We start from the raw sequence: 72,089 nt of genomic DNA, 5'->3' as shown, positions 1-72,089 counted from the left end.
AAAATTACCAAATTCAAATATTTAACTTTCTTGAAAATATATGTGTTATATATATAAAAATAAAGCTTAACTTCTTATTAATCCAGCTGCTGTGTCAGATTTCAAATAGGCTTTACGGCGAAAGCAAACAATGTGATTATCTGAGGACAGCGCCCCGCGTACAACACATGAAAATCATATTTCAACCAGGCAGGTGAGCCACAAAACTCAGAAATAGCGATATAATTCATGCTACCTTTGACGATCTTCTTCTTTTGACACTCCAAAATGTCCCAGAAACATCACAAATGGTCCTTTTGTTTGATAAATTCCTTTTTTATGTCCCAAAAATGTCAATTTATTTGCTAGATTAGATTCATAAATACACCGGTTTCAACTCGCCCAACATGCCTAACAAGTTACCTGTAAACTTGGTCCAAACATTTCAAACAACGTTCCTAATCCAACCTCTGGTAACGCTCCAGTTCACGCGCATCAAAACAGTAGAGTCCACCTGGAGTGACACTTACAATGAATAGCACTACTTCTTCATTTCTCAAAAGAAAAACATCAAACAATTTCTAAAGGCTGTTGACATCTAGTGGAAGCCATATGAACTGCAACCAGGTTCCTAATAATAAGGGTATCACATAGAAAACAAATGGAAAATCCTATGACCTCAATTTTTTTCCCTGGATGGTTTGTCCTCAGGGTTTCACGTGCCATATCAGTTCTGTTATATTCACAGACATTATACAGGTTTAGAAACTTTTGAGTGTTTTCTATCCAACTCTACCAATTATATGTGTATCCTAGCTTCTAGGCCTGAGTAACAGGCAGTTTACTTTGGGCACGCTTTTCATCTGGAGGTGAAAATACTGCCCCCTACCCAAGAGAGGTTAAAGATAACTTTTCTGTACTCTCTGGACTAAAACCTAATTATGATACGTGTACAATATTACGTATTGGATCCTTAAAAAATACAACCTTTACATTACCTTGTAGCTTATAAAATGGGCTAAAAATCTTATAAAATTGGCTGATGGTGAAGGAGACATACTCGGTATTCATATCACAAAATATATAAATAAGCTCTCAACAATGAATTTCAATAGAAAACGTGTAAAAATAAACAAGATCCTGCAACTATGGAGAGGTAAATACCTGTCTACTTATGGAAAAATGGTCCTGTGTCAACAATCGATCAAAGGAGAAGTGGGTGTGGAGTCAGGAGCAGGAGAGAGCAATTTACTGTCCAAAGAACAGGACTTCAACAAAGAACAGGACTCCTGTCCAAAGAACAGGAAACAGGACTACAACAGTAGCCTCAAAACCATCGGACACCGTCCAGGAAAAAACAACCCGTCCAGGAAAAAACAACCCTGTTCAACAAAACACCAGAAAACTCAACCCAAACTAATTGACAGCAAACGTAACAATCCCGCACAAAACCCAGAGGGTATGGCGAGATATAATACCCCCCCCCCCTAATTACCCTAAATTGAACACAGATGAAACACAAGACAGACATAACCAACTGAAAAGGAATAAGGATCGGTGGCATCTAGTAGACCGGCGACGACGACACCCTGACTTCTTAGGGCTAAAATCCTGTTAACGGGATGATATGACAACAGCCAGTGAAAGTGCAGGGCGCCAAATTCAAAACAACAGAAATCTCATAATTAAAATTTCTCAAACTTACATGTATCTCATACCATTTTAAAGGTAATCTTGTTGTTAATCCCCCACAGTGTCCGATTTTAAATATTCTTTACAGCAAAAGCACCACAAATGATTATGTTAGGTCGGCACCAAGCCACAGAAAAACACAGCAATTTCTCCAGCCAAAGATTTTCCAGCCAGAGTCAAATAGAGATAAAATTAATCACTAACCTTTGATGATCTACATCAGATGACACTCATAGGACTTCATGTTACACAATACATGTATGTTTGTTTGATAAAGTTCATATTTATATCAAAATCTGAGTTTACATTGGCGCATTACGTTCACTAGTTCCAAAAACATCCAGTGATTTTGCATAGCCACATCGATTCAACAGAAATACTCAACATAAATGTAGATGATAATGCAAGTTATACACATGGAATTATAGATATACCTCTCCTTAATGCAACCGCTGTGTCAGATTTTTTTAAACTTCACGGAAAAAGCAAACCATGCAATAGTCTGAGACGGCACTCAGAACAATAATCAAATTAGCCGCCATGTTGGAGTCAACAGAAACCAGAAATTACATGATACATTTCCCCTTACCTTTGATGATCTTCATCAGAATGCACTCCCAGGAATCCCAGGTCCACACTTGTTGTTTTGTTCGATAATGTCTGTAATTTATGTCCAAATACCTCCTTTTGTTAGCGCGTTTGGTATACATATCCAAACGCTCGTTCTGGTCGAGCGTTACTTTGGATAAACACTTCAAAAAGTTAAATTGCAGGTCGAAGAAACATTTCAAACTAAGTACAGAATCAATCATTAGGATTTTCTTATCATATATATTCAAGAAAGTTCCAACTGGAGAATTCCTTTGTGTCTTGAGGAGCAACGGAACGCAAGTGGATATCATGTTGAATGCGCATGAACCAGGAAATGGCTGACTGCCAGACACATGGCTCATTCTGCTCTTATTCAGTCCCACAACACAGTAGAAGCCTCATTCAAATGTCTATTGACAGTTTACATCTAGTGGAAGCCCTAAGAAGTGCAACTGTATTCATATCTCAATGGGATTTCAATTGGAACTGTGTTGAAAATCTACCAACCTCAGATTTCTCACTTCCTGTTTTAATTTCTTCTCTGGTTTTTGCCTGCCATATGAGTTCTGTTATACTCACAGACATCATTCAAACAGTTTTAGAAACTTCAGAGTGTTGTCTATCCAATACTAATAATAATATGCATATATTAGTAACTGAGACTGAGGAGCAGGCCATTTACTCTGGGCACCTTATTCATCCAAGCTACTCAATACTGCCCCCAGCCATAAGAAGTTAAGAACAAATTCTTATTTACAATTACGGCCTACCCCAGCCAAACCCTAACGACACTGGGCCAATTGTGCACCACCCTATGGGACTCCCAATCACAGCCGGTTGTGATACAGCCTGGAATAGAACAAGGTCTGTAGTGACACCTCTAGCGCTGAGATGCAGTGCCTTAGACTCCTGCACCACTTGGGAGACCATTGAAAAGCCATTTAAAATTGCATTGTCTGCTGTATAGTTCCCTGTGCCATAGTGGGCCTTTGATTGAATCCCCCTAAATCAGGACGTTAGTCAATGTGAGCACTGTGTGAAGTCAGAGGTAAAAAACAGTCAAATCCATTAGGCAACTCGGTTCTAAACAAGTAGGAACGTGCACCTGGTTTTACAACCTGCTCTCAGAGCATTTCATATTATTCTGTATCTAAATCTGAGATACTAATTTGGTATGATATGTTGCGTTTGGTATGGTTAGACAAGACAGATGGTTACTAAATGCAAAAACAAAAGGAGGGTGGTTGGCCGGAGTGGATGTGTGGGTGTATAATGCAAACGTCTAGCAACCCAAAGTTTGAATCTCATCACAGGGACAACTTTATAATTTTAGTTAACCCTTCCCCTGACCCTAACCCTTTTTGCTAACCCTTCCCCTAACTCCTAAACTTAACCCCCAACCATAATCTCTAGCCTAACTAGCATTAGAAAGCTAGCTAACATTAGCCACCTAGCTAGAATTTGTAACTTTAAGTTTTGCAAATGTGTAACATATTGTACGTTTTTAGATACCCATTTTGTATCATATGTTATGAATTCCAATTCATATTATATGTTATGTACTGGAATGCATAACATATGATATGAAATGGGTGATGGACATCCATAAATTAATAGATACCATACCTATTATTCTGTATGACACTCCATCATACTGAATGGAGTGTCTTGGGTTACGTACAGAATAATATGAAATGCTCTGTGACCAGGTTGGATTTTAGCTTGAATAATGTTGCATTGTCAAGATTTACTGATTGAACAATGATATGCTGCAGAACTCCTGACATCAATATGGCTGTATAGTTGTTCATTGATGTTGGTCAGAAAGGCCTTATCTACGTTTTGCATAATCATAATTCGATCTAGTCACATTTATCATAAATGTCTGAAGGAGACGAGGATAGATAAAATAACTATAATTGTAATTGCAGGACACTGCTTGTGATTGTTCGTGAGTGTGCTGTTCGACTTCAGATGAATGCTGGTGAAATTGACTGATTACAGCTTCATAGCACACAACCGGACGAAGGCTACCTTGTTATACTGTTCCATACTGTCAGACGATGCTATATTGATGCAAACTGACTGTATTCCATAATCTCATATTTTCTAAGGAGTCGGTCTTTTACATCAGTTTGGACATTGTGTTATGTCAGTATGCACCATGTTGAGACAACCTGGTAGGAGTAATGGGACATTTGTGAAGATACAAATAGAGAAGAGCTCCTCCTAGGGCTTTATGCCCTACATCCTACTGTACACACCAGTGTTATGATTCTGGATGATAAAAAGGCCTTTCTCATGTTCTTGTCTTAGAGGAAGTCTACTTAATTTTTCCCCTACCCTCTGAAGAGAGTACAGATGACATATCTTAACTTGATAACCCTGTTGTTGTAGGAATTTTCCTTCACAGCAGGATATGATAAGTGTATTCAAGGTTTAAAAAGGCTTCTAAAGTTTGTAGTTTCCATTTTAAAATGTCAGACGAAAAATGTATCAACCCCTACAAATATCTATTCATTACAATAGGTCACATTTCCTGTTGCTTCAGGGTTATTTTCCTGCTGTAGCAAACTTGCTCAAATTAAGATCCTACATCTGTAGGGGTAAAGGCTATAAATACTTACAGGTGGGAGAGCAACAGACTGAGTGTATTACACATCGGCTTTGGTGTAGCACTGCTTATGAGAGAGGTTGAGTCTCCAGATGAAGGATGACAGAGAACATTGTAGCTTTTCAATCCAATTCCTCTTTTCCCAGTGTTCACCTCCCACTGAGTGCTCTAATCCAGCCATCCATCCATTCCCCTTACTGTGACTAGAGCTGCACTGGGCAAACCTCCCCACTCGCATCGCATACAGCAGCCACAACTCCACACAACTGAAAATTAGAGCCCCTTTCAAAAGGACTCGCTGGAGTTGAATGTGTAAAGTGTGTGTGTGTGTGTGTGTGTTTGTGTGTGTGTGTGTTTTTTAAAATGTGTATTTCTCTCCTCGGTGAAGCAAGAAGTGAACATGGTTGAATATGATTAGAATAGATCTGGGTTGGTTGTCACAGGGGTTGGTTGTCACAATGTTTTAAATAATTTTGCCCATAAACCATTTCTTAAGGTTTATCTTAAAACTCCCTAGCGTAGGGATGGATTTTATATAGTTTGGTACACCATTCCATTCCTCTGCGCCAATAGAGTACAGTAATGTACTCTAATGTACAAACCTGTAAAAAACATAGACGTCTGATTGGTTCAGATTTGGTCTGGACATTAATTTGACATTCTCCTATGAACTTCACATGTTGGTACACACACACACACACACACTGTTATTTTTTGAAAAAGCATTCCATGTTTCTATTGACTAAAGTACTTATTACATTTTTCTCCACATACAGTGCCCTGCGAAAGTATTCGGCCCCCTTGAACTTTGCGACCTTTTGCCACATTTCAGGCTTCAAACATAAAGATATGAAACCGTATTTTTTTGTGAAGAATCATCAACAAGTGGGACACAATCATGAAGTGGAACGACATTTATTGGATATTTCAAACTTTTTTAACAAATCAAAAACTGAAAAATTGGGCGTGCAAAATTTAATTTACCATTTGTTTTGTCTTGTTTTTCCGCACACCTGGATTACATCCCCTCATTACTCTACATGTATATTATCCTCTGTTCCCCCCATGTCTGTGTGTGGTATTGTTAGATTCGTTACGTTATGTGTGTGACTCTACAGGCTGGTTTTGCGCCGTGTATTGTTTGTAACACGTAGTTTGGTTACTCTTACCATTTTTGTGTATTTGTGCGCTCGCTTTGTCCTTGGGCCGGAGTGTTGTGATGCAGTACGGCTGTTTTCCTCTGCCTAAATAAAGTGTGCCTGTTCACTCATCTCTGCTCTCCTGCACCTGACTTCCTTCGACCAGTTGCTCTCACTCTGACAATAATCAAGGACAGATAAAAGGGTTCATTGAATAATCTGCTTCCTACTAAGGCATGATCTGTTTCTGTAGAAAAAGCCAACATTAAATCTTAACTTCATCTATATATGTATTTTTTACACGTCAAATCAATATCAATCCAAATGCGGGAAAACGTTCAATTGGAGAAGCATCTAATGAATGAACAAGTAATTCATCTGAAACATTCTTACGAGAGTTTAAAAACATGTATTTCGTTTTGCCCCATTTTTAATTACTTTATTTTATTTAAACTTTATTTAACCAGGTAGGCCTGTGTCACGCCCTGGTCTTAGTATTTTGTGTTTTCTTTCTTTATTTGGTCAGGCCAGGTGTGACATGGGTTTTGGTATGTGGTGTGTTTTTGTCTTGTTTTTTTCACAGGTATTAGGATTGTAGCTTAGTGGGGTTTTCTAGCTTAGTCTATGGCTGTCTGAGGCAGGTGTTTATCGTTGTCTCTGATTGGGAACCATATTTAGGCAGCCATATTCTTTGAGTGTTTCGTGGGTGATTGTCCTTGTTTCTGTCACTGTGTAACTTTGCACCAGTATAGGCTGTTTTGGTTTTCGTGTTACGTTTCTTGTTTTGTAGTGTTTGTGTTTAGTTGTTTTTATTAAACATGAATCTAAATAGCCATGCCACATTTTGGTCCGACTCTCCTTCACGTGAAAAAAACCGTTACAGCCAGTTGAGAACAAGTTCTCATTTACAACTGCGAACTGGTCAGGATAAAGCAAAGCAGTGCGAAACAAACACAGAGTTACACATGGGATAAACAAATATCCAGTCAATAGCACACTAGAAAAATCTATATACAGTGTGTGCAAATTAAGTAAGATTAGCGAGGTAAGGCAATACATAGGCCATAGTGGCAAAATAATTACAATTCAGCAATTAAACATTGGAGTGATATATGAGCAGAAGACGAATGTGGGTGCAAAGGAGCAAAAGTAAATAACAATGTGATGAGGTAGTTGGGTTATGTACAGGTCCAATGATCTGTAAGCTGCTCTGACAGCTGATACTTAAAGATAGTGAGGGAGATATGTGTCTCCAGCTTTTTGCAAATGGTTCCAGTCATTGACAGCAGAGAACTGGAAGGAAAGGCGGCCAAAGGAGGAGTTGGCTTTGGGGGTGACCAGTGAAATATACCTGCTGGAGCGCATGCTACGGGTGGGTGCTGCTATGGTGACCAATAAGCTGAGATAAGGCAGGGCTTTACCTAGCAAAGACTTATAGATGACCTGGAGCCAGTGGGTTTGGCGACGAATATGAAGCGAGGACCAGCCAACGAGAGCATACATGTTGCAGAGGTGGGTAGTATATGGGGCCTTGGTGACAAAACAGATGGCACTGTGATAGACTGCATCCAATTTGCTGAGTAGAGTTGGGAGGCTATTTTGTAAATGACATTGCCGAAGTCAAGGATCGGTAGGATAGTCAGTTTTACGAGGGTATGTTTGGCAGTTTGAGTGAAGGATGCAGATTCTAGATTTAATTTTGGATTGGAGATGCTTGATGTGATTCTGGATGGAGAGTTTACAGTCTAACCAGACACCTAAGTATTTGTAGTTGTCCACACATTCTAAGTCAGAACCATCCAGAGTAATGATGCTAGACAAGTGGGCAGGTGCGGGCAGCGATCGGTTGAAGAGCATGCATTTAGTTTTACTTGTATTTAAGAGCAGTTGGAGGCCATAGAAGAAGAGTTGTATGACATTGAAGCTCGTCTGGAAGTTTGTTAACACAGTGTCCAAAAAAGGGCCAGAAGTATACAGAATAGTGTCGACTGCGTAGAGGTGGATCAGAGAATCACCAGCAGCAAGAGCGACATCATTGATGTATACAGAGAAAAGAGTCGGCCTGAGAATTGAACCCTGTGGCACCTCCATCCATAGAGACTGCCAGAGGTCTGGACAACAGGCCCTCCGATTTCAAACACTGAACTCTGTCTGAGAAGTAGTTTGTGAATCAGGAGAGGCAGTGATTGACAGAGTCAAAAGCCTTGGCCAGGTCGATGAATACGGCTGCACAATATTGTATTTTAACGATGGCGGTTAAAATATCGTTTAGGACCTTGAGCGTGGCTGAGGTGCACCCATGACCAGCTTGGAAACCAGATTGCATAGAGGAGAAGGTACAGTGAGATTCAAAATGGTCAGTGATCTGTTTGTTAACTTGGCTTTCGAAGCCTTTAGAAAGGCAGGGTAGGATAGATATAGGTCTGTAACAGTTGGAGTCTAGGGTAACTTCCCCTTTGAAGAGGGGGATGACCGCGGCATCTTTCCGGGCTAGTAATAGGGGTTGCAGCAATTGCGGTGGATCATTTCAGAAAGAGCGGATCCAGATTGTCTAGCCCAGTTGATTTGTAGGGGTCCAGATTTTGCAGCTCTTTCAGAACATCAGCTATCTGGATTTGGGTAAAGGTGAAATGGGGAGGCTTGGGCAAGTTACTGAGGGGGGTGCAGAGCTGTTGACCGGGGTAGGGGTAGCCAGGTGGAAGGCATGGCCAGCCATAGAAAAATACTTATTAAAATTCTTGATGATCGTATATTTATAGGTGGTGACAGTGTTTCCTAGCCTCGGTGCAGCGGGCAGCTGGGAGCAGGTGCTTTAATTCTAAATGGACTTTACTGTGTCCCAGAACTTTTTGGAGTTTGTGCTGCAAATTACTGTTTGAAAAAGCTAGCCTTTGCTTTCCTAACTGAATGTGTGTATTGGTTCCTAACTTCCCTGAAAAGTTGCTTATCGTGGGGGCTATTCGATACATTTACATTACATTTAAGTCATTTAGCAGACGCTCTTATCCAGAGCGACTTACAAATTGGTGAATTCACCTTCTGACATCCAGTGGAACAGCCACTTTACAATAGTGCATCTAAGTCATTAAGGGGGGGGTGAGAAGGATTACTTATCCTATCCTAGGTATTCCTTGAAGAGGTGGGGTTTCAGGTGTCTCCGGAAGGTGGTGATTGACTCCGCTGTCCTGGCGTCGTGAGGGAGTTTGTTCCACCATTGGGGGCCAGAGCAGCGAACAGTTTTGACTGGGCTGAGCGGGAACTGTACTTCCTCAATGGTAGGGAGGCGAGCAGGCCAGAGGTGGATGAACGCAGTGCCCTTGCTTGGGTGTAGGGCCTGATCAGAGCCTGGAGGTACTGCGGTGCCGTTCCCCTCACAGCTCCGTAGGCAAGCACCATGGTCTTGTAGCGGATGCGAGCTTCAACTGGAAGCCAGTGGAGAGAGCGGAGGAGCGGGGTGACGTGAGAGAACTTGGGAAGGTTGAACACCAGACGGGCTGCGGCGTTCTGGATGAGTTGTAGGGGTTTAATGGCACAGGCAGGGAGCCCAGCCAACAGCGAGTTGCAGTAATCCAGACGGGAGATGATACTAATGCAGTACGCCACAGGATGTTTTTGTGCTGGTCAAGGGCAGTCAGGTCTGGAATGAACCAAGGGCTATATCTGTTCTTTGTTCTACATTATTTGAATGGGGCACGCTTATTTAAGATGGTGAGGAAAGCACTTTTAAAGAATAACCAGGCATCCTCTACTGACGGAATGAGGTCAATATCCTTCCAGGAGACCCGGGCCAGGTCGATTACTAAAGGCCTGCTCGCTGAAGTGTTTTAGGGAGCGTTTGACAGTGATGGGGGTGGTCATTTGACTGTGGACCCATTACAGACGCAGGCAATGAGGCAGCGATCACTGAGATCCTGGTTGAAGACAGCAGAGGTGTATTTAGAGGGCAGGTTGGTCAGGATGATATCTATGAGGGTGCCATGTTTACGGATTCAGCGTTGCACCTGGTTGGTTCCATGATCATTTGTGTGAGATTGATGTTATCTAGCTTAGATTGTAGGATGGCTGGGGTGTTAAGCATATCCCAGTTTAGGTCACCTACTAGTACAAACTCTGAAGATAAATTGGGGGCGATCTATCTTAGAGGAAAATGTTGTAGTTGGGGATGGAAATTTCAGAATTTTTGGTGGCCTTACTAAGCCAGGATTCAGACATGGCTAGGACATCAGGGTTAGCAGAGAGTGCTAAAGCAGTGAAAAACAAACTTAGGGAGGAGTCTTCTAATGTTAACATGCATGAAACCAAGGCTTTTACTGTTACAGAAGTCAACAAATGATAGCTCCTGGGGAATAGAGTTAATACTGGGGGCTACAGGGCCTGGGTTAACTTCTACGTCACCAGAGGAGGAGGATAGGCTATAGGCTAAAGGCTATAAGAACTGGCCATCTATGCATTGGGTGACGATGAGAGGTTTCGTCTCTGCAGGCATCGGTTACCCTAGGTGAGGTCTCCGCATGTGTGTGGGGTGGGACACAATAAATATCTAAGGCATTTTGAGTGGGACTGAGGGCTCTACAGTGAAATGAAACAAAAACTAGCCAAGACAGCAGTAGAAAAGGAATATTGATATTAGAGAGAGGCTTAAAGCAATCACAGGTGTTGATCAGGAGAGCTAAGACAACAACGGGCAGAGTGGGTCAGTTAGGTACATACAGAACCTGAGTTCGAGACTGGGGCCAGTAGGTAAACAAAATGAGGTGCCGTGTTATTGAAACAGTCCAGGGGGCAGCTGTGTAGCCGAGTGATCATAGGCTCAAAAGTGCAGCAATAGGTGAGTCAGGGTGCTGTTCGGTAGTCACTACTACGCTAGGCGAGCAGGGGACACAGCATTCAGAAAAGCTAGTGGGCCGGGGCTAGTAGATGGTTCTTCAGCGATATCGTAACAGAATAGTCCGTTGAGACAACATTGGGTGATCAAGTTGGCAGTCCAGTCGTGATGGATTGGCGGGGCTCCATGTCGACAATAAAGGGTTGAGGCCAATTGGCAAAGGAGGTATTGTAGCCCTATAATTAGCTGGTATATGGGCCTAGCTCAAGGCTAGCTCAAGGCTAGCTGGTGCTTGCTTCGGGACAGAGGCGTTAGCTAACATTAGCCACTCGTTTTCAGCTACCTAGCTGTGATAATCCGGAATAATGATCCAGAGCGTCAAGAATCCGGTGAAATGGTAGAGAGAAGCAGTCCGATATGCTCTGGGTTGATATGGCGCTGTGCAGACTGACAGGTGATTGTCCGAGTTAAGGCTGGCTCATCCCTATTAAGCACAAGTTATACATCAGCAAGGGCTTCCTGCATAGCTATACAATCTGACTGAAGTTTGACACAGCCAGATCAACAGTCAAAGGCAATAGCATACATAATAGTATCAGCCACATATAGATGAAGTTAAAAAAATGTAACAGATTGACCAATGGTGTTTATATAAATAGTGAAGAGAACAGGTCCCAAAATCAACCCCTGTGGCACACCTTCATGCACTCAGACTTAACACCATCAATCATGATGGCCTGGGTTCTGTCGTTAAGATAATCATGAAACCATAAACAGGCATCAGACCTCAGGCTTATCGAGGACAACCTATTCAATAAAATAGTATGATCAATTGTATCAAATGCTTTTGACATGTCAAACAAGCAGCACATTTAATTTTAGTGTATAAAGCATTGACAAGATTATTAACAACTAAAGTGGTTGCTGTAGTAGTGCTATGACCATGCCTAAAACCATTATTGTTTTACATTCAAAATACATTTCTCAGATAAAAAAAAAGAGCAAAGTTGTACATTTACCAAGGATTCAAGAATTTTAGATACACAGTGAAGCCTTGAAATTGAGTGATAATTATTAAGATCACTACTATCCCCGCCGTTATGGAGTAGCAGCACAAGAGGTGATTTCCATACTTTTCAAAAATGTCCTGATCACAACGTTAAATAAAACATGTAGGTTATTGAGCCAACATTGATGGGCGCTGCACACTTAAGCAGAACGGGATCCAATTGATCAGCCCCTGTGGATTTCTTGTTGTCTATTGCTAGCAAATCATCCAGGACATATTTTTCTGTAAAAGTAGCCTAAAAGGAAAGCTTTGACAACAATGTATTTGATCATTCAGCAAGTTTCCCCTATCAGCATCCAGCCCAGTATCATTGTGAATAGGCTTCAAATTTCTTTGAAAGAGAGAGCCCGCTGAAATAAAATGGTGAAGAAATGCACCAATGATAGCATTTTTCTTGTATTGAGGTCAGAGTCTGAATTAATGTGTTGTGGCAGAGAGGAGGAAGTAGAAACCTTCAGGGATTTGTGAGTTTTCAAAACTTTTTCTGAATTCCTATTAAAATCTTGATTCCTCAGTTAATTAAAAGCTTGCCTATTCAGTCCTAAGCCTGTGTTCCTGGCCTTGACCAAAGCATAGATTATTTTATGAATGACTTCTGATTATTCTGGCGTGTTCCAGGCATTCAACCTGCCTTTCACCCTTAGTTTTTTGAAGGTAGCATGATTATCCATAGTATTATTGAAGACATCTACCAGCAGCATACCACCCTGCATACCACTGCTGGCTTGCTTCTGAAGCTAAGCAGGTTTGGTCCTGGTCAGTACCTGGATGGGTGACCAGATGCTGCTGGAAGTGATGTTGAAGGGCCAGTAGGAGGCACTCTTTCCTCTGGTCTAAAAATATCCCAATACCCGAGAGCAGCGATTGGGGACACTGCCCTGTGTAGGGTGCTGTCTTTTGGATGGGACGTTAAACAGGTTTCCATCATGATCACCTAATCATCACCAACTTATAATTGGCTCGTTCATCCCCCTCCTCTCCCTCTAACTATTCCTCAGGTCATTGCTGTAAATGAGAATGTCTTCTCAGTCAATGTACCTGGTAAAAATAATCTGTTGAAAGATAAATCAGGTTCAAGGAGAACTCAAATAGAATCAAGGTCACTAAAATAATGTTTATAAAAAGCCTGCTCACTGAAGATTTTAAAGTTTGTCTATGTGATGATATGAGACTTAGATTTTTGTATCTCAAACACAAACAACTGGGCAATGGTCACTAATATATTGGGAGAAGACACCAGTAGCAACATTAGAATATGTTGACTTTGAAGAATTTTGTAGGGCTGGGCCATTTAGGCTTAGTCACCAGCTGGGTTAGGTTTACATTATTACACATAATTTAGATTGTCTGAAGCCTGCTTTTCCCAATCATACTTTTGGTCACACAAGATAATAACTTCTGATTTAGTAAAAGAACTCCTCAAGTGAACAAAGGTTAGCTGGACGGTAGACCCTTATAATGTTATGACCAAAAAATCCCCAGACAAAGGTAGCTAAATGAAATTGGCAAGGGAAATGGATTTCAGTAAAGAGACAGAATTTTTTTATTTTATAAAATGGCCAATCCACCACCTCTACTCTGTCTGTCAGCTCTAAACGCATTGCAACCCTTAATATTAATATCAGGGCAAACATTGTGATGACCATCCCCATACTGGTTGACACAAGTGGGGAGAGTGTGTTTTATGGCTTAGAACACCATGTTGGAATGAGATATGAGGAAACAAATTTCAACCAAAGACCGCGGTCTTTCTCCTAATATTGAAACAAGTCATTTAAGATATACTGGTGCTGAGAAATAAACAAAAGAGTCAAACGTATGACAACCAACCCCGGTCTCCCTTACTTTGAATGGACCATCAGATATTTTTTCCTTTTACCATGTTACAAATGAAGATATCAATAAATATCAGAAATTCAGGCACAGGAAGAAGACAGCATTTAATATTAAAGTTGAAATATCTCAACCTCCAAATTTTGTCTCTGCTTTTACAGCTGCCAAAATGTGGAGCAGCTGGCATAATGTGTGCGTCAGGCAGCTGGCATGTATTTATCAACAAACTTACACACTTTTTCTTTAGCAGGGTTTGGGGGACACTCAAGCCGGGTAGAAGAAAATCTATGACACCAATCATTAATGCCTCAAGTCACCATGCTTTTCAAACATGGGCATGGTTATGACAGGATAGAAGAACAGTGTATTTGTATTTATTAAAGATCCCCATTAGCTAATGCCAAGGAAGTTCAGGGTAACTCCAAGCAGTTTAGTCACCTCAACTTGCTCAATTTACACATTATTTATTACAAGATTTATTTGAGATTTAGTGAGTGTTTTGTTCCAAATACAATGCTTTTAGTTTTAGAATTTAGAAATATTTAGGACTGGCTTATTTATTTTATTTTATTTTATTTCACCTTTATTTAACCAGGTAGGCAAGTTGAGAACAAGTTCTCATTTACAATTGCGACCTGGCCAGGATAAAGCAAAGCAGTTCGACACATACAACGACACAGAGTTACACATGGAGTAAAACAAACATACAGTCAATAATACAGTATAAACAAGTCTATATACGATGTGAGCAAATGAGGTGAGATAAGGGAGGTAAAGGCAAAAAAAGGCCATGGTGGCAAAGCAAATACAATATAGCAAGTAAAACACTGGAATGGTAGATTTGCAATGGAAGAATGTGCAAAGTAGAAATAAAAATAATGGGGTGCAAAGGAGCAAAATATATAAATTAATTAAATACAGTACGGAAAGAGGTAGTTGTTTTGGCTAAAATATAGGTGGGCTATGTACAGGTGCAGTAATCTGTGAGCTGCTCTGACAGTTGGTGCTTAAAGCTAGTGAGGGAGATAAGTGTTTCCAGTTTCAGAGATTTTTGTAGTTCGTTCCAGTCATTGGCAGCAGAGAACTGGAAGGAGAGGCGGCCAAAGAAAGAATTGGTTTTGGGGGTGACTAGAGAGATATACCTGCTGGAGCGTGTGCTACAGGTGGGAGATGCTATGGTGACCAGCGAGCTGAGATAAGGGGGGACTTTACCTAGCAGGGTCTTGTAGATGACATGGAGCCAGTGGGTTTGGCGACGAGTATGAAGCGAGGGCCAGCCAACGAGAGCGTACAAAACGTGACAAAACGGATTGCACTGTGATAGACTGCATCCAATTTGTTGAGTAGGGTATTGGAGGCTATTTTGTAAATGACATCGCCAAAGTCGAGGATTGGTAGGATGGTGAGTTTTACAAGGGTATGTTTGGCAGCATGAGTGAAGGATGCTTTGTTGTGAAATAGGAAGCCAATTCTAGATTTAACTTTGGATTGGAGATGTTTGATATGGGTCTGGAAGGAGAGTTTACAGTCTAACCAGACACCTAAGTATTTGTAGTTGTCCACGTATTCTAAGTCAGAGCCGTCCAGAGTAGTGATGTTGGACAGGCGGGCAGCTGCGGGTAGCGATCGGTTGAAGAGCATGCATTTAGTTTTACTTGTATTTAAGAGCAATTGGAGGCCACGGAAGGAGAGTTGTATGGCATTGAAGCTTGCCTGGAGGGTTGTTAACACAGTGTCCAAAGAAGGGCCAGAAGTATACAGAATGGTGTCGTCTGCGTAGAGGTGGATCAGAGACTCACCAGCAGCAAGAGCGACCTCATTGATGTATACAGAGAAGAGAGTCGGTCCAAGAATTGAACCCTGTGGCACCCCCATAGAGACTGCCAGAGGTCAGTCTCTATGGGGGTGTAATGTAATGTCCGGACAGCAGACCCTCCGATTTGACACACTGAACTCTATCAGAGAAGTAGTTGGTGAACCAGGCGAGGCAATCATTTGAGAATCCAAGGCTGTCGAGTCTGCCGATGAGGATGTGGTGATTGACAGAGTCGAAAGCCTTGGCCAGATCAATGAACACGGCTGCACAGTAATGTTTCTTATCGATGGCGGTTAAGATATCGTTTAGGACCTTGACATTTACATTTACATTTAAGTCATTTGGCAGACGCTCTTATCCAGAGCGACTTACAAATTGGTGAATTCACCTTATGACATCCTTGAGCGTGGCTGAGTTGCACCCATGACCAGCTCTGAAACCATAGCAGAGAAGGTATGGTGAGATTCGAAATGGTCGGTAATCTGTTTGTTGACTTGGCTTTCGAAGACCTTAGAAAGGCATGGTAGGATAGATATAGGTCTGTAGCAGTTTGGGTCAAGAGTGTCCCCCCCTTTGAAGAGGGGGATGACCGCAGCTGCTTTCCAATCTTTGGAAATCTCAGACGACACGAAAGAGAGGTTGAATAGGCTAGTAATAGGGGTGGCAACAATTTCTGCAGATAATTTTAGAAAGAAAGGGTCCAGATTGTCTAGCCCGGCTGATTTGTAGGGGTCCAGATTTTGCAGCTCTTTCAGAACATCAGCTGAATGGATTTGGGAGAAGGAGAAATGGGGAAGGCTTGGGCGAGTTGCTTTTGGGGGTGCAGTGCTGTTGACCGGGGTAGGAGTAGCCAGGTGGAAAGCATGGCCAGCCGTAGAAAAATGCTTATTGAAATTCTCAATTATGGTGGATTTATCAGTGGTGACAGTGTTTCCTATCTTCAGTGCAGTGGGCAGCTGGGAGGTTGTTCTTATTCTCCATGGACTTTACAGTGTCCCAGAACTTTTTTGAGTTAGTGTTGCAGGAAGCAAATTTCTGCTTGAAAAAGCTAGCCTTGGCTTTTCTAACTGCCTGTGTATAATGGTTTCTAGCTTCCTTGAACAGCTGCATATCACGGGGCTGTTCGATGCTAATGCAGAATGTCATAGGATGTTTTTGTGTTGGTTAAGGGCAGTCAGGTTTGGGGAGAACCAAGGGCTATATTTGTTCCTGGTTCTAAATTTCTTGAATGGGGCATGTTTATTTAAGATGGTTAGGAAGACAATTTTTTTAAATATCCAGGCATCCTCTACTGACGGGATGAGATCAATATCCTTCCAGGATACCCCGGGTAGGTCGATTAGAAAGGCCTGCTCGCTGAAGTGTTTCAGGGAGCGTTTTACAGTGATGAGTGGAGGTCGTTTGATCGCTGACCCATTACAGATGCAGGAAATGAGGCAGTGATCGCTGAGATCTTGGTTGAAGACAGTAGAGGTGTATTTAGAGGGCAAGTTGGTTAGCATGATATCTATGAGGGTGCCCGTGTTTAAGGCTTTGGGGAGGTACCTGGTAGGTTCATTGATCATTTGTGTGAGATTGAGGGCATCATTATTCCTTGCCACCCAGTCTGAAACTAACTGAAACTCTTTGTTAAATTAAGTGTTGCAGTCATTTCAGTCGCAGTAGTAGCTGACGTGTATAGTATTGAGTCACCTGTATACATAGACACTCTGGCTTTCCTCAAAGCCAGCGGCATAGTAAAGATGACCTTTTTCAATGGGCCTAGACAGTTGCTTGTGGAATTCCTGATTCTACCTGGATTATGTTGGAGAGGCTTCCAATAAAGAACACCCTCTTTGTTATGTTAGACAGTTAACTCTTTATCCACAATATAGCAAGGGGTGTAAAGCCATAACACATACGCTTTGCCATCAGCAGACTATGATCGATAATGTCAAAGGCCGCACTGAAGTCTAACAAAACAGCACCCACAATCTTTTTAGCATCAATTTCTCTCAGCCAATCATCAGTCATTTGTGTAAGTGCCTGCCTGTTGAATGTCCTTCTCTATAGGCATGCTGAAAGTTTTTTGTCAATTTGTTTACTGTAAAATAGCATTGTGTTTGGTCGAACACAATTTTTTCCAAAAGTTTGCTAACAGGCTGATTGGTTGGCTGTTTGACTTTACTATTCTTAGGTAGTGGAATGATGTTTGCTTCGCTCCAAGCCTGAGGGCACACACTTTCTAGCAGGCATAAATTGAAGATGTGGCAAATAGGAGTGGCAATATTGTCCTCTACTATCCTCAGTCATTTTCCATTCAAGTTGTTAGACCTGGGTGGCCTGTCTTTTGTTTTGAATTTTTACCCCTTTTTCTCCCCAATTTCATGGTATCCAATTGTTGTAGTAGCTACTATCTTGTCTCATCGCTACAACTCCCGTACGGGCTCGGGAGAGACGAAGGTTGAAAGTCATGCGTCCTCCGATACACAACCCAACCAGTCACACTGCTTCTTAACACAGTGCACATCCAACCCGGAAGCCAGCTGCACCAATGTGCTGGAGGAAACACCGTGTACCTGGCAACCTTGGTTAGCGCACACTGCGCCCGTCCCGCCACAGGAGTCACTGGTGCGCGATGAGGCAAGGACATCCCTACCGACCAAGCCCTCCCGAACCCGGACGACGCTAGGCCAATTGTGCGTTGCCCCACGGACCTCCCGGTCGGTTGCGACAGAGCCTGGGCGCGAACCCAGAGTCTGTGATGTCACAGCTGGCACTGCAGTACAGCGCCCTTAACCACTGTGCCATCCTGGAGGCCCTGGCCTGTCATTGTTGATAGACAACAATAATTTTTGGTTTCATAGTACAGTTCTTCTTCTTTTTATTCAGTTTAGTCACATGATTTATCAATTTGCAATAAGTTTGCCAATCGGTTAACCATACAACTTTTTAATTCCTCATCAATCCACAGGGATCTAACAGTTTTTACAGTCATTTTCTTAACTCGAGTGACTCTCCATCCCGCATGCGGGAGCTTAATCATCACCTTACACTAATTAGCATAACGCAATGGACATAAATATCCCTAGAAAATATTCCTATTCATGAAAATCACAAATTAAATATATTGAGACATAGCTTAGCCTTTTGTTAATCACCCTGTGTTCTCAGATTTTCAAAATATGCTTTACAGCCAAAGCTAGACAAGCATTTGTGTAAGTTTATCGATAGCCTAGCATAGCATTTTGCTAGCAGCAGGTAACTTGGTCACGGAAATCAGAAAAGCAATCAAATTAAATCGTTTACCTTTGATGAGCTTCAGATGTTTTCACTCACGAGACTCCCAGTTAGATAGCAAATGTTCCTTTTTTCCCAAAAATATTATTTTTGTAGGCAAAATAGCTCCGTTTGTTCTTCACGTTTGGCTGAGAAATTGCCCGGAAATTGCAGTCACGAAAACGGCTAAAAATATTCCAAATTATCTCCATAATATTGACAGAAACATGGCAAACGTTGTTTATAATCAATTATCAAGGTGTTTTTCAAATATCTATTAGATAATATATCCATCGGGACAATTCGTTTTTCAGTAGGACCGATTGGAGTAATGGCTACCTCTGTATTTTATGCGAGAATCTCTCTGGCAGCATCAGGTGACCACTTGCGCAATGTAGCCGCTTACGGGTATTCTTCAACATAAATGCGTAAAACTACGTCACAATGCTGTAGACACCTTCGGGAATACGGAGAAAGAGTAATCTGGTTGATAGCCCATTCACTGCTCAATAGGGACTCATTGGAACGCAGCGCTTTCAAAACATGGGGCATGTTTTTTAAATAAAGCAGCTTAATTGAATTTTATACCCCAAATCTATTTTGCATGAAGAATCAACCTGTCATTCATCACAAACTTTGTGAATATCTGGGTTTTCCCTCTTCACAATGCAGAAAGACTGCATTTAATCAGTGGACACCACTCGTTTTTATTACAACACATCTGTCATAATTGTTTTCTTTACTAAAGTAGAGGTTTATTATTATTATTGCTAAAGATATTGCAGAGGTGTAAAAAAAAACCTCAAGCAATAACACTTGTATAGCCTTTGCAGAAATTTGCCCAAAGTAGTTTGAATGCATTTTATTGAAGGAAACAATAACAGTCTTGACCTTTTTTGCAACATAGTGATATATTCCTATATACACTGTACAATTAAGAATTCAACTTCAAAATACTAGTTTTCTCCCATTTTTTTAACCATTTCCCCACCCACAGGGTGTATAAACAACAACAATAAATAAGAATAAAATAAGATAATAGATACAAAACAAAAATGTGAAGAACATAAATCAATCAACTCTAATTAGCACATGTAGGACAGTATGCATGAGTGTGTGCATGGACTTTGCAAATGTATTTCTCACGTGCAGCACAGAGTATTTGTTTTACAGTCCTTCTTTGGGTGGCAGAATTGGCATCTCTTCCTCTTGCCTGCCCCAGCTGCAGCCACAGGTGGATCATGACAAGATTCAGCCCCCTGAACAGCTTTCACAAGCGTTGCAGAGGCTGCTGTGCGGGGGAGGCACTCCCTTCTTTGAATGTGTGGAGTTACAAGTGTCTTTCCCAGCTGCTCCAGGAACACCGTCCTCTTGTTCCGCTTATATCAGGCATCCAGGTAGGGTTGATCTTGTTCCAAATCACGAAGGCATTGTATGAGGACACATCAATGATGTTATGGAAGATGACCAGGGGCCAGCGGGCAGTCATCCTCCTGCAGCTGTAAGTTCCAATCACCTTGTCCAGGTTGTCCACACCTCCTTTGTTGTGGTTGTAGTCCAGGATGATGGCTGGCTTCCTGTCCTCACGATTACTGATCCCAGCCATTTTCTGTGGTGTGCTCAGTAGGACCACGTTCTTGTTCCTCTTTGGGAGGTAAAAAACTATAGTGGTGGTGGGGGTGAAGCCAAACTTTGATGAGAAGGCCTCTCTCTCCCTTGTTGCGAGCAGTGCACGGGGAGCTCAGGCTTGCTCTTTCTAACTGTGCCAACCATGCTGATCTTCCTCTACAGGAGTTCAATCAGTAGCACACATACATCTCATTTCCTCATTGTGTGTGTGTGTGTGTGTGTGTGTGTGTGTGTGTGTGTGTGTGTGTGTGTGTGTGTGTGTGTGTGTGTGTGTGTGTGTGTGTGCGTGCGTGCGTGCGTGCGTGCGTGCGTGCGTGCGTGCGTGCGTGCGTGCGTGCGTTGCGTGCGCACATGCGAAATGATTTTAGAACTGCCGGGCAAAATGACCCTAAGACAATATTTGTACTCTGGTGGTGTACAGGTTTTATGGGAATATTGACAATGGTAATGTTTCACTTTTTCTAATGTTGGGGTCACTCTAGGAAAAGTCATCAAATTTCAAGTTAAAAAACAAAAAAAAATAGGGGGGTTTCTCTGCAGTTATAGATAGTGGCAGGTCATTTTTTTACCCTTAAGACAACACAAGGGTTAAGCACTCAGGAGAAGCCAGCACCTGAGTGATTTTTTTAAAGCTCTGTTCTCTTTAGCCCTTTCAGAGGAAAGCATTACAGTGGAGTGAAAGACCAGACATTATTGAGTTTGTAATACAATGTTCTCTCGGGGAAGGAAGCTCTATTCAATTCCATCATGATCTTTTTCCCCGTGTAAGGGCTATAATAGAATACCAACACCTCAGTCACAAAATTCAACCACAATCTGATTGAGTGTGAGAGCAAAACAAATTGCCACACAGCCTACAAAAAATTATTTTGTGGTGTAGAACCGCTTTACTACTGCCATTGTTGACAGGTTTCAATAGGTCTGCCATATGTGCTTGGAAAAAATGTCATTATTTCCAAACACAGAGGAGTAATTTTCGCTTACATTTTTCACTTACAGTACCACCAATTGAATTTTGCTCTGCCTAGAGTACTCCTGAAGTACCCCCTCGTGCATTTTACCAGTAGGCCTCAAGTATATAGGCCAAGTACCCCTGGTTGGAAACCACTGCTCTACAAACTCCACATTATACCTTGACTATATTGCAAAAAAAAGAGTTGTTTTATAAATCTTTGTAGGGCTCCCTTGTGAAAGAGACCTAATATGTACAGTACCAGTGAAAGGTTTGGACATATCAACTCATTCCAGAATTTATCTTTATTTTTGCTATTTTCTACTTTGTAAAATAATAGTGAAGACATAAACTATGAAATAACACACATGGAATCATGTAGCAACCAAAAACGGATTAAACAAATCAAAATATATTTGAGATTTGAGAATCTTCAGAGTAGCCACCCTTCTCCTTGATGACAGCTTTGCACACTCTTGGCATTCTCTCAACCAGCTTCATGAGGTAGTCACCTGGAATGCATTTCAATTAGCACGTATGCCTTGTTAAAAATGAATTTCTGTAATTTCTTTCCTTCTTGGGATAGGCGACGGTTGCATCCCACTTGGGCAAAAACAGGGAAAATGCAGAGCAGCAAATAAAAAAAATGATATAAAAATCTAACTTTCATTAAATCACACATGTAAGATACTCAATTAAAGCTACACTCGTTGTGAAACCAGCCAACATGTCCAATTTTTAAAAGGATTTTCGGCGAAAGCATAAGAAGCTATTGTCTGATGATAGCACAATAGTAAACAAAGCGGGTAGCATATTTCAACCCTGCAGGCGCTACACAAAACGCAGAAATAAAATATAAAACATGCACTACCTTAGACGAGCTTCTTTTGTTGACACTCCAATATGTCCCATGAACATCACAATTGTCCTTTTGTTCGATTATATCTGTCCATATATATCCAAATGTCCATTTATTTGACGCGTTTGATCCAGAAAAAAACAGCTTCCAAAAAACTCAACGTCACTACAAAATATTTCACAACTTGCCTATAAACTTTGCCAAAATATTTCAAACTACTTTTGAAATACAACTTTAGGTATTTTTTTAATGTTAATAATCGATCAAATTGTAGACGGGTCTATCTGTGTTCAATACAGGAAGACAACAAACCATGCTACTTTTCACGGCTTGCGCACTCTCAACAGTGTTACCCAGTTCCTCGATGGCCTACTTCTTCATTGCACAAATGAATAACCTCTACCAAATTCCAAAGACCGGTGACATCCAGTGGAAGCGGTAGGAACTAAAAACAGGTTCCTAAGAAATATCATTTGCCAATGATAATTCACTGAACAGACAGAGACCTCAAAAAACAAATCTGAATGGTTAGTCCTCGGGGTTTTGCCTGCTACATAAGTTCTGTTATACTCACAGACATTATTCAAACAGTTTTAGAAACTTCAGAGTGTTTTCTATCCAAATCTACTAATAATATGCATTCCTTATATTCCTGGCATGAGTAGCAGGAAGTTGAAATTGGGCATGCTATTTATCCAAAAGTGAAAATGCTGCCCCCTCTACCTTAAGAAGTTAATGCGTTTGAGCCAATCAGTTGTATTGTGACCAGGTAGGAGTGTTATACAGAAGATAGCCCTATTTGGTAAAAGATCAAGTCCATTTTATTGCAATAACAGCTCAAATAAGCAAAGAGAAAGGACAGTCCATCCTTGAGACATGAAGGTCAGTCAATGCGGAAATTGTCAAGAACTTTTAAAGTTTCTTCAAGTGCAGTTGCAAAAACCATCAAGCACTATGAGGAAACTGGCTCTCATGAGGACCACCACAGGAATGGAAGACCCAGTGTTACCTCTGTAGACGATACATTTGTTAGAGTTACCAGCCTCATGAGAGTCCAAATGAATGTCTCAGAGTTCAAGTAACAGACACATCTCAACATTAACTGTTCAGAGGAGACTGCGTGAATCAGGCCTTCATACTCAAATTTCTGCAAAGAAACCACTACTAAAATGACACCAATCAGAGACTTGCTTGGGCCAAGAAACACGAGCAATAGACATAGTGGACAAGTGGAAATCTGTCTTTTGGTCTGATGAGTCCAAATTTGAGATTTCTGGTTCCAATCATCGTGTTTTTGTAAGATGTATCTTGACCAGAAGGAGTGCTGCATCAGATGACCTGGCCTCCACAAACACCTGACCTCAACCCAATTGAGATGGTTTGGGATGTGTTGGACAGCAGAGTGAAGGAAAAGCAGCCACCTTGTGCTCAAAAACTCCTTCAAGACGGTTGAAAATCATTCCAGGTGAAGCTGCTTGAGAGAATGCCAAGAATGTGCAAAGCTGTCATCAAGGCAAAGGGTGTCTCCTTAGGAGAATTTTAAATATAAAATATATTTAGATTTGTTTAACACTTTTTTGTCCCCATGAGTGACAGAACACTGAGCCAATCACAGCGCAACTAGAGAACATTACCAACCCCTACGCTCCATATATTCTGCTGGCTGCCCCACCACCACAGAAAGCACTGAGCTAGGTTGAAACACCTGCATTTTGAAGCTGTCTTACTCAAGAAAACAAAAGAGACACCATGTTTGTATACGGCTTTATTGACTCAAATAACATATTGCATTTTTACATTGTTTGCAAAGTGATATGTGATATCTGCCCCACTTGCTCTGAATGAGGGGCCGCCAATGGTTATGACATTGTTAAATAAAGTGTTACCTGTCAACATAAGTGAGCCAGATAACAATAAAGGGACTTGGTTCTGACATGGATCTTCATTATAGAGATGGACTGAGTTTCCCAGATCTCTGTCTGCTACATTCACCCCCCAATCACACTCCACGGTGACCCCAGCAGTTGAGCTGAGTGCAACTGTAGATCCAAATCCATGCGTACAATTGTAAACAATGTTACACTGCTTCCTTAGTGAGGACCACTTCCCCATGATCTGGCACCTACAGTAACTGGTTTGAACTTGGGACATCTGCCTTGCTAACACATGATAACCCTCCTGAAGCTTTTCAACCCATCACACCACCAAATATTTATTTTTAGTGGTGCAATCAGCGATAATTCAGGCTGAGGCTTTAGTTTCACAGATCCCCCCCCATCTACTACACTAACAGTGGTAACAGTCTCTCCACTACAAATAATTAAACACCAAAAAGAGGAACGAGGCCTAACTGTTGGGTAGTAATTGTCCAGTAAAAACTTTTTTATTCAACTTTAAAATCAATGAGACATCTTTTCATTGCTGTCTTCAATATGTTAAATAATAAGGATCAGCTCTTAGTATCATACACAGATGGTGGAATCAGCCCACACTTCTGTTGAATATGGGCTGTCCGGCCATTTTTGGAATGTTGAAGTTATGGCATGTAGCGGCATTTACTTTACATGGCCATTTACAACCGTCCACTAGGGACAACATATTACCATCTAGTCGAGCTAGGGCATTGGGGATGGGTTTGGGGTTAAGCTTAAATCATGAGCTACAGCTCCTAGCATCGCAGGGTCAATCCCAATGCTTGGCTCTTTTTTAAGCCTATCCCAAATTTTATCCCGAACCATAACCTCTCTTAATGCCTAACCTTAAGTTTAATCCATCCCACTCTGAATTAACGCCTAAACTTATTTCAGTTTTGCACAGTTTGACTGACAACAGACAGCAAATTCTCCGGATTTAAAACAGCAACACACTCCATAATCTAGATACGGCACCACACTCCAAACTAAAATGGCAACACACTCCATAATCTCTGTCGCCTGCAGTTTTGGCAAATGTATCAATTTGCTTTGGAAGTTGCATTGGGTCAGATAGATTTTAGATTTTTAGATTTCAGATTTTTTCAGATAGATTTTTGTTGCAATTTCTCTGTCTAAATTAATTCTGTATTGATCAAAATTATGGGATTTGGCCAGACAATGTGTTAACGTTTGGCTTGGGTGGTATACCATATTACCATATGTCGGGGTATTTGTAAATAGCCACGGGATGGTTTTTCCAATAAAACTGTTTATTTTAAAGTGTTTCAAGACATGTTCATAATAGGAGCTACTTTTAAGTAAATACCTGCAGTCAACTTGTGCAATACTTTAGGAGATAAAGCATTCTCCATTTAACTTTGAACATTATTTGAACTTATAAAGCATACCAGAGTTCCCCAGAACAGTTGAGCCAGCCACATGTTTGTTTGTAAATAACAGAAGGCGGGAGCAGGTCAGTCCAGCTGGGGGTTGCATTTTATAATGAAAGTTAAGTGTTTTTTTGCTTTAATATAGTGATCGGGAACTTGCATCTACAGTTCTCTTTCACACAAAACACAGTAGAGCAACACATTCGGCAGAACATTTTAATCAGATGACAACAGAAGTGTAATACAATTTGGCTGGCAGCCACACAAGTAAATGAGAGTACATTGAAAAAGCAAGGTATATAATTTATAATTTTACCGGAGAAAAATTGTCTGGATTTACTGAGAAAGTGGACCAGAGAAACGTAGCTACACATCAGTCTGCTAGTTGCCGGTCTCTGGTCCTTTATTAATCTAGATTGGAATAAATAAATGCAATACAATGAATGGTGAACCTCAATGCTGCACACAGTGCATACATTTCCTCAGAATCAAAACAGATGTTTTGTGTGTACATTCAAGGGATCTAAAAAATGTATTTGAAATAATACCATTACTCCAAAGTAATGATGAAAAAAGGCTACATTTTAATCTCATTTGACTCAAAGTAACTTCCATATGTTTGGGGAGTCTCCCACATGCCTTTTGGCAAACACCAAACATCTTTGCTTATTTCTTTCTTTAAGCAATGGCTTTTTTCTTGACACTCTTCCGTAAAGTCCAGCTCTGTGGAGCGTACGGCTTAAAGTGGTCCTATGGACAGATACTCCACTGTGGAGCTTTGCAGCTCCTTCGGGGTTATCTTTGGTCTCTCTGATTAATGCCCTCCTTGCCTGGTCTGTGGGTTTTGGTAGGCGGCCCTCTCTTGGCCGGTTTGTTGTGTTGCCATATTGTTTCCATTTTTTTATAATGGATTTAATGGTGCTCCGTGGGATGTTCAAAGTTTCTAATATTTTTTTATAACCCAACCCTGATCAGTACATCTCCACAACTTTTCTCCTGACCTGTTTGGAGTGCTCCTTGGTCTTCATGGTGGTGGTGGTGGTGGTGGTGGTGGTGGTGGTGGTGGTGGTGGTGGTGGTGGTGGTGGTGGTGGTGGTGGTGGTGGTGGTGGTGGTGGTGGTGGTGGTGGTGGTGGTGGTGGTGGTGGTGGTGGTGGTGGTGGTTGCTTGTTGGTGCCCCTTGCTTTGTGGTGTTGCAGACTCTGGGGATTTTCCGATCAGGCATATATATATACTGAGATCATATGACAGATCATGTGACACTTAAATAAAGTCCACCTGTGTGCAATCTAACTAATTATATGACATCTGGAGGTATTTGGTTGCACCAGATCTTATTTAGGGGCTTCATAGCAAAGGGGGTGAATACATATGCCCACACCACTTTTCCATGTTTTATTTTTTTATATATTTTTTTGAAACCTTTAATTTCACTTCACCAATTTTGACTATTTTGTGTATGTCTATTACATGAAATCCAAATAAAAATCCATTTAAATTACAGGTTGTAATGCAACTGTCACGCCTTGGTCTTAGTATTTTGTGTTTTAGTTAATTAGTTGGTCAGGTCAGGGTGTGACATGGGTTTATGTTATTGTGTTGTCGTATTGGGGTTTTTGTAGGCATTGGGATTGTGGTTGATTAGGGGTGTGTTTAGTTTAGGTTTGGCTGCCTGAGGCGGTTCTCAATCAGAGTCAGGTGATTCTTGTTGTCTCTGATAGGGAACCGTATTTAGGTAGCCTGGGTTTCACTGTGTATTTTGTGGGTGATTGTTCCTGTCTCTGTGTAGTTTCACCAGATAGGCTGTAATTAGGTTTCACGTTTTGTTGTTTTGTATTTATTAGTTATTTCATGTATAGTTCCGTTTTTTCTTCATTAAAAAACATGAGTAACCAACACGCTGCATTTTGGTCCGACTCTCATTCAACAAACGAAGAACGTCGTTACAGCAACAAAATAGATGTCAATGACATTTTGCTTGTTAAAAATGTTTATACCATATGTACTTTTGCACTCACGTGCACTCATCTCAGTAGAATCACTTGAAGATACTGCAGGCCAGAGCAATATACCAAAAAGCAATCGATACACTCACAATCCATGGATATGGTAAATAAAAACCAAATGAAAGGATTTAGATGAAATATATATAAGACAATATTAATACTCGTTACATAGGCATTATGCAATCTTTGGTTTGCAATAACTTTGAGTTAACGGAATCTAGTTGTAAAATCAAATCATTTCAGTCATCTTTGAAATACAAGAGTCAAACATAATTCCTGTGTGCAAAGCTGTCTTCATAACATTCAACATATGGAAATCAGTAACTACTTCAAAAATACCAAATATAATTACAACCACAAATTAAATACTGAATAAATAATGAATAGAATATAATTATCTTTTCACAGTGTGAATACTACAAGGTTAAATGCCTCTAGTCTAAATTCCCTGATGGCAGAGAATAGATTAAAAGCAACCTGACATTTTAAATATTCTCCCGCCCAGAATGAAACATCCATACTTGAGTGACTTGTGATCTTATAAACTTCAAATGTTGTTTTTTCTGTCAGTACCACAACCACTTAAAACATTTACCTTCTTATGCATTGCTTTACTTCTCTTTTACTGAGATAATTGAATTCTCTTTTACTGAGATACATTATTCACTGATGATTCACTTTGATTCACTCTGAAACACTGATGTTTCAAAGTCATGTAAGATCATTCTTGAACTCTCAAAACTTTCCAAATGTAGTGGTCCCACATGACCTTTTGTGAGTGTATGAAAGATTATCTCTACTGCTAGAGCCATGCTGGTCTATATATTGGTTTATCACAGCGTGAGAGTGTGGGTGGGTTGATGTACAGTAAGTGGTGTGGCAGGAGAAAGCTGATTGATCTACTGTTTGGGGCTGTCAGAGCAGACATGGTGTTTTCATAAATGACCAGGTCATCTCCAGGTCCTCAACAAACAGAACCTTGACCCATTCAGCAAACGGTCTTGTTCATGGCTAACAAACCTGGTCTCAGACTATTTCGTATTATTCTGTACGTAAACAAGCGACACACCATTCAGGGTGATATGTTATGTTTTGTATGGTATGTATTAATATGTGGATGTCCATCATCCATTTTGTACGATATGTTACGAATTGCAATATGTACAATATGTTACGAATTTAGGGTTAAGGTTAGGAGTAAGGTTAAAAGGTAAAGGTTAGGGGAAGGGGAAGGGTTGGCTAACATGCTAAGTAGTTGCAAAGTAGCTATATAACATTGTAGGCTGCATGACCTGCACCAGCATCCCATGTTCTCTCCCAGCGTCATGGTTTGAACAAGGTGCTTAATTCCTGCTCATATAATACAATATGTACAGTACAGTACTACAGACAACACTCAAAGAGATTAGCTTACTGGAGTTACATTTACATTTAAGTCATTTAGCAGACGCTCTTATCCAGAGCGACTTAATTTAATTTATTTTCTCAAGAGAGCATAGCTACATCAATGGGCTTTTATGTTTTTTCTGTAGTGTATAATGTACGTTAGCCTATATATCATAGGCTATGTATTGGATAAGGGAACAATTATTTTGGGCTTGGCCTCATAAAATGTTTTTAATGTAAGGCTTATCAGGCTCAGGTAGCATGAGGGTTGAATTTTTATGCCGATCAAAGCTCTCGTCAAATCCAGACGTATTTATATGCGTTTGAATGACACTTCCAGTTTTCTGTGGGAAATACCGATTAGACGTACTGCTTATTTTTTTTATATGAATAAATGGGCTCCAACACAAAGACAACGTTGTTAGTAGCCTAAATTCAAATTCAAATGGTGATTGTTTAAATGATTTAGGCCCTCTCGAATTAGCCTACTTTTAGCACCATAATGCTTTCCATCTCCGTGGCTGCCACTTCATAGTAATGCACGTTATGTAAATTACTCGAATATGGCTTATTGTGAGATCAATAACTCTGATAAATAGCTTCCTTATGGGCAACAAAACATACTGTTTTTATTTAAATTAATTATAGCCGTAGCAAGCTTTTTATTGAACCTTTATTTAACTAGGCAAGTCAGTAAAGAACAAATTTTTATTTACAATGAAGGCCTACCCCAGCCAAATCCGGACGACACTGGGTCAATTGTGCACCGCCCTATGGGACTCCCAATCACAGCCGGATGTGATACAGCCTCGATTCGAACCAGGTACTGCGGTGACGTCTCTTGCACTGAGGTGCAGTGTCTTAGACCACCGGTCTCCTTCTTATCTCAAACTGAACAGGACATAAGTTGGCCTAGTCCACACAGATATTGCATTTTTTAATACAAATGTACTCACCTCCTGAAGTGCCACTGTACAGTCATTGTTTAGGCACTACACAAGGGTTCACATCAGCAAGAGCAGGGCGGGTCGGGGCTCATAATTGGGAATGCCTCTCCACTGCAGTGTAATGCAATGTAGCCTAGTTTTTATACACACCATCCCAGCAGTGCAATATAGGCTATGGATAATTTTATTGAGACCACATTAGGTACACTTATATTGAGTGCCCAGCAGAGAATCAAGGATGGGGAGCATCATCGGGCACACGTGAGATACTTTGAGAAATATGACATGTAATCGATTACAAATTACATGACCCTCCCCTGGACAAAAAAATAAACACTAAACCCTCCCACTGACTGAAATTGAAAAGCAGGACCCTCCTCCATTTTCCTCAGGGTAACTATTGTATAAATGTATATATTTCCATAATTATCTCATAATGTAAGTAACCTACATGTATCTGCGAGCTGTTGGCTAGAGCACACGTGCCAAGACCAGAGTGTGCACATTTGCTATATAACGCAACAGTTTTTGTGACCAAACCATCAGCAGAGTTGAATGCGATGGAAACCCATTTAACTTGTATTTTTCATTTGTCACATTGGAATTTAACCACAAACATTATTGTCATGTGCACTACGTCATCACGTACAGACTTTTTTCCCCCAATAAGTCTGTTTGATGGAAAAAGGTGCATATTAGTGCACATGCACATTTTTGAATATTCACTTGAAATTGGATGGAAACCTAGCTAGTGATATATTATTGAGTTTAGATTTTTTTCTAAATTTCCCCTGACCAGGATTACTCACAGAAGGAGAGGACTATGGCCGAGGCACTTGAGGACCTGAAGGCTAACTTCTACTGTGAGCTGTGTGACAAGCAGTACTACAAGCATCAGGAGTTTGACAACCACATCAACTCTTACGACCATGCTCACAAACAGGTATGGTGCACCTAATACCTCCTACCATGCAATTCATTCAGACTAGTTACATTTCAACGTTGCCAAATGCAAGGAAATTATAATCTACGAATGACAAAGAAAACACTGTCAACATAGCATTCTCCAAAAAAATGCATATTTGATTTCAAAGTACATATTAGATGAATATGAGGGGATAAAAAGGTGTTTGTTCTTCCATACTACAGTATTTGCATGACTTGCTTAAAATGAGAAAAATATTTGACCTGTGCCCTGAATGAGCATTTTCCCCATTTACTACAGTGTACACATTTCTATCCCCCGTTGCCCACAGCAGCTTTTCTCAACCCCTGTCCTGGGGACCCCAAGGGGTGCATGTTTTGGTTTTTGCCCTAGCACGACACAGCTTATTCAAATAATGAACTCATCATCAAGCTTTGATTATTTGAATCAGCAGTGTAGTGCTAGGACAAAAAACTAAATGTGCATCCCTTGGGGTCCCCAGGACTGAGTTTGGGAAACACTGAACTACAGTGAACACATTATTCCACTAAAGGGGATTCTTGTTCATGCCTTCAACAAAGTTTGTGGTCCTTTGAAGCTCAGTTGGTAGAGCATGGCACTTGAAATGCCAGGGAAGTGGGTTTGAATCCCTGTGGGATGCAGAAACTGACGTCTGTGCAACAATGTCTCTGGAAAACGTCCACATTATTTCAAGGATTACCCGCTTCGATAACCGAGACAGCAGACCAGCTCGGCGGCAGAGAGACAAGCTAGCTGCAATCAGGTCAGTATGGGACAAGTGGGTGGACCGCCTTCCACGGTTATACAACCCTGGGCCAACGTTACTGTTGATGAGCAGTTTATGCCATTTTGGGGCCGCTGCCCCTTCAGGCAGGACATACCGCCTAAACCTGCAAAAAATGGAATCAAGCCCGCAAAATATGGAAACAAGATCTGGGATGCCTGTGATGATGCTTCATCATATGCGTGGAACTTGCAAGTGTACAGTTGAAGTCGGAAGTTTACATACACTTAGGTTGGAGTCATTCAAACTCGTTTTTCAACCACAGTTTTGGCAAGTCAGTTAAGACATTTACTTTGTACAAGTAATTTTTCCAACAATTGTTTCCAGACAGATTATTTCACTGTATCACAATTCCAGTGGATCAGAAGTTTACATACACTAAGTTGACTGTGAATTTAAAAAGATTGGAAAATTCCAGAAAATGATGTCATAGCTTTAGAAGCTGGATGTATTCAAAGCCTACCTTCAAACTCAGTGCCTCTGCTTGACATCATGGGAAATCAAAAGAAATCAGCCAAGAACTAAAAAAAAATTGTAGACCTCCACAAGTCTGGTTCATTCTTGGGAGCAATTTACAAACACCTGAAGGTACCACGTTCATCTGCACAAACAATAGTACGCAAGTATAAACACCATGGGACCACCATGGGACATTGACCCCAAGCATACTGCCAAAGTTGTGTCAAAATGGCTTAAGGACAACAAAGTCAAGGTATTGACTCACAAAGCCCTGACCTCAATCCTAGAGAAGATTTGTGGGCAGAACTGAAAAAGAGTGTGTGAGCAAGGAGACCTACAAAACTGGCTCAGTTATACCAGCTCTGTCATGGGTCAAAATTCACCCAAATTATCGTGGGAAGCTTGTGGAAGGCTACCCGAAACGTTTGACCCAAGTTAATCTAGCCACCGTTTCACATTTCAAAAAGGCTTTACGGCAAAAGCACCCCATCAAACAAACACATTACAATCACATTTCAACCCACCAGGCGCGACACAAAACTCAGAAATAATGATATAATTCATGCCTTACCTTTGAAGATCTTATTCTGTTGGCACTCCAATATGTTCCATAAACATCATAAATGGTCCTTTTGTTCGATAAATTCCGTCGTTATATCTCCAAAATGTCCATTTATTTGGCGTGTTTGGTTCAGAAAAACACCGGTTCCAACTTGTGCAACATGACTACAAAATATCTAATAAGTTACATGTAAGCTTTGTCCAAACATTTCAAACAACTTTCCTAATCCAACTTTAGGTATTTTTTTTACGTGTATATAATCAATCAAATTTAAGACTGGATAAACTGCGTTCAATAGCATATAAAAACAAAGTGGAGTGAGCTTTCAGGTCGTGCGCCCCAAACACAACAGTACACTTTGCTATCCAACCAGATAGGAAATGGCTACTTCTTCATTTCTCAAAGGAAAAACATCAACCAATTTCTACAGACTGACATCTAGTGGAAGCAATAGGAACTGCAACCAGGTGCCTTAGAAATCTAGATTCATATAGAAAACTATTGAAAACACTGTCACCTCAACAACAACAAAGATCCTGAATGGTTTGTCCTCGGGGTTTCGTCTGCCAAATAAGTTCTGTTATACACACAAACGTAATTTTAACAGTTTTGGAAACTTTATAATGTTTTCTATCCAAATCTACATATGCATATCCTAGCTTCTGGGCCCGAGTAGCAGTCAGTTTACTTTGGGCACGCTTTTCATCCGGACGTGAAAATACCGCCCACTAGCCCAAAGAGGTTAACAAAAAGTTAAGCTGTATTTTGGTGTATTGCACTTGTGATTGTATGAAAGTTAAATATTTTGAATAATTTTTATTATTAGATTTCGCACTCTGTTGTCAAAACATTCCGCTAGCGGAACCCCTAGCCGTAAAAGGTTACATAATTTAAAGGCAATGCTACCAAATACTAATTGAGTGTATGTACACATCTGACCCACTGGGAATGTGATGAACGAAATAAAAGCTGAAATAAATCGTTCTCTCTACTATTATTCTGACATGTCACATTCTTAAAATGAAGTGTTGATACTAACTTCTTACTAGGATTAAATGTCAGGAATTGTGAAAAACCGAGTTTAAATGTATTTGGCTAAGATGTATGTAAACTTCTGACTTCAACTGTATATGGGGAAGCCAGATGGAGGAGCCCCTGAGAAGAGCCAAGGGATGAAGGTTGTCCTTGGATGTGACACAGTGACTACGTGGCCACAACATCATATGCAATAACCTTTTAACTTTGAACAAGCTGGGCCAGGATTTCCTCAAGAGGAAGCTGACGATGGTAGGTAGAATACGAAAAAACAAGCCAGAACTCATACCTCAGCTGTTGAATACAGTTATCAACTCCTGTAAGTTTGTGTTCACGGCCGACACGTCCCTAGACATAAATATGGCACTCATGAGTACACTGCATAGGGATGGGAGAGTCTGTGTCCAGGAACATAAAAAAACAGAAATCATAATGGATTACAATACCACAAAAGGAGGGATGGAGATTTTAGACAAGCTGGTGACTGGTTACAGCTGCAAAAGATGAACCCTAAGCTGGCCACTTGTGACATTCATCTTGGACATCTCAGCATACAGCACGTTTGTCATCTGAATGGCATTGAAACCAGATTGGAACAGAGGGAAGCTCCAGAGGAGACGGCTCTTCCTCAAAGAGCTGGACAAGACATTGGTAAGACCACAAATCCAGAGGAGGCAACATATCCCAAGGACCCCAGCTTCTGTAGCCATTGTGAGGAGGATGCTGGTGCCCCGTCCACCTGACCCACAGAACCAACAACTCTAGTACCGGAAGTAAGTGTGAATGATGTTGTTGCATGTGTGTGTATCTGTCTCTCCAACCTTTGCCTGCTGTAACTATATATATGAGTGAGATGTTAGTAAAATTCCTGAACTAAGTGTTTTCATCAGTATAGATTGCAGCAGGTAGCAACAACAAGGAGAAGCGCTGTGATAAGTGTTTACCCAAGAAGGACAGGAAGACACAGTAAACATGCATCAAGTGCAAGAAATCCAGTTGCAACACACAGACAGTAAAACTCTGTCCCTCATGTGGTGTGTAGACCGGCCTTAATTTGTGTTCAATGGGGTTCATTTATCATTTCCGTAAAATACTGTATGTAAAATGTGTCCTTCCAATTTGTTCAGGTCAAAGCAATAAACATCAATAGTGATGAAAACCCTGTTTAATTTATATTTGTTCAAGATAAACATGATTTATTCCACCCATGTCTTGATTTTTTTTGATTTTTTTTTACAAATAGCTCTTTTATTGATAAATGTGAACTGGCAAATAGCAAATATAAAAGAAAGATTTTTAAGTCTTGAGACATGGACTGTGTATGTATGCCATTTGAAGGGTGAATGGGCAAGACATACGATTTAAGTGCCTTTCAATGGGCTTTGGTAGTAGGTGCCAGGCTGCTGGGTTTTTCACACTCAACAGTTTCCTGTGTGTATCAATAATGGTCCACCACCCAAAGGACCTCCAGCCAACTTGACACAACTGTGGAAGAATTGGCATCAACATGAGCCACCATCCTTGTGGAACGCTTTCGACACCTTGTTAGAATCCATTCCATGACAAATTGAGTCTGTTCTCAGAGCAAAATAGGGTGCAACTCAATATTAGGAAGGTTTTCCTAATGTTTTGTACACTCCGTGTATATTAAGTTTTTTTTAGGTTTGATCAAATGTGACCAGATATCTCCATGAATGTCAAATTTAAGTGGTTCCCTTAATTTTTTATTTGATAAAAGTACAGACTCCGAGCTTCAAAATGGTACACACACTGTAGTTGGAGGAAACATGGGAAAGTTATACTGCTTTGAAAGTTGATAAACTTGATGTCCCACTTAAGAGACAAGCAGAAAATACCCTTGAAAGATTTTGATGAGGTTTTCACACTTGCTAAATAGATTTTCTTTGTTTACTCCCATTCAGCATTGTTCACAACATCTTAATCATTAGTCCCATCCATCTCTTTAAGAATTCACATGCAGATGCATGACCAACTGTCATAGTCAACCTCCATGATCCCAGCCAGTCTTTGTTAGCCAGGAAGTATCCTGTCTTTCTCCATATAAAGCTCAGCGCTTCTCCTTGGCTAAACTAGGCTCATAATCATATTTACGGATCACATACAGGTTTGTAATTAAGGCCTAGAAAGTTCACATACGCAAGAAGGCATTTCTGGATATTTTTTTTCTCTTTCTTTCTTTTTCTTTCTTTCTTTCAAACAGCATTACTGTGAGGTAGGAACTATTGTCAAACGTCCCCGATTCTGTAACGAGTCACAAATGTAATTAATATTTGTTTAAAGATCACATGCTAACCTAAGCTGAACTGTATCTGCATTATTAATTTAGTATTAACATCCATTCTCACTTAACAAGCACAGGTCAATGAATAAACCAGTTTTCAGACATATACACAACACTGACAGAGCTCATTCCTCTAGCTGGCTGTGTTATCCTATACACAAGGAGTAGGGTGAAGTTTCCCTTAGATCTTGGGTTAGAATTGCATTGTCAGTATTGCAAGGTTAATATTGGGGGAGGGGAAGCTGATCCTAGACCTGTGCCTAGTGTAAACTGCTTCCCGGAGCAGCCTACAACAGCATAGTTGGAACAGTCTAAATATCAGTTCCATTTTGACAGCTAAAAAGCAGATTGATGAGAACCAAAAAGACAGTAGCCTGGTTTAGATCTACATGTGATTTAGCAAACTCCTGTGACCAGGGCAGTTGTAGCTAAAGCGTCACACAGATCTGGTCTAGGCTAGCAGGTGAGTGTTTAAAGGTGTCACAAATTAGAGTACTTCTGTGATGGTTCTCTCAACAGTATCCGTTAACAAACAAAAAAACGTTATTCTGCAAAACAATAACATGACAATGTCACATGCATTTCATTGTGCATTGTGTATTTCCATGTAAGTGATAATGCCCAAGAAGCTGGTGTTTGGAGGATATATTGGCATGGGTGGTGTTAACTGTGCCAATATATCCTCCAAACACCGGCTTCGAGGGCGTTATCACTCTTATCCCTTTATTGCTAGCTAGCCAACTACGGCTAATTTACAGTCAGTCAAAGTGCAGCCAGATTAATAGCAAAGTAGCTGCATTTGTTTAAGCTGTTTTCTAGTGACATTTATTTGGATATATCCATAATATTGAGCTAATGAGTTGCAATTTCGCCTGGCATAGAAAATGTGCTTTCTCGTAGGACACGTTCGTAGCCAACGACACAGCTAACACAATCACTTCCAACTGAATCTGGAAAGACTGCAAATTAACTGACATTTTTTCAATTGACAATTCTTTGTATATATCCATAAAAATGATGCTATCTGATTCATGATTTAGACTGGGTGGGAAACGTTGCCTGTCTGTCCCGACGCGTTCATTACTATGGGACAGCTGGAGATCGGAGAGACAGAGAGCAAGGTTTTTTCAAATCTCGGCTGTTGAAAACTAAATGTAATTTCAAAAGGAATATGAGATAATGTCTAGATGCTTTTTATAGTGGAGATCAAGTGTATAAAGTGTCTGGCTGTGCTGGATTGGATTGCACAGTCAGATGGAATAGAGTAAATAGGCATTTTAAAAGATTAAGCCGGTGGTAACTTGTGGAATAGACAAAGGATGTAATGCGATTTTAACCAATCAGCATTCAGGATTAGACCCACCTGTTGTATAATATATTAATAAGTAATGTAAAGACTATGACATTTGGCTGAAAGAAACATTGTGTCTGCATATACAAATCAAATTAAATCAAATTTTATTTGTCACATACACATGGTTAGCAGATGTTAATGTGAGTGTAGCGAAATGCTTGTGCTTCTCGTTCCGACAATGCAGTAATAACCAACAAGTAATCTAACGAACAATTCCAAAACTACTGTCTTATACACACAAGTGTAAAGGGATAAAGAATATGTACATAAAGATATATGAATGAGTGATGGTACAGAGCAGCATAGGCAAGATACAGTAGATGGTATCGAGTACAGTATATACATAGGAGATGAGTATGTAAACAAAGTGGCATAGTTAAAGTGGCGAGTGATACATGCATTACATAAAGATGCAGTAGATGATATAGAGTACAGTATATACGTATACACATGAGATGAATAATGTAGGGTATGTAAACATTATATTAAGAAGCATTGTTTAAAGTGGCTAGTGATATACAGTGCCTTGCGAAAGTATTCGGCCCCCTTGAACTTTGCGACCTTTTGCCACATTTCAGGCTTCAAACATAAAGATATAAAACTGTATTTTTTTGTGAAGAATCAACAACAAGTGGGACACAATCATGAAGTGGAACGAACATTTATTGGATATTTCAAACTTTTTTAACAAATCAAAAAACTCAAAAATTGGGCGTGCAAAATTATTCAGCCCACTTAAGTTAATACTTTGTAGCGCCACCTTTTGCTGCGATTACAGCTGTAAGTCGCTTGGGGTATGTCTCTATCAGTTTTGCACATCGAGAGACTGAAATTTTTTCCCATTCCTCCTTGCAAAACAGCTTGAGCTCAGTGAGGTTGGATGGAGAGCATTTGTGAACAGCAGTTTTCAGTTCTTTCCACAGATTTTCGATTGGACTCAGGTCTGACTTGGCCATTCTAACACCTGGATATGTTTATTTTTGAACCATTCCATTGTAGATTTTGCTTTATGTTTTGGATCATTGTCTTGTTGGAAGACAAATCTCCGTCCCAGTCTCAGGTCTTTTGCAGACTCCATCAGCTTTTCTTCCAGAATGGTCCTGTACTTGGCTCCATCCATCTTCCCATCAATTTTAACCATCTTCCCTGTCCCTGCTGAAGAAAAGCAGGCCCAAACCATGATGCTGCCACCACCATGTTTGACAGTGGGGATGGTGTGGTCAGGGTGATGAGCTGTGTTGCTTTTACGCCAAACATAACGTTTTGGATTGTTGCCAAAAAGTTCAATTTTGGTTTCATCTGACCAGAGCACCTTCTTCCACATGTTTGGTGTGTCTCCCAGGTGGCTTGTGGCAAACTTTAAACAACACTTTTTATGGATATCTTTAAGAAATGGCTTTCTTCTTGCCACTCTTCCATAAAGGCCAGATTTATGCAATATACAACTGATTGTTCTCCTATGGACAGAGTCTCCCACCTCAGCTGTAGATCTCTGCAGTTCATCCAGAGTGATCATGGGCCTCTTGGCTGCATCTCTGATCAGTCTACTCCTTGTATGAGCTGAAAGTTTAGAGAGACGGCCAGGTCTTGGTAGATTTGCAGTGGTCTGATACTCTTTCCATTTCAATATTATCGCTTGCACAGTGCTCCTTGGGATGTTTAAAACTTGGGAAATCTTTTTGTATCCAAATCCGGCTTTAAACTTTTTCACAACAGTATCTCGGACCTGCCTGGTGTGTTCCTTGTTCTTCATGATGCTCTCTGCGCTTTTAACGGACCTCTGAGACTATCACAGTGCAGGTGCATTTATACGGAGACTTGATTACACACAGGTGGATTGTATTTATCATCATTAGTCATTTAGGTCAACATTGGATCATTCAGAGATGCTCACTGAACTTCTGGAGAGAGTTTGCTGCACTGAAAGTAAAGGGGCTGAATCATTTTGCACGCCCAATTTTTCAGTTTTTGATTTGTTAAAAAAGTTTGAAATATCCAATAAATGTCGTTCCACTTCATGATTGTGTCCCACTTGTTGTTGATTCTTCACAAAAAAATACAGTTTTATATCTTTATGTTTGAAGCCTGAAATGTGGCAAAAGGTTGCAAAGTTCAAGGGGGGCGAATACTTTCGCAAGGCACTGTATTTTACATCATTTTCCATCTATTCCCATTATTAAAGTGGCTGGAGTTGAGTCAGTGTGTTAGCAGCAGCCACTCAATGTTAGTGGTGGCTGTTTAACAGTCTGATGGCCTTGAGATAGAAGCTGTTTCACAGTCTCTCGGTCCCAGCTTTGATGCACCTGTACTGACCTCGCCTTCTGGGTGATAGCGGGGTGAACAGGCAGTGGCTCGGGTGGTTGTTGTCCTTGATGATCTTTATAGTCTTCCGGTAACATCGGGTGGTGTATGTGTCCTGGAGGGCAGATAGTTTGCCCCCGGTGATGCGTTGTGCAGACCTCACTACCCTCTGGAGAGCCTTACGGTTGTGGGCGGAGCAGTTGCCGTACCAGGCGGTGATACAGCCCGCCAGGATGCTCTCGATTGTGCATCTGTAGAAGTTTGTGAGTGCTTTTGGTGACAAGCCAAATTTCTTCAGCCTCCTGAGGTTGAAGAGGCGCTGCTGCGCCTTCTTGTCTGTGTGGGTGGACCAATTCAGTTTGTCTGTGATGTGTATGCCGAGGAACTTAAAACTTACTACCCTCTCCACTACTGTTCCATCGATGTGGATAGGGGGGTGTTCCCTCTGCTGTTTCCTGAAGTCCACAATCATCTCCTTAGTTTTGTTGATGTTGAGTGTGAGGTTATACAGTCATTTATCGACATTACATTCTACCTTCGAGGGCAACATTTGCATCAATAGTCACTTGTACCTACACCTCACTTGTAGAATGAAAAGGCTAAACATTTTGGAGAGCCTGCAAGAAGTAGAAGCTCAATAACATGTGTATATTGGACAGGCTCGTCCTATACTGTAAGCCCAGCACATTAACAATTGCCTGCCCCCTCTGCTCGATAATCCTGAGAGAAGTGGCTACTTAACATGACAAAATTATCTCGGATGCATACAAATAATCTTCTGGCTTTGTGACCCAGCCACTCTAAATGCAACCACCAGAGTACTTCAAAGAGGTAAGGTCACATAGCCTTGCTGAGTTGTGTGTAATACAAAAGAGCCTGTGTAGAATACATAACGTGGAGCCATTTGTGGGTTTGGGTAATTATAGAGCCCTATAGATGATCTATTCTATTAGGTGAAAAATAAAGATATATTATGGCAAATATAGGGTTAGTTCACTCAAGGGTAACAACAGTTGTACGCACAATAGTTGTGGCGAGTAACGCTAAACACTCATTTAAAAAACACTAGGCGCATAAATGCTAATTGCAAAATGTACATAATCTGCATTTGTATTTATGGTCCACCACATCCTTGGTTGTCACACAACAGTCGTGGGAAAAATGCATGGTATAACTTCTGTTCCACTGAGTGTGAACTCAGTCCTAGGGTATGAGTCTATAATTAAACATGTTGTAAAATGGTGAAGCAATGTGATCAATAAACCTCACTTTCCCAATCACTGCAATATTGTCTTTTCTTGATATGTGCTTCGTTGAATTAAAAACAGCTGTAGGGTTAACTGTAAGGATATGGTAACCAATTAGTGAACGTCAGGATTGCGGATTTAGAATAAGTTGGATAAGGTTAGCCAACGTGAATGAATGAGATGTGAGTTGTTGTGGCATAAAATGTGTACATATAATATTCTTACAACACGTGCCTCCAGAGATTTACAGCACTGTGGGTGGCTGTCTGATACTGTACAATTAGTTTAAAACCTTCTCCATAGAGAAATGATATCTCCATTGGGTTCCAATGCCTTATATTGGAGAGGACCATCTAAGGAAATAAAAAATTATCTGAAAGAGTAATATCACTTAATTCAATTAGTTTGGCTGGAGTGAGCTACTCCAATGGCTGACTCTGTGCAGTAGATAATGAGTCTGGTGATATTTCTTCTCTCTGCCAGAGACTGAAAGAGCTGAAGCAGCGGGAGTTTGCCCGGAACGTGTCCTCCAAATCCAAGAAGGATGGCAGAAAGCAAAAGAGAGCACTACGACGTTTACATGAGCTGGCCGAACAGCGGCTGGAGGGCCAACGGTGGGTGGAACAGCCAGTGGACCAATATGTGTCCCTTTATGACAGAATTGCAACAGGCTGTAAATTTGTTTTAGAACGAGTTGGAATTGTAATTTACGTAAGTTAAAATACCTATCAAAATAAATGTTAGATGTATTTATTTTTGGGGGATGAATAAGTCGATGAGCACGGTTACATGCACACCATGTGATTAGTGTGGATAGTCTAGTTAATATAATAGTTTAGAACATGTCCACGCTTTTGCAAGAAGAACAATTTCGCTAACAATTGTGTTTACATGGACACATCTCAAATCTGGCTGCTGATGGGACTTTTGATAAACGCAGAAAATCGGCAATCAACATAAATGTTCTACCACAGTGACCATGTTATTGTGTTATAATAACAATAACACTATTTGATTCTGAGTTCAGACATATACAGTTTGTATGAAAACCAGGTGTTTTAAATCGGTGTATGTTTACTTTGATTATGACCTTACGCCGATTACAATAAGCAGAGTAAGGTGTTTGCATGACTAATGCCATACACTGCCTTCTGCCATAATCAGTTTAATATATAATTATTATTGTGCATGTAAACATACTCATTGTCACCAGTTGTTTTTTGGTGTTGATTTTTGGATGTTGGCTGCTATCATACTGATTCTAGTGTCAACTCCTTTCTGTGCAGCGTACCTGGTAGTGGACCCATGTTCCGATCTACCACTGTGGCCGTGGAGGGAGGCTACAGGGGAGCCCGTGGTGACAGAGCCAGCAGCCGGGCACAGAACAGCACCCAGGAACACACAATGTGTCCAAACATCACCTTAGACACACATGTAGATAACACCAGCACCATTCAGGCCCAGCAAACTCCCAGCACTGTGGCCGGAAAGTGTGGCCAAAAAATCTCTTTCTCCTTCCCTAAAAAGGCCTCTCTGAAGCTGGAGTCTTCGGCGGCGGTGTTCTGCCAGGCCGGGGAGGACGGGTCAAGCAGGCATGCATGTAGACAGAGGCTCAGTGTGCAGCTCAACTCCCCACGGCCTCCCACTGGCCTAGACTCCCTAAGCCCCCCTGCCAGCAAGAAGGCTCTGCATAACAAGGGGAAGATTCACATTGCAGGCTCACAGGTTCAGGGGTTAACCAATGCACCATCGGGGTCAGACAGCTCGATGCCCCCAGCTGATTTGTGCACTATCCTCGTTTATTCTGAGGATGTGGCTTTTCCCTGCACAGTCCAATCTTCCATGTTTCTCTCCCATTCAAACACATTAGATGACTGTAAACTGGACATGGTGCAGGGAAGTCTAAAAAGCAACTTGGCAGAACAAAGACAGGAAACTGAGGTGGAACAAGGACAGGGGACAGAGCCTGACAAAATCATGTTAGCAGATAATGTCTCCCATAAGGGAGGACACCCGTTGTCGAACTGCGCTAATTATTCGAATGAAGCAATTTACACTCAACCCCAAGACAAAGATCTAAGTGTGTCAGAGGATGAGAAATGGACAGTTGCAAGGCCATGTAAACCTTTCTACTCTATCCTCAGTAGAAATGGGAAAACAGTGCTCCAGTGGCCCTCTGAGATGTTGACATTCACCAGGACAAGTCCATCTATTTCCTTCAGCTGCAACCCACTCCATTTTGACTTCAGAGCCTCCACTAAAGACGCTGGCTGCAGAGTGGTGGAAAGAGATGTCGAGAAATCAGCTGAATTAGCTAAGAAGTCCTACAGCGATGAAGCAACCCTGGAAACACGTGAGCTGTTTAAGAGCTTGCCAAGCCCAGAGCGCATCCTTGTTCAGGAGGATTGCGAGAGGCCTAAAAGTCATGGTTGCGAGGAGCCAAGCAACACACTCATCAGAAAGGATGAGCAGTGTTGCAATTATTCAGCACAGTTGGCAACCACAAGCTTGACACACACAGCTATGGCTGTGGACACACGCAGGTGTTGTAGCACAAGCCAGAGGAGGAGAAGGTGGCAGGGGCACAGACGGATGACTCACCAGGGGGGTGACAGATATGAAGGGGCAACGGAGAAATTTGGTAATTGCCTGACACTTCCCAATCATTGTGAAAGACTTGATGACCAAATAAGTGATAGCAGTGCAAAACAATTTCAGCCAGACGAGCCCAAGCAATCACCCTCAATTGAGGGCAACGAGGGGAGAATTGAAGCTTACAGAGACACAGCAGGTGTTGTGAGGCAGGCATTGGCAGAGTGTGTGAATGGCCCAGCAGCTAGTCTGGCCCACTCTGATGAGGCTCTCCAGGGTCCAGGACAGATCAACGAGGGCAATATGCGCAATCAGCAGTCCAAACACATAAATGCCATAGAACACACATCTCTCAACTGTGGATCTCTCCAGACCAACCCGGTCATCACAAGCGCAGACCAGACGAATAAAATAGATCCCACACTCTTAAAACACCAGCCACTCCCTGAATCACTGTTACAGGAAGGTGGAAGATGTCGAAAAAGGACTATGGATGACCAAACTGTCGGTAGTACTTGTGTGAACACTTTGCATAAACCAAACAAGAGGCGAAGAAGGAGGAGAAGGGCATGTGGTGCTCATCAGAGTTCAGTGGCTGATGTGAGCGGTGGAGAGAGATATGAGCAGAGTCGAGGAGCAAATGGCCTTAGCCCATGCACTGGCTCTGACTCCCCTGGACCTGAGGATAAATTGAACCGTGATGCACTTGAGAAGAGTATTGACAGTGTAAATGGCAGATCCAGCTGCAAAGGCCAGATCAATGGGTCAGATCTCAAGAGGTATATTTTTGATTCCGGAGCTAAGGGCTCAGATGTTATTGTTGCACATAAGTCTGTGATGAGCCCAGATCAGCCCAACGTTCACAGTAAGAGTGATGGCTCCTGTAAAGTATTTCTACCAATAGGCAATGGGAAAATGTCAGAGACCTTGAATGCTAGCTACACAAAATTAGAGCAGGAATCATTTAACTCAAAGGACTGTTACAGGTCCACACTGGACAGACTGGAGAAGCATTGCCTCCAACATCTCCAAGCCCACAGGAAGGCTATGGACTATCAAACGTTCCCTGACAAACTGAAACCAGTTCTAGCCAGCCCGCACATCCCTGTGTCCTCCCCCATAGTACTACACCCTGTACAACTTCCTCTACCATTATCCACCTCCATCACCATCCACCAGACTTTCCTGCAGCACCATGCTGACTTCCTCCAGCCACAGCCCCCACTCATGTCACCTATCCTCCCCTTCACTCACCTGCCACTGGTGGCAGAGGTTTGCCCACACAGTCACTCTCCCTTTATTTACCAAGACCCAATTTCGGTCATGGCACGACCGAGCCTGCACCCCATGACTATGTCCTTTCACCCACTGCCTCGCATTATGTTTCCTCATATGTTCCCACCTCACCACACTGTCATCCCCCTACAACCTCTGTTTTAAGACTCCATTGTCCCATATAGAATTATAATTACTAGTGTAGCCCTCTTTGCTTTGTAAAGTCTGGTTTTGACTACATAGTATATACACTATATGTACACAAGTATATGGACACCCCTTCAATATGTGGATTCGGCTATTTCAGCCACACCTGCTGCTGACAGGTGTATACAAATAAGCACACAGCCATGCAATCTCCATAGACAAACATTGGCAGTAGAATGGCCTTACTGAAGAGCTCAGTGACTTTCAATGTGGCACCTTTCCAACAAGTCAGTTTGTCAAATGTCTGCACGGGTAGAGCTACCCCGGTCAACTGTGTGTGATGTTATTGTGAAGGGGAAACATCTAGAAACAACAACAGCTCAGCCGAGAAGTGGCCACACAGGCTCACAGAACGGGACCGCCAAGTGCTGAAGCACGTAAAAATCATCTGTCTTCGGTTGAAACACTCAATACCGAGTTCCAAACTGCCTCAGGATGAAACATCAGCTGTTTGTCGGGAGCTTCATGAAATCAGTTTCCATGGCCGAGCAGCAGCACACAAGCTAAAGATCACCATGCCACGCGTCGGCTGGAGTGGTGTAAAACTCACCACCATTGGACTCTGGAGCAATGGAAACGCGTTCTCTGGAGTAATGAATCACGCTTCACCATCTGGCAGTCCGATGGATGAATCTGGGTTTGACGGATGCCAGGAGAACGCTACCTGCCTGAATGCATAGTGGCAACTGTAAAATTTGGTGGAAGAGAATAATGGTCTGGGGCTGTTTTTCATGGTTCGGGCTAAGCCCCATAGTTCCAGTGAAGGAAAATATTAACGCTACAGCATACAATGACATTCTAAATGATTCTGTGCTTCCAACTTTGTGGCAACAGTTTAGGGGAGGTCCTTTCCTGTTTCAGTGCCCCATGACAATGCCCCGGTGCACAAAGCGAGGTCTATAGAGAAATGGTTTATCGAGATCCGTGTGGAAGAACTTGACTGGGCTGCACAGAGCCCTGACCTCAACCCTATCGAACACCTTTGGGATGAATTGGAATGCCGACTGCGAGCCTAATCACCCAAAATCACTGCCCGACCTCACTAATGCTCATGGCTGAGTGGAAGCAAATCCCCATACCTATGTACCAACTTCTAGTGGAAAGCCATCCCAGATGAGTGGAGGCTGTTATAGCAACAAAGGGACACCAACTCCATATTAATGCCCATGATTTTGGAATGAGATGTTCGACGAGCATATAGTGTACTGGGAGTGCTTTGTTAGAGCGTTAGAACGTTTATCTATTATTTTAGGGCAGCTCTCATTGTATTTATTTATCTATTGTATATCAGCCAGCATAGCGTACTGTGTGAAAATGTGTGAAGACAGCTTCTCTGTCGAAATATTGATTATTAAAATATTGCCTAGGAGCTCTTAGAGGATGCGTCTCTCCTTTTCTTTTTCAAGTGTTCTACTCCGCTAGCCAGCAACTCGCCTAAACAGATGCGTGTTTCCTTCGCCTCTGAAAAATCTATATCCAGAATGGGTTATCGAACACCCAAGTATTTGATAGAGGTTTCCAACACTTCTCCACTGTCAGTGTGTTTTCTTGTTTTGCATAGTTCCATTTTAAGGTTTTATCAGCGTCAGCGTTATCAGACTTGAGGATTGAGTTTTTAATAATTCACTATGGATTCTAATAGTGTTTACCATTATGTAATGGGAATATGTTTTAGAATTAATATATTGTGCTTAAATGTTATTGTTTTAATGATTCCTTTAAAATAGTTCAAATATAATTCCACTTGGGTGGAGGAAAGATATTCCATTGTGTCATCCATTATGTAGGTACAGTTGAAGTCGGCAGTAAACATACACCTTAGTCAAATACATTTAAACTCAGTTGTTCACAATTACTGACATTTAATCCTAATAAAAATTCCCTGGTCAGTTTGGATCACCAGAATGGCAAATGTAAGAATAATAGTACAGAGAATTAATTATTATTAATTAATTATTTCAGATTTTATTTTTTATTTATTTTTATTTATTTTCAGATTTTATTTATTTCATCACATTTCACAGTGGGTCAGAAATGTACATACACTCAATTAGTATTTGGTAGCATTGCCTTGGGTCAAACATTTTGGGTAGCCTTCCACAAGCTTACCACAATAAGTTGGGTGAATTTTGCACCATTCCTCCTGACAGAGCTGTTGTAACTGAGTCAGAGCACACACTTTTTAAGTTCTGCCCACAAATTCTCTCAAGGATTGAGGTCAGGGCTTTATGATGGCCACTACAATACTTTGCCTTTTGTTTTCCTTAATTAAGCCATTTTGCCACAACTTTGGAAGTATGTTTGGGGTCATTGTCCATTTGCAAGTCCATTTGCGACCAAGCTTTAACATCCTGACTTATGTCCTGAGATCTTGCTTCAATATATCCACATCATTTTCCTACCTCATGAAGATATCTATTTTGTGCAGTGCTCCAGTCCCTCCTGCAGCAAAGCACCCCCACAACATGATTCTGCCATCCCGTGCTTCACGACTGGGATGGTGATCTTCGACTTGCAAGCATCCCCCTTTTTCCTCCAAACATAACGATGGTCATTATGGCCAAACAGTTTTATTTTTGTTTCATCAGACCAGAGGACATTTCTGCAAAAAGTATGATCTTTGTCTCCATGTGCAGTTGCTTTTTAATGGCGATTTTGGAGCGAGCAGTGGTTCTTCCTTGCTGAGCAGCCTTTCAGGTTATGTCGATATAGGACTTGTTTTTCTGTGGAGATAGATCATCCTTACAAGGTCCATTGCTGTTGTTCTGGGATTGATTTGCCCTTTTCACACCAAAGTACATTCATCTCTAGGAGACAGAATGTGTCTCCTTCCTGAGTGGTATGGCGGCTGCGTGGTCCCATGGTGTTTATACTTGTGTACTATTTTTTGTACAGATGAACGTGGTTCCTTCAGGCATTTGGAAATAGTTACCAAGGATGAATCAGACATGTGGATGTCTACAAAAAATGTTCTGAGGTCTTGGCTGATTTCTTTTGATTTTCCAATGATGTCAAGCAAAGAGGCACTTTGCAGGTAGGCCTTGAAATACATCCACAGTGTAACGGCTTTCTTCCAACTCCTCCTCTGACGAAGAGGTGGAACAAGGATCGGACCAAAATGCAACGTGGTTCGTTCGATACATCTTTAATAATGAAGAACACGAACAAAACAACAAACGTCGAAAACCGAAACAGCCCTGACTGGTTTTATAAAAAATAATTTATTATCATCAGTACCATTCATTCTTTACAAATCATAATTTACATACATACACAAAAAGATATTTTTAATTAAACTAATTAAATGAAACTAAACATAAACCCCAAACAAAACCTCAGGGGAGCATCTTCCCACCCCGTCACCCTACAAAACACCTTTCCCTATCTCCCCGTCCCTAATCTAACCTCTTACAAATCTAAATGACACCCAGCCCTAAACCCCCTTCCACCTCTCCCGAGCAGCATGCTGCCCCCACTTCCTCTCCTCCCTCTTCATCCTCCCCTCAAATCTCCTTCCACTCTCCTCACTATCCCTTCCACCCCCCAATCTCTCCCTGTCTTCACCATGTTCTGCCTGGCTTCCCACAGCCCCCGTTTAAAGAGACTCATGAGAAGCCAGAGCAGAAACCTGTCCCTATCAGTCCCTCTCACTCTCCCTACACCCCTCTCTAACCTGGCCCACGTCAATACAAAATCCCCCTTTACCAAACCTAACAACACCCGTGCCCTAGCCCATACTACTCCGGCAAAGGCACAGTCCCAAAAGACATGACGCACAGTCTCCTCCCTGCCACAAGAGGATCTTGGACAGGTGGGGGATTGCACTAAACTAAACCGGTACAAGATGGAACGTACCGGCAAACGCTTATGAAGGCTCAACCAATTCAGGTCCTTGAGCCTGTTGTCCAGACCCCGCACCTGCACTCCCTCCCAGACCGCTTCCGAGATACCTACTACAGGCGCCCGACTCTCTGCCTTTCTGGCCTCCTCGTACAGGTGCCTATGATCTAAACCTACTCGGGCAACTTCAACCTCAGGGTGCGCACGCAGCCACTTGGCCGCATGACCAAAGTGCCACGGCAGCTGTTCCGCCCGAGGACCCGTGTTAGACCACACCATTATGCTTCTCGCCTGATACGAGAAAAACACCCGCAGGAAGTAACCGGACGGGTGTATCACTGGCTGAGCAAGCTCCGTTAACAAGAAAGAAACAAAAATTGTGTCCAGCTTGAGGGGAAATGTGGTACCCCCCTACCTCCCTCCCCGATGGGACAGATCATACGTGCCCTGGCGACCCACTCATACCTGCCACTCCACATAAACTGAAACACAAGCTTCACTAGAGGCCTTCTCAGACAAACCGGCAATGGGTAGATGTATGCCAAATACAAAAGCGACGGCAACACATCCACCTTTAGGACCAGGACCTTGCCCATAAAAGACAAAAACCTAGCTTTCCACATTGCTAGCTTCCTCTGTACCACTGCAATACACATGTTCCAGTTTAGCGTCGCAGAGCCGGAGGTCTCAAAATGGACCCCGAGAATCCTCAGGGCCCCCTTACAGAGAGATAACCCCCAGGCACATCCGTTCTACCGCGCCATCTTCCGAAAAACTTGACGGAAGACTTTGCATGATTCAGAACTGCTCCCGACGCTCGAGTGAAATCCCCAAAGATGGCAAGGGACCTTGTCAGGCACGAGTCCTTGCACAACAACAAGGAAGTGTCGTCGGCGTACTGCGTCATCTTAACACGCAGTCCACCACTTCCAGGGATCAGCAGACCTTCCACCCCTGTGTCTGCCCTAATGGCAGCCCCCAGAGGCTCCATGTACAGAACGAAGAGGAGAGCCGAGAGTGGGCACCCCTGCCTGACCCCAGACGAGAGGTCAAAAACGTCACCCAAGTGACTATTTACACTAACTCGGCACCCCGCTCCGACATATAATGTACGAATCCATCCTATAAACTTCTCCCCAAATCCTAATCGACCTAACACTCTGAATAAAAAGGATCTATTCACGCGATCAAAGGCTTTCGCCTGATCTAGCGCTGCTACCATAAAAGGCAGTCCTCTATCTTCAACCCAAGCGATGGAGTCCCTGATTAACTGTAGGTTCCATCTAATAGAGCGGCCCTCTACCCCGCACGTCTGATCCTCATGAACGACGTAGGGAAGGGCTGTGCGCAACCGGTCTGCTAAAACCTTTGCAAGTAGCTTGTAATCTACACACAGCATGGTCAACGGCCGCCAGTTGCCAAGGTCAGTTACTTCCCCCTTCTTATATAAAAGTGACAGCACACCAACAGCCATTGATCCCCCGGGACCCCGTCTCAAGGATGGCCTTCAAGACTTCGAGGACCACTGGTCCAAGTATACCCCAAAACTTGAGATAAAACTCAGCCGGCAGCCCATCCATCCCAGGCACCTTCCCTTTTCCCATCCTCCTAAGAGCGCTCTCAACCTCTTCTAGTGAAATCTGGGCCTCCATCACTTCTCTAATGTCCTCCGGCAACCGCCTGGACAAGTGTTCTAAAAACACATTTCCCTGCTCTACATCTATTTCCCTTTCCTTAAATAAACCTTGGAAATGATCAGTTGTCACCCTGACCATATCCTCTGGTTCTCTAACTATACTACCATTTTCTTCCCTAACACCAAGCATTACCTTCCTACTCTGTCTTGCCCTAACCGACTTAAAGAACATAGCAGAACAAGTCTCATTATGTTCTAGAAAGCCGCTATGCGCACGCTCCAGGAAAACTCGAGCCTTCCGCTCCTGCAACTCCCTGAGCTGCGCCTTTAGGGTTGAGGATCTCTCCCAGTCAAACGACCCGCCGAGGTTGCCTGCCTCGTATTCGAGATCAATTAACCTTTGGATACGATCCACCTCCCTCCTCTCCTCCCTTTTTTTCCTCTTGCAATACCCTATTATAAAAGCCCTAATCCTCACCTTAACTAATTCCCACCACTCTAACACCCCTCGCACATGGACCGGAGACCCTCAAGCCTCCTAAAGAAAACATAAAACCCGTCAACAAAAGCCTGCTCCTCCAGCACGTCCCGATCTAGCTTCCAGTACCCCTTACCAAAGAGGCAGACCGACGACCCCACCTGCAGGAGCACCCCGTCGTGATCCGAAAAGAAAACAGGCAACAGCCGCCCAGACAACTTTCCCAAAGACCTGGGTACAAAAATATAATCGAGCCTCCGCTCAACCCCCCTGGAGTTACGCCATGTAGGACCGTCCATTTTCGGAGTAGTGTGCATACCACCATCTACCAGACCATGGCAAGCCATTAGCCTAGCAATGGCGCCTGCACTGTTATCCCCCCTCTTCCTAAATCTGTATTAAAATCCCCCCCTATCACTAATTTCCTATTTGTAACACACAGGGGCGTCAGACAGTCCACCATCTCCTTCCTGTCTGCCACCCCCTGTGGCCCATACACCACCACTAATCTAAATTTACACTCCCTTATCGTGACATCCACCCCTATAACTCTCCCCTGCATTACAACAAAGGAATCTTCTACTTTTACCTCCCTGTGTCCACACAAAATCCCTACCCCAGATGAGTGCACCCCCTACACCCCAAACCGACTCTCCCTTGTCCCACTCCCTCTTAAATCTACTAACATCCCCTCCATCCCTCAGGTGAACCTCCTGTAAAAAACAAAAATCAAAACCCACACCCTCCAAATAACTAAAAACCGCCCTCCTCTTAACAACATCTCTTAAACCCCTTACATTTAAACTAACAAAAGTAAAATTAGACTCCATGAAGAAAATAAAATACAACATGTAATATACTCAAATACTAAACCCAGACAGAAAAAAAAAACAAAAACAGGAGACTCACCCGATGCTCCCCTGCTCCATATCTACCGGTGAGAACACCATCTGTAATCCCGACATCCCCCCTCTTCCTCCATCACACCATCCCAGGATGCAGGAATAGTGTTTGGCTTCGGGGTGCCCTGCATCCTGGGTCTACCCCCACAATCCTCCCCCTCCCCAGTGTTGCAGCTGGTTTGGAAGAAAATTGGGGAGGCTGAGTCCCCAAACAAAAACCCCCACCTCCTCCTGTACCCAGTCCTGAGTCTTGTTAGGTGTGTCACCACCCAAATGAAGTTGAGAGTCTTGGGAAACCAGCAGCAACCCAGAGGTTTCTCCCACCCCCATTACTCTCTTGGCCATCCCCACCCCCTCACTGTCGGCCAATCGCACCCTCCTCTTCATTCTCTTCTTTGGTGATGGCGGCAGTGGAGAGATACCACCCCCCCCCCCGCCAGCTCCTCCACCATACCCCTCATCTCTTCCACCATGTCACTTTCCCCCAGTCCACTTGCTCTTCCACCGTCTTCTTCTCTAACATTCCTCCCTCACTTTCTTCTCTCTCATTCTCCTCCACTCGGTTACCTTCTTCCACCGCTTTTCCTGGTTCTCCTACTCCCGTGCCTTCCGTTTCCTTCTCTCTTCCATCCACCGCTTCTTGCTCCTCCTCCTTCCTTGTAGCCTTCCCCTCTGGACTTGTAGTCTTATCATGAGGCATGTTTCCTTCCCCTCCTCTTCTTCCCCCATCCCCAGCTCCTGCCCCCCCCCCAGCCGCAGACGCATATGACCTCTGACGGGCCGGGCACTCCCGCCACAGGTGTGCTGACGAGCCACACCCATGGCATGTCTTAGGCTTGTCACAATCCCTCGCCTCGTGATCCTCAGATCCACAAAATCTGCATTTTCTCATGCTGCACGAGGCAAAAATGTGTCCATAGGCCATACAGCGCCTGCAAAATGGGGGCTGACGTGCATAAAACAAAGTCCCCCTGTCAGCCCCAAGGAGAACATAGCAGGAGGATGAAGGTATCCACCATGTCCCTTTGGGTCCTCCCTGAGGAGGGCCTGGAAACCTCTCCTCCCATTCCAAAACCCAAGGGAGTCTTTGAGGTGCCTAGCTGAGGAAACGTTATCCATGTATCTCCCCAGAAAAGCCCTCACCTCTTCATCCTTAACGTAAGGGTTATACATGTTAACAGTCACAACCCTAAAGTTATTCTTCGCCAGACTTGATATTTCGTAGTGGCACATCGGCCTCTCTCCTCCCACTGCTCTTGCCCTTCTAAGGATATCATCATGCTTTTCTTCAGAATATAGCGCGACGTCGTATGCTCCCTCCAACGAGTTGCCTTGGAAACAAAACACGTCCTTCACCGTCAGCTTTAGAATCCCCATCAATATAATTCTTCCAAAAGATTCTCGTCCTAACGGCTCCAACTCCTTTTCCTTCCAAGCAAAACGAATCGTGTTAGCCAGCCCAATCCCAGGGATCGACCGTGATGATGTATTTAGCACCATCTCCGCAAGGAGAATGGCGCTCGTTCTTTTCTCTTCCGATACAAGAAAAAACGAAAATCCAAAAGTGACCGCAACTGTCCGGTGAAAACTAGCACAGAGACAGGAACAATCACCCACAAACACACAGTGAAACCCAGGCTACCTAAATATGGTTCCCAATCAGAGACAACGATAATCACCTGACTCTGATTGAGAACCACCTCAGGCAGCCACAGACCAATCTATACACCCCACACAACCCCAAGACGAAACACACTACAAATAAACCCATGTCACACCCTGGCCTAACCCAATAAATGAAAATAACATAATAAATATAGACCAGGTCGTGACACACAGGTACACCTCCAATTGACTCAAATGATGTAAATTAGCCTATCAGAAGCTTGACATCATTTTCTGGAATTTTCCAAGCTTTTTAAAGTCACAGTCAACTTAGTATATTTAAACTTCTAACCCACTGGAATTGTGATACAGTGAATGGTAAGTGAAATCATCTGTCTGTAAACAATTGTTGGAAAAATTACTTCTGTCATGCAGAAAGTAGATGTCCTAACCGACTTGCCCAAACTAGTTTGTTAAAAATCAATTTGGGGAGTGGTTGAAAAACGAGTTTTAATGACTCCAACCTAAGTGTATGTAAACTTCGGACTTCAACTGTATGCGGATGACTCAACACTATACACGTCAGCTACCACAGCGACTGAAATGAATGCAACACTCAACAAAAAGCTGCAGTTAGTTTCAGAGTGGTTGGCCAGGAATAAGTTAGCCATAAATATTTCAAAAACTAAAAGTATTGTATTTGGAACAAAATACTCAATAAACCCTAAACCTCAACTAAATCTTGTGATAAATCTTGTGGAATTTGAGATGACTAAACTGCTTGGAGTAACCCTAGATTGTAACCTGTCGTGGTCAAAACATATTGATACAGTAGTAGCTAAGATGGGGAGAAGTCTGTTTATAATAAAGCGATGCTCTGCCTTAACAACATTGTCAACAAGGCAGGTTCAACAGGCCCAAGTAATATTCACACCATAACTACTGTTCAGTCATGTGGTCAGATGCCACAAAAAAGGACTTAGGAAAATTGCAGTTGGCTCAGAGAGCTAATATTATTAATATTCATGTCAATCTCTCCTGGCTGAAAGTGGAGGAGAGATTGACTTCATCACTACTTGTATTTATGAGAGGTATTGACATGTTGAATGCACTGAGCGGTCTGTCTAAACTACTGGCACACAGCTCGGACACCCATGCATACTCCACAAGACAAGAGGTCTCTTCCCCTGTCCAAGTCCAGAACAGACAATGGGAGGCACACAGTACTGTATAGAGCCATGACTACATGGAACTCTATTCCACATCAAGTAACTGACGCAAGCAGTAAAATTTGATTTAAAAAAACAGATTAAAAAAATAACTTAAACACCTGCACAGCGGGGACTGTGAAGCAACACAAACATTGGCACAGACACATGCATACATAGACACACACAAACACGATAACATACGCACTATACATACACATGGATTTAGTACTGTGGATTTTTGGTATTGGTGGAGTAGGGGCCTGAGGGTACACAGTGTGAAATCTGTGAATGTATTGTAATGTTTTTAAAATTATATAACTGCCTTAATTTTGCTGGCCCCCAATGGTAGGGACTAACTGAGCTGGTCTTGGGTCATTGATAAGTGATTGTTTCAACGCAGCCTTGAAATGCGTGGACAGAGCCCAGGGGCAAAGATTATTTTGATGGACTGCCTCATTCCTATAGAGTATATTTAGAATTCAAGGCACACTTCCACAGCATTCTGCAGCGATACGTCATCCCATCTGGTTTGCGCTTAGTTTGACTGTCATTTATTTTTCAACAGGACACTGACCAAAACACACCTCCAGGCTTGGTAAGGGCTATTTGATCAAAAAGGAGAGTGATGGTGCTGCATCAGGTGACCAGGCCTCCCAAGATCACCCGACATCAACCCAATTGAGATGGTTTGGGATGTGTTGGACAGCAGAGTGAAGGACAAGCAGCCAACAAGTGCTCTGCATATGTGGGAACTGTTTGGAAAGCATTCCAGGTGAAGCTGGTTGAGAGAATATCCTGGCAGTGTGGTGCCAGGATAACAATCTCTCCCTTAACATGACCAAGACAAAGGTTATGATCGTGGACAACACGAGAAGGAGGACTGAGCATGACCCCCATTCTCATCGATGGGGCTATTGTGGAGCAGGTTGAGAGTTTCAAATTGACTTGATTTGGCACAAAAAAAAGATTGGCATGGGTCCTCAGATCCTCAAAAAGTTCTACAGCCACACCATCGAGAGCATCCTGACTGGTTGCATCACTGCCTGGTATGGCAAATGCTCGGCCTCCGACCGCAAGGCACTACAGAGGGTAGTGCGTATGGCTCAGTACATCACTGGGGCCAAGCTTCCTGCCATCCAGGACCTCTATACCAGAAGGTGTCAGAGGAAGGCCCTAAAAATTGCCAAAGACTCCAGCCACCCTAGTCATAGACTGTTCTCTCTACTACCGCACGGCAAGCGGTACCGGAGCACCAAGTCTAGGTACAAAAGTCTGAAATACATCCACAGATTCCTGAACATTTAATCAAATGGCTTCCCAGACTATTTTAATTGACCCCCCCCCCCCTATTTTTACACTGCTGTTATTCTCTATGCACACTCAATTTACCACTACCTACATGTACATATTAGCTCAATTGCTTCGACTAACCTGTGGCCCCACACATTGACTCTGTACCGGTACCCCTGTATATAGCCTTGCATCTGTTATTTTGTTGTTGCTTTTTAGTTATTTGATTATTATTATTTTTTTCATTTTTTTTCGTCTAATATTTAATACTCTTTATTATATATATACATTTAAAGTCAGACGTTTACATACACTTAGGTTGTAGTCATTAAAACTCATTTTCAACCAATTAATTAGAAGTTTCTACAGCCATCATTTTATGGAATTTTCATTTTATGTATTTTTGCATGCTGTTGATGCAATGTTTACAGCCTCAATACTTTATAGTGATTTGCATGTCAGTATAAAGATTCTGGAAGCATCTAAAAGGTTTGGAGGAAGTTGCTAACTAGCGCTGAGCAAAATTGCTAACTAGCATTAGCGCAATGACTGGAAGTCTATGGGTTTCTGCTAGCATAGACTTTCAGTCATTGGGCTAAATGTAGTTATCATTGGCTCTCAAAACTATCTCTAACTTCCTTCATAATGGACACAGAGACATAACAGTGGTATCAACGAGTTCATCTGACTGGGGAAGTAAACTGACTTGCCTTGTTAAATAAAGGTTAAATAAATAAATACTGCTTGTCCCGCTCGGTTAGTAAAGTGCAGCCAGGATCCATACAGAGAGCAAGTTTTCCACTTTCTCTCTGTTTATCATACTGGTGCGTGTGTGATGAAGTGTGTTTTGTTTGTGTGTGTTTGTCATTTCACTTTGTTTTGTTTTCGGGAAGCGGGGTGTGGGTGGTGTTTGAGTACTAATTTTAGCTCACAACAAGCTTGTAGCATGATGAATACTAGACAGAAAATCTTGGCAAAGCTCAATGCGGAAGAGGAATAGTATCAAGCACTACACTCATGAACTACTCGATCGACAAAAAGTTCTATAAAGATCTAATAGATCTGCAGGAAAATAACTTGAACTCTTTCCTGCAACCCTTTATGGATTCTACCAACAAAAAGGTTTATCTGTTTAAGGATGTAATGGAATTTAAACATCGTTTGGAATTTAGGCAGTTGGAGGTGGAGGAGCTAAAGGGAATCAGGGTTGATATCAAAAGCAAGACTGCATTCTGAGCATTTTGCAATTTTCCAAACACTTGACAAGCACTCTTCCAAAAGGAGACTTCCTCGAATATCAATCGAGGCACAATAGCATTTGAATTGATGGTTTGAAGACATAAAGACAGAAACTTGGCATAACACAGAAGTCAAGGCCAAGAAACTCCTGGCAGATCGACTCAAATTGGACACCAAACTCATCGAGGGTGCACAGGAATGGCACTTTGTTCTCCGAAGGACGGCCCAGATCCATACTGGTGAAACTGCTCAGGTTCAAAGACAAGGAGGAGATTTTCAGGAGAGTAAACATCTTCATCAATTAAGATTTGTCTGAAAAGGTATGCCTCAAAAGAAAGGAACTGCTGCCATGACTAAGTGAAGAATTGAAACAAGGCAACATCACATACCTAAAGTATGATCAGCTGGTCAATTCACCAGCCCACCCCACTTTTCTTAGGCCTATGGTAAGTGACTCCGCTATAATCAACTGATTTGACACACAACACACCCACACATACACACACACATATTTATTCTACTTTGTTCATGTGTTTCACCTAACGTCTGAAGTCTTCAGTGGTGTTATGTGGACAGTGTCAATGTGCATTCCCATAGGAAGTGCACGCCTATTGATAAAACTAAGACAAATGTTTGGTTGTATTAGACATGTAAGGCATGCAGTACTGTGTTTCCGTTCCATTCTCTGAATGATTCCAACTGTGTATCTCTCTTAGTTGGGCAGGATATCAATCCTGATAACATGGTCTTTAACCCATTAGATATTAATGAAGCAAACAATAAATATAGTGATTGTGTCGATCCAGATTCAAATTTCCTGAGATTTACAAGAGATGAGTTTGTCATTTGTGATTACTATAATGTTAAGCTATTTAACAACCTGTATAGCCATTTATCTATTTCCAAGATGTCACGCCCTGGCCTTAGTATTCTGTGTTTTCGTTAGTATTTTGGTGAGGCCAGGGTGTGACATGGGGATTTATGTGGTTTGTTTTGTCTGGGGTTGTTTGTAGTTATGGGATTGTGGTTAGAGTAGTACTTTAGGTAAGTCTATGGTTGCCTAGATTGGTTCTCAATCAGAGGCAGCTGTTTATCGTTGTCTCTGATTGGGAACCATATTTAGGCAGCCATATTCTTTAGGTATCTTGTGGGTGAATGTTCCTGTCTTTGTGGCACCAGATAGGGCTGTTTTGGTTTTTTCTTGTTTTGTAGATTGTTGTACTTTCATCTTTACTAAAGATGTACAAAATTAACCATGCTGCATTTTGGTCCGCCTCTCTTTCCCCAGAAGAAAACCGTTACAGAATCACCCACCAACCAAGGACCAAGCGGTGTGGTAAACAGAGGCAGCAGCAACAGCAGCAGGAGAAGCAACAGGTGCAGCAGGAGCAACAGCAGCAAAAGCAGCAACAGGAGGAGCTAGCACGGCAGAGCGGCTGGAAGCCCGAGAGGCAGCCCCAAAAATGTATTGGGAGGAGGCACAGGGAGAGTGTGGCAGAGTCAGGAGTCAGACCTGAGCCAACTCCCCCTGTTTACCGTAAGGAGCCATGGATGGAATTGGAGCTGTCGGCGAAGCTGAGTGCTGAGCCAGAGTGTTGAGGATTTATTGGACAGAATAGAGAGAAGGCTGTTGGTTTGGCATAGTATGCAAGGCATTCGCCCTGAGGTGCGTGTCCCCAGCCCGGTACCACCAGTGCCGGCACCCCGCACCAGGCTGTTTCTCCGTCCCATCAACATAGGTGCTCCCGCCTGTCCGGCGCTACAGGAGTTTCCGCCCGTCAGTCCAGAGGCGCCAGAGCCCCTCAGTCCAGAGGCGCCAGAGCCCCTCAGTCCAGAGGCGCCAGAGCCCCTCAGTCCAGAGGCGCCAGAGCCCCTCAGTCCAGAGGCGCCAGAGCCCCTCAGTCCAGCGCTGCCGGATCCTTCCTCTCCAGCGTTGCCGGAGCGTCCCGTCTGCCCAGCGCCGCCTGAGCTACCCGTCTGCCCAGCGCCATCAGCGCCGCCTGAGCCACCCGTCTGCCCAGCGCCGCCAGCGCCGCCAGTCAGCCAGGAGCCGCCAGCGCCGCCAGTCAGCCAGGAGCCGCCAGCGCCGCCAGTCAGCCAGGAGCCGCCAGCGCCGCCAGTCAGCCAGGAGCCGCCAGCGCCGCCAGTCAGCCAGGAGCCGCCAGCGCCGCCAGTCAGCCAGGAGCCGCCAGCGCCGCCAGTCAGCCAGGAGCCGCCAGCGCCGCCAGGATCCATCAGATCCGCCATTCAGCCAGGATCCGCCATTCAGCCAGGATCCGCCAGAACTGCCAGTCAGCCAGGATCTGCCAGAGCCGCCAGTCAGCCAGGATCCGCCAGTCAGCCAGGATCTGCCGGAACCGCCAGTCAGCCAGGATCTGCCGGAACCGCCAGCCAGCCAGCATCTGCCAGATCCATCAACCTGCCTGAGCTTCTCTCACGCCTTGGCCTTAGTATTCTGTGTTTTCGTTAGTATTTTGGTGAGGCCAGGGTGTGACATGGGGATTTATGTGGTTTGTTTTGTCTGGGGTTGTTTGCAGTTATGGGATTGTGGTTAGACTAGTACTCTAGGTAAGTCTATGGTTGCCTAGAGTGGTTCTCAATCAGAGGCAGGTGTTTATCGGTGTCTCTGATTGGGAACCATATTTAGGCAGCCATATTCTTTAGGTCTCTTGTGGGTGAATGTTCCTGTGTTTGTGGCACCAGATAGGACTGTTTTGGTTTTTTCACGTTTCTTTTTTTGTAGGTTGTTGTACTTTCATCTTTATTAAAGATGTACAAAACTAACCATGCTGCATTTTGGTCCGCCTCTTTCCCCAGAAGAAAACCGTTACACAAGACAAGCTTATTTTCTAGATTTCATTTGAACGTTCAGTCTTCCTCAAAATCATGACCTCCTTGTTCAATATCTGTCTTCTCTCAGTCTTGAATTTTCCATTGTTACCCTTTCAGACTGAAGATACAACCATGCTTTATAACAAGTCTCCTTATAATGCTGTTCACCACTGTAGAACCTCAAGAATGGGAGGATTAGTGTCCATTTTTGTTCATTCTTTTATTTTATTTGTGAGAGAGGACCTTGCAATTACATCTGATAATATTGATGTTTCATCTCTTTTTACATAAATTCCCTTGTGTACATTTTTTGGTGGTAAGAAAATGGTAATTGGATGCATCTATCGGCCACCCGATTCTGAAATTGGTCGTTCCATTGATATCCTTGCATCAACCTTGGATTTGTTTAATAATGAAGATAAAAATTTGTTTTCTACAACAAACAATTAAAAGTGAGAACTACTCACTGACATCTGACTTTTTGAAAACTTTATACAGCTATACTGTATCCACTAGTCTGTAACCACACGAGCGACCCGTTCATCTTCCACCCTTACTGATATTTTTACAAATTTTTTGAATAATGTGGCTAATACAGGTATACTTTATAATGACATTATTGACCACTTTCCAATGTTCCACTTCTCTTTGGCAGCTGGAAATGAACAGATGGGAGTAGAATATTTCACCAAAGTTCTGTAATTGTGAGCGCTTTAAAATAATTTATGGGAACATTTTAATAATCATGCCAAAGTGGAGTCTGCTGACCAGACTTTTTTCACCACTGCTTTCCCTTAGTTAAACCACTTGAGAGAGCAGGAGATGGCTTCTGGAAACCTCTTATTTATAGATTTTACATTTATTTCACTAGGCAAGTCAGTTAAAAATAAATTCTTATTTTCAATGACAGCCTAGGGACAGTGAGTTAACTGCCTGTTCAGGGGCAGGACAACAGATTTGTACCTTGTCAACACGGGGATTAGAATTTACAATCTTGTGGTTACTAGTCTAACGCTCTAACCACTAGGCTACCCTGCCTTCACAGTAAAAAAAAGAAATACAAATCGTATAAAAAGTTGCTCACAAATCCCTCTCCCCTGAATTCTGCAAATTTCCAAAAGTATGAGAACAAATTTACTCACCTACTTCGGATATCTCAAAAAATACATTTTACAAACAAATTCCAATAATCCTTATATAATATAAAGTCAACTTGGAAAATAATTAATCAACTGCTGGATATGAAAAAAGCATCAACAACTATCCAATCTCAATTTATTGTTGGAAATAAGACAGTGATCCTGATGTTATTCCATGTGAATGTAGTAACTTGGTTCATGTGGGTTCCTCTCTGTCAAAGAAAATATAGAACTGATGGAAATCCCTTGGATTACATTAGGGACATTTCCCTTCTCTTACTCAGATTGATCCTCCTGATGTAATGGAGGTAATTGGTAAATTAAAGCAATTAGCAGCAGGTCATGATGAGATTGGTGCCCCTTTGGTGAAATCAGTGTCTTTCTTCCTCAATTACTGAGCCTCTAATGTAAAGTCGAAAGTTCACATATACTTACGTTGGAGTCATTAAATCTCGTTTTTCAACCACTTCACAAGTTTCTTGTTAACAAACTATAGTTTTGGCAAGTTGGTTAGGACATCTACTTTGAGCATGATACAAGTAATTTTCCCAAAAATTGTTTACAGACAGATTATTTCACTTATAATTCACTGGATCAGAATTCCAGTGGGTAAGAAGTTTACATACACTAAGTTGACTGTGCCCTTACACCGTTTGGAAAATTCCAGAAAATTATGTAATGGCTTTAGAAGCTTCTGATAGGCTAATTGACATAATTTGAGTCAATTGGAAGTGTACCTGTGGGTGTATTTTAATAAGAACTCAGTGCCTCTGCTTGAAAGGGTAGCCTAGTGGTTAGAGCGTTGGACTAGTAACTGAAAGGTTGCAAGTTCAAATCCCCGAGCTGACAAGGTACAAATATGTCATTCTGCCCCTGAACAGGCAGTTAACCCACTGTTCCTAGGCCGTCATTGAAAATAAGAGTTTGTTCTTAACTGACTTGCCTAGTAAAATAAAGGTAAATAAAAAAAAAATCATGGGAAAATCAAAGGAAATCAGCCAAGACCTCAGAAAATAATCCATGGAAGCATTTTCCAAATGCCTGAAGGTACCACGTTCATCTGTACAAACAATATTACGCAAGTATATACACCATGGGACCATGCAGCTGTCATACCGCTCAGGAAGGAGAAGCGTTCTGTCTCCTAGAGATGAGCGTACTTTGGTGCGAAAAGTGCAAATCAATCCCAGAACAGCAGCAAAGGACCTTGTGAAGATGCTGGAGGAAACAGGTACACAAGTATTTATATCCACAATAAAATGAGTCCTATAACAACATTACCTGAAAGGCCACTCAGCAAGGAAGAAGCCACAGGTCCAAAAAATGACATAAAAAAAGACAGACTACGGTTTGCAACTGCACATGGGGACAACGATTGTACTTTTTGGAGAAATGTCCTCTGGTCTGATGAAATAAAAATAAAACTGTTTGGCCATAATAACCATCATTATGTTTGGAGGAAAAAGGGGGAGGCTTGCAAGCCGAAGAACACCATCCCCAACTGTGAGGCATGGGGGTGGCAGCATCATGTTGTGGGGATGCTTTGCTGCAGGAAAGACTGGTGCACTTCACAAAATAGATGGCGTCATGAGGAGGGAAAATGATGTGGATATATTGAAGCAGCATCTCAAGACGTCAGTCAGGAAGTTAAAGCTCGGTCGCAAATGGGTCTTCCAAATGGACAATGACCTCAAGCATACTTCCGAAATTGCCCCAGCACTCACCTTCTGATCCAACAGGTCCCATGGGTGCTCAATGGGATTGAGATCCGGGGTCTTCGCTGGCCATGGCAGAATACTGGCACATCAGTCATGCAGGAAATCACGCACAGAATGAGCAGTATGGCTGGTGGCATTGTCATGCTGTAGGGTCATGTCAGGATGAGCCTGCAGGAAGGGTACCACATAAGGGAGGAGGATGTCTTCCCTGTAATGCACAAGCTCAGTCCAATGATGGTGTGACCACCGACCCTGACCATGACGGACCCTCCACCTCCAAATCGTTTCCGCTCCAGAGTACAGGCCTCAGTGTAACGCTCATTCCTTTAATGATAAACGCAAATCCGACCATCACCCCCGGTGAGACAAAACCGTTACTCGTCATTGAAGAGCACTTTTTGCCAGTCCTGTCTGGTCCAGCGACGGTGGGTTTGTTCTCATAGGCTACGTTGTTACCAGTGATGTTTGGTGAGGACCTGCCTTACAACAGGCCTACAAGCCCTCCGTCCAGCCTCTTTCAGCCTATTGCGGACAGTCTGAGCCTGATGGAGGGATTGTGTATTCCTGGTGTAACTCAGGCAGTTGTTGTTGCCATTCTGTACCTGTCCCACAGGTGTGATGTTCGGATGTACCAATCCTGTGCAGGTGTTGTTACACAAGGTCTGCCACTGCGAGAATGTTCAGCTGTCCGTCCTGTTTCCCCGTAGCACTGTCTTAGGCATCTCACAGTACAGACATTGTTATGTATTGCCCTGACCACATCTGCAGTCCTCATGCCTCCTTGCAGCATGCCTAAGGCACGTTCATGCAGATGAGCAGGGACCAGATGAGCAGGGACCCTGAGCATCTTTCTTTTGGTGTTTTTCAGAGTCAGTAGAAAGGCCTCTTTAGTGTCCCAGGTTTTCATAACTGTGACCTTAATTGCCTACTGTCTGTAAGCTGTTAGTGTCATAATTACTGTTCCACAGGTGCATGTTCATTAATTGTTTATGGTTCATTGAAGAAGCATTGGAAACAGTGTATAAAACCTTTACAATGATCTGTGAAGTTATTTGGATTTTATCGAATTATCTTTGAAAGACAGGGTCCTGAAAAAGGGCTGTTTCTTTTTCTGCTGAGTTTATGTAGCTTAAGAAACAAGGCTCCTGAAAATCAATAATTTGCTCGTAACAGATGACATTCATATTCTGACATATTCTCTGAAACTCACTTAGATAATACCTTTGACAATACAGTGGTAGCAAGGATATAACATTTATAGAAAATATAGAAATGCTGTATTTCCTGTATAGAAATCTTTACTAATGCTGAAGAAATTTGCATGAAAGCAGTATCCATGTACATCGGATGTAGTGATCACAATATAGTAGCCATATCTAGGAAAAACAAAGGCCCAAAGGCTGGGCCTAATATTGTCATGCCTGCTCCCGCACCACCCTGCACTCCTGCCACCATAATTTACCCATGCCTGCCTTCCCTCGTCACGCGCTTCAGCGATATTGGACTCACCCAATCACCTGTTTATTACCTCCCCTATATCTGTCAGTTCCCCAGCTATGTTCCCCGCTGCTGCATTAATGTTTGTCATATGTCCGTGTTACCCGTGTGCTGACGCTGTTCCTGTCTTGTTCTATGTCTGTTCCCGAAATAATGTCTGACTCCCCATACCTGCTTCTCCTGTCCGGCGTTGGCCCTTACAAATATAGTGTATAAGAGGTCATACAATAAGTATTGTAGTGATTCCTGTGTCAATCATGTAAATAATATCTGTTGGTATGTGGTGTGTAATGAGGAGAAAACAGACACTGCACTTGACACATGTATTCCAGTTACTAATAAGCACACACCCATTAGGAAAATTACAGTAAAATATGTTAAATCTCATTGGATTGAAGAGGAATTGAAAAAGTGTATGGTTGAGAGGGAGGAGGCAAAAGGTATGGCAAATAAGTCTGGCAGCCCAACTAACTGGCAAATATACTGCAAATTAAGACATAATGTGACTAAACTAAATTAAAATAAACTATTCTATGAAACAAAGATAAATTATATAAAGTGTGTGCCCTCAGGCTTGGAGGAAAATTGCTTGGAGCAAAATTCATTCCGCCATTAAGAATAGCAAATACCCCTTTACTGGCTCAAATAGCCAACCAATCAACCTGTTACCAACCCTTAGTAAACTTTTGGAAAAAAATGTTTTCAACAAGCACAGCACTTACACAAATGACTGATGTGTTAGTGTGGCCTTTGACATTATTGATCATAGTCTGCTGCTGTTATGGCTTCTCCAAACAGAATCTTTCCAGATCCTTGACATCCTTAGGACTGCCCTCCACAATTCAAATCACAGGTTTTCATTGGGGTTCAAGTCCGTAGACTGTGATGGCCATTGCAAAATGTTGATTCTGTTGTCAATTAACCTTTTCTTTGTGTATTTTGATGTGACCTTGGGGTCATTGTCTTGGTGGAAGATTCATTTGCGGCCGACTTTCAGCCTCCTGGCAGAGGCAATTAGGTTTTGCCTAAAATGTCCTGGTACTTTGTAGATTTGATGATGCCGTTGACCTTAACAAGGGCCCCAGGACCAGTGGAAGCAAAACAGACCCATAACATCAAAGATCCACCACCATAGTTTACATACCGTATGCATATGCATCCTTCTTTCGAGGCCAAACCCACCACTGGTGTGCATGGCCAGAGCTCTATTTTCATCTCATCTGACCATAGCACCCGGTTCCAATCGAAGTGCCAATGCCGGTTCGCAAACTCCAGGAAATTTCATGTGTTGGTTGCTCTCAATAATGTATTTTTTTATGGGAACCCTTCCAATTGGCATGGAGGTGCCTAATTGTATATTTGGAGACTTGATCATTCCAAGTTGCAACTGTTACAGCCTTTGGTTTTTCCATTTATATTTTGAGGTGGGAGGTTAGCAAATGGGGCGAACCGATTGATGATCCCTCGTCAACCTTTTCTGGATCGGTGTCCCTTCCACGGGACGGTTGAGCTAACGTAGGCTAATGCGATTAGCATGAGGTTGTAAGTAACAAGAACATTTCCCAGGACATAGACATATCTGACATTGGCACAAAGCTTAAATTCTTGGTAATCTAGCTGCACTGTCCAAATTACAGTACCTGTTACAGTGAAATAATACCATGCTATTGTTTGAGGAGAGTGCACAATTTTGAACATGGAAAGTTATTAATAAACAAATTATGCACATTTGGGCCGTCTTGATAAAAAAAATTGAACAGAAATGCAATGGTTCATTAAATCAGTCTCAAACTTTGCACATACAATAACTCGAAAATCGAAATTGCACCTGGGATGGAATAACATATTTTGGCCTTTCTCTTGCATTTAAAGATGATGGTACAAATAAAAAAGAACAGTTGGTATTTTCTTTAAAAAGTATGTGTTACACCTGTGCTGGCTTGTCCACCTTGTGATATTTAAGAATGGCTAGCCCAGTGCTCCAGTTATCTTGAGAGACGTGGAGGGTTAACACCTTTTAGTTGGCTATTCAATTTCTAGAAAAACAATCCTTTATCTGATCTTCCCAGTTTTCGTTTTGCTCCACTTTTTGGTTTGCTTCCTGTTTTTAAGTTTGGTGTAGGTTTTTATTTTGTTTTTCTATTCTTGGGCAAATTTAGTGAGCACTAATGTTGGGTGTCTTTTAGGTTCCAGTTGTTATTGCTAGTCAACTTTCAGTGGACACCCCCATGACTGTCTTTCTGAACCCCTCCTAAAACCCCACCTGTTTCATTTTATTAGTTCCCCCTTCGGTTTGTGACGTTATCAAATCTAATTTTATTTGTCACATACACATAGTTAGCAGATGTTAATGCAAGTGTAGCGAAAGGCTTGTGCTTCTAGTTCCGACAATGCAGTAATATCCAACGAGTAAACTAACAATTTCACAACAATTACCTTATACACACAAGTGTAAAGGAATGAATAAGAATATGTACATAAAAAAATATGAATGAGTGATGGTATAGAACGGCATAGGCAAGATGAATTGGATGGTATAGAGTACAGTATATACATATGAGATGAGTAATGTATGGTATGTAAGCATATAAATGTGGCATTGTTTAAAGTGGATAGTAATACATTACATCAAGATGGCAAGATGCAGTAGATGGTATAGAGTACAGTATAGTCGTTGAATTGCGACTCTACTTTGTCTCTATACTGACGCTTAGCTTGTTTGATTGCGTTGCGGAGGGAATTTGACAATGCAGGGGTGGCTTCGGGACTGGTCTCTGAATATCCTTGAGTGGCCCAGCCAGAGCCAGGACTTGAACCCGATCGAACATCTCTGGAGAGACATGGACATAGCTGTGCAGCGACGCTTCCCATCCGAGCTGACAGAGTTTGAGAGGATCTGCAGAGAAGAATGGGAGAAACTCCCCAAATATAGGTGTGCCAAGCTTTTAGCATCATCCCCAAGAAGACTCAAGGTTGTTATCGCTGCCAAAGGTGCTTTAACCTCTTGATGCTATGGGGGCGCTATTTCATTTTTGGATAAAAAGACGTGCCCGTTTTAAGCTCAATATTTTGTCACAAAAAGATGCTCGACTATGCATATAATTGATAGCTTTGGAAAGAAAACACTCTGACGTTTCCAGAACTGCAAAGATATTCTCTGTGCGTGTCCTAGAACGGGAGCTACAGGCAAAACCAAGATGAAACGGCATCCAGGAAACCAGCAGGATTTTTGAGGCTCCGTTTTCCATTGTCTCCTTATATGGCTGTGAATGCGAGAGGAATGAGCCTGCCCTTTCTGTCGTTTCCCCAAGGTGTCTGCAGCATTGTGACGTATTTGTAGGCATATCATTGGAAGATTGACCATAAGAGACTACATTTGACAGGTGTCCGCCTGGTGTCCTCCGTCAAAATTGGTGCGTCTTTTTCAGCTGCTGGTATTTTTCCATGCGATTCTGAGGGGAAAGCAGTCTTCCACGAACTACATATCAATGAAGAGATATGTGAAAAAACACCTTGAGGATTGATTCCAAACAACGTTTGCCATGTTTCGGTCGATATTATGGAGTTAATTCGGAAAAAGTTTGACGTTTTGGTGACTGAATTTTTGTTTCATTTCGGTAGCCAAATGTGATGTACAAAACGGAGCGATTTCTCCTACACAAAGATTCTTTCAGGAAAAACTGAACATTTGCTATGTAACTGAGAGTCTCCTCATTGAAAACATCCGAAGCTCTTCAAAGGTAAATTATTTATTTATTTGGTTATCTGGTTTTTGTGAAAATGTTGCGTGCTAAATGCTACTCTAAATGCTAAGCTAGCTTTGCATACTCTTACACAAATTAGTGATTTGCTATGGTTCAAAAGCATATTTTGAAAATCTGAGCTGACAGTGTTGTTAAGAAAAGGCTAAGCTTGAGAGCAGGCACATTGTTTTCATTTTATTTGCGATTTTCAGAAATCGTTAACGTTGCGTTATGCTAATGAGCCTTAGGCTTTATTCACGATCCCGGATCCGGGATGGGGAGTACATAGCACTGAATAAAGGGTCTGAACACTTACCTAAATGTGATATTTAATATATATATACCTATTTATATATACACACACACATACATTTGCAACAATGTCTAAACCTGTTTTTGCTTCATCATTATGGTGTATTGTGTGCAGATTGAGGGGGGGATAATTTAACGTAACAAAACGTAACGTAACAAAATGTGAAAAAAGTCAAGTGGTCTGAATTACTATCCAAATTCACTGTAATCCATCTCTCTCGTTAAAAGGCGGTACAAGACGGCTGTTTCGACCAAGATCAAACTTGAGGGTGCAGGATGTCTTGACTGGAGTGTTTCCAGATCTATCACTCTGACAAATGACATGCTCACATTCCCGTTGTTGTTGTTTGGCTGCATGCTCATTTTGTCTTTCCATGTGCTTCAACTTATTTGTTGCTAAAATCTCTCCTCACGTTCTTGAGCTCTAATGCTAATTTCTATTGTTCCAACTTTGCCTGTAATTCTAACTCTCACAGTTGCACGTTTTCATCAACCTCCCTCTTCAAAGGGATTTCCTCCTCCGCCAAAGCAGTACCGATCAACTCTGACTAATCCTTTTGGATTGCCAAAAGAGCATATTCACCTTTGTACATTTGTCTAGTGTTTTCCACAAATGCTTCCAACTTAAAGTCCATGGCTTTTTCAATTTGTAAGCCTTTGTTTATGAAACTTTCAAAATGATTCCACCAATCTTATAATCACTCAAGGTGGATGTCTGTGACCAACTCTACTACAAAAGTGTATTTTGAACACTCAAATATCTAGGCACAGCAGAGTTTCTGAGTAGGTGACAAGAACGAGTACCATACTCATGGGAAACAAGATCTTGGCCGAGACCCCATTTTCTTACATTCCACAGCAAAAAGGTTGCTAAAAAATAAGAGGGAACTAACAGTCAATGGCCAACATCTAAAACAAAACAGGCGTGGTTTTAGGAGGTGTTCGGAAAGACACTCATGGGGCTGTCCACTGAGAGTTGACTCGCAACATCAACTTCTAAGACACCCACAACATTTTACCCAAGAGGAAAACAAATGAAGACACCAAAATTAAAGGAAGCAAACCAAAAAGGTGGAGCAAAACAAAATCAGGAAAATCCGATAAACAATTGTTTTTCTAGAAATAAAAATAGGGAGGGCCAAATAAAGCTGTTAACCCTTTGCATCTATCCAGACAACTGGATCACTGGGCCAGCCACTCTTAAATAGCACTTAGGCCAGCACAGGTGAAACACATTCCTACCATTGAGATGGCAACCAGCACAGTTGTAACCCATACTGACTAATGAGTTGACGCCAATCCGTGCACCCTACGTGCTAACATGCTACACGTGGAACATTTTCAGCGCATTTTAGAGTGGCCATTTGTTGTGTACACAAGTTGCACCTGCGTAGTGATCATGCCGTTTAATCAGCTTCTTGATAGGCCACATCTGTCAAGCGGATGAATTATCTCGGCGAAGACAAAATGCTCACTAACGGACGTAAACAAATTTGTGCAGAGAAAAAAGCTTTTTGTGTGAATCAAACATTTCTAGGATCTTTTGTTCCAGCTCATGAAACAAGCAACCAACACTTTACATGTTGTTTTTTAAAAGACCTCTACATCCGGATTCTTCATCTGTGGTATTGTGTAATGGGGTGGAGGGGGGTGCTGATGAGTATTTCTGTCTGTAATAAAGCCCTTTTGTGTGGAAAAACTTGTTCTGATTGGCTGGGCCTGGCTCCCAAGTCTGTGGGCCTATTCCCTCCCAGGCCCACTAATGGCTGCACCCCTGCTCAGTCATGTGAAAGACATATTAGGGCCTAATGAATTCTTTTCAATTGACCAATTTACTTATATGAACTGTAACTAACTAAACTGTTGCGATTTATATTTTTGTTCAGTTGTTACCACAATAGTGAAGTATTTTTATACTGTAAGAAATCATTGCATTCAGGTGCCTGTCACTCATTGAGTTAGTGGAACGGTGTGTGTGTACAGTAAAATATGATAAAGGCATTTTCATTATAATTTTTAACCATGGTTGTGCAGCTTATCAGATTACATTTGTCTGTAGACTGCAGAACAACTTCAGTTTGTTGGAGCCAGATAATGAGCCAGGTGATGAGTTCCTTGGGCATAACAATTGTTTTTGCGTGGATGTGTACTTGCAAGAATACATGTGTGCATATCCGAACAGAATACTGTTCTGTTTTGACAGCCTCGGATAATGTATGTAGATTTGTGAATGCAACATACCCTCTGCATGCTTCTACAACAACAGTTCCTTTGAAATATCAACCTCTGGCAACTGGACAGAGATTCCAACCTAGTCCCCAAATATATATTTTTTATGGCACATTACTGATTTACATTTGTGGCATGGAAATATTCAGTGCCTCTTCACATCTATTGAAGGTCCTGATCTACACAATCGTAAACTGCTGAGAATACAACAGTGACCAAACATTCTCCAACCTGAGGGTGTGTCTGTCAGCAAGCCTGTCTTTGAGCTGTTCTGTGAGTCAAACTTGTTCAGGGTCCCCAAAGGATGAGTGCTTCAGACAGTGATCGAAACAGCTCAGGGCCCCATGTTACAATGTTTAAGAGAAATTCACTCCCTGTGACTACACCGGTCATTCCCCAGGGACATATAGTCACGGCAAGCAGTTTAAACATAGTATGTCATTCCCACAATTGTCCTCTTCCCTCCCTCAGAAACGGTTATTGCCTAGATCATAGCTTTGATGCACAAGGACTTATTTGATTCAGGAGGACTCATAAGTCATAGCCTGCTCACTTACGACATTGTCTTCACCTTTTAACAGCACATGGGCTGTGTGCTGTTCTGTCAATGTGTTTCTTTGAGTGGAGTGTCTCATTGACTGCCTGGGCACTGAGGGGTAATAGACCAACATTAACCCTTCCCCCTTCTCCTCTTCCTCTTCCTCTGCTCCACTGTTCTGGGGTACTTCCAGAGCATCCGAACAGCCCTGAGGGAAATCAGCTCTTAAAATGATGGCATTTTGATTCCTAGCGTTTCTAGCCAATAGCTTATCAGCCATCTGGGCATTTATGGTCACTGAGCAAAGGAGAATTGCCTCCCATGTGTGTCCGCATCAACGTGCTTCTGACCTGGGGTGAAAAAACACCCTACGGCTCTTGCAGAGCATTTCCATAATCACAGTCATTTGTATGATCTGTACAGAACCTCATTTTGGGAGAGTAGTGTCAAGGCAGGCGAGGCAATTGGTCCAGAGCCTGATGCTCGGTTTTCCCTGCATGGTTAATGCAGTAAGCAGAATTTCTAATGCTCTCCTCCACTGATACGGCACCTTCCTGTTGCCTGGGAGCAAACAATTACAGTACCTATTGTTAGGTTCTTATTTTTCAGGGTAAATAACTCACGGACAGTAGAGAAGCTTTAACCAAGTGTAATTCTTCCCAAAGGACCTGTACAGCTGTATTTCAGACAATCCAATATTTCTCCCATCACAGATATATACAGTGGGGAGAACAAGTATTTGATACATTGCTGATTTTGCAGGTTTTCCTACTTACAAAGCATGTAGAGGTCTGTAAATTTTATCATAGGTACAATTCAACTGTGAGAGACGGAATCTATAACAAAAATCCAGAAAATCACATTGTATGATTTTTAAGAAATTAATTAGCATTTTATTGCATGAAACAAGTATTTGAT

This window comes from Oncorhynchus masou, chromosome 6, assembly GCF_036934945.1.
Source record: "Oncorhynchus masou masou isolate Uvic2021 chromosome 6, UVic_Omas_1.1, whole genome shotgun sequence".
In the NCBI taxonomy this organism is placed as follows: domain Eukaryota; kingdom Metazoa; phylum Chordata; class Actinopteri; order Salmoniformes; family Salmonidae; genus Oncorhynchus; species Oncorhynchus masou.
This window is presented reverse-complemented; position numbering follows the sequence as displayed.